Source organism: Carex rostrata, chromosome 22 (genome assembly GCF_964058835.1).
Source record: "Carex rostrata chromosome 22, lpCarRost1.2, whole genome shotgun sequence".
Taxonomy (NCBI): domain Eukaryota; kingdom Viridiplantae; phylum Streptophyta; class Magnoliopsida; order Poales; family Cyperaceae; genus Carex; species Carex rostrata.
The window spans coordinates 2,672,157-2,744,245 of NC_135939.1; the positions used below are offsets into that span (position 1 = coordinate 2,672,157).

The 72,089-nt window shown below is 32.2% G+C and overlaps 5 protein-coding genes and 1 pseudogene across 6 annotated transcripts in view; all 6 read left to right on the top strand.

Moving 5' to 3' along the window:
• Window positions 1-7,155, top strand: part of LOC144574227 (putative glucomannan 4-beta-mannosyltransferase 11) — a 7,567-nt gene extending 412 nt beyond the window's left edge. Inside the window, exons 2-10 of the mRNA XM_078324133.1 lie at window positions 12-340; window positions 468-566; window positions 4,959-5,211; window positions 5,300-5,410; window positions 5,650-5,786; window positions 5,915-6,028; window positions 6,121-6,320; window positions 6,424-6,702; window positions 6,880-7,155. Of these exons, the coding sequence (XP_078180259.1) occupies window positions 12-340; window positions 468-566; window positions 4,959-5,211; window positions 5,300-5,410; window positions 5,650-5,786; window positions 5,915-6,028; window positions 6,121-6,320; window positions 6,424-6,702; window positions 6,880-7,042 (1,685 nt within the window). The 3' untranslated portion in view covers window positions 7,043-7,155. The remainder of the gene's footprint in view (window positions 1-11; window positions 341-467; window positions 567-4,958; window positions 5,212-5,299; window positions 5,411-5,649; window positions 5,787-5,914; window positions 6,029-6,120; window positions 6,321-6,423; window positions 6,703-6,879) is intronic.
• An 8,462-nt stretch (window positions 7,156-15,617) lies between these two features.
• LOC144574061 (glucomannan 4-beta-mannosyltransferase 1-like) lies at window positions 15,618-21,786 on the top strand. Its single transcript, XM_078323897.1, has 10 exons — window positions 15,618-15,789; window positions 15,888-16,231; window positions 16,401-16,499; window positions 19,483-19,735; window positions 19,822-19,932; window positions 20,043-20,179; window positions 20,402-20,515; window positions 20,611-20,810; window positions 20,906-21,100; window positions 21,198-21,786. The coding sequence occupies exons 1-10, from the start codon at window positions 15,783-15,785 to the stop codon at window positions 21,361-21,363; spliced, it is 1,626 nt and encodes a 541-aa protein (XP_078180023.1). The 5' UTR covers window positions 15,618-15,782; the 3' UTR covers window positions 21,364-21,786.
• Window positions 21,787-26,619: 4,833 nt separating this feature from the next.
• Window positions 26,620-28,109, top strand: LOC144574221 (uncharacterized). The gene is made up of 3 exons (XM_078324123.1): window positions 26,620-26,762; window positions 26,862-26,917; window positions 27,758-28,109. The coding sequence occupies exons 1-3, from the start codon at window positions 26,678-26,680 to the stop codon at window positions 27,881-27,883; spliced, it is 267 nt and encodes an 88-aa protein (XP_078180249.1). The 5' UTR covers window positions 26,620-26,677; the 3' UTR covers window positions 27,884-28,109.
• Window positions 28,110-29,311: 1,202 nt separating this feature from the next.
• Window positions 29,312-31,348, top strand: LOC144574182 (Tetratricopeptide repeat (TPR)-like superfamily protein). The gene has a single exon (XM_078324070.1). The coding sequence runs from the start codon at window positions 29,379-29,381 to the stop codon at window positions 31,278-31,280; it is 1,902 nt and encodes a 633-aa protein (XP_078180196.1). The 5' UTR covers window positions 29,312-29,378; the 3' UTR covers window positions 31,281-31,348.
• Window positions 31,349-51,952: 20,604 nt separating this feature from the next.
• On the top strand, window positions 51,953-53,602 carry LOC144574253 (myb-related protein 2-like). Its single transcript, XM_078324180.1, has 6 exons — window positions 51,953-52,285; window positions 52,410-52,486; window positions 52,593-52,650; window positions 52,744-52,804; window positions 52,903-52,957; window positions 53,044-53,602. Exons 1-6 carry the CDS (start codon window positions 52,162-52,164, stop codon window positions 53,431-53,433), a joined length of 765 nt encoding a protein of 254 aa, XP_078180306.1. The 5' UTR covers window positions 51,953-52,161; the 3' UTR covers window positions 53,434-53,602.
• An 11,301-nt stretch (window positions 53,603-64,903) lies between these two features.
• LOC144574254 (putative calcium-binding protein CML45 pseudogene) lies at window positions 64,904-65,896 on the top strand (annotated as a pseudogene). The gene has a single exon (XR_013518154.1). The product of XR_013518154.1 is annotated as a putative calcium-binding protein CML45 pseudogene (transcript).
• The last annotated feature ends 6,193 nt before the right edge of the window (window positions 65,897-72,089 follow it).

Sequence of the window (72,089 nt, forward strand, 5' to 3'; positions counted from 1 at the left end):
ATGTATTTCAGGTGTTCAATATATAAGAAGACTATGGAGAGAATTTGGCACAACCATACAATGGGAGAATGTTTCGGAGTCGCTGGTACACAGCTGGAATCTGCTTGTCTCCTATTTCATGGTGCCATTGTTGCGGTTTGTGCTTGTCATATGTCTTGCCTTGACTGTGATGATCTTGATAGAGAAATTATTCGTCGGAGCAGTTAGCCTAACAGTGAGAATTTTCAAGATAAAACCAGAGAAGAGATACAAATGGGAACCCATTAAACAAGATGAAGAAATGGGGACCTCGGTTTATCCAATGGTGCTTGTACAGATACCCATGTACAATGAGAAAGAGGTAAGTTTACTTAACATAATTAATGACATAATTATTATTGGCAATATGGCATTGTTTATCTTAGCATGAAAATTTGTAAAATTTTGGTGGGTTTGGTTTTGGTCTAAGCTTTGGTTTGTGTGCAAAGGTATACAAGCTTTCTATAGGAGCAGCATGTGGATTGGAATGGCCGTCGGATCGGGTAATAATACAAGTACTGGATGATTCGACTGATCTTGCTGTGAAGGTAATATTATTTGTTTATTTTGCTTGCGTATGAAAGTACGATGATAGTTAAATGGAGTTATTAATAGGGGCGTCAATGGCAACCTTTTATTTGTTTATCCGATCTGTATTGTATTCGAAAACACATATAAGGGTAAGATTTTTTTTGTTCGTTAGATTATTAGGTATGGATAATGATTTTTTTTTTGTTATCTTAGCAACTATCATATAAGATAATTTTTAAAAATAAAATTATATATATAGTTATATATTTTGTATAAAGACGATACATGATACAATAAAGTTTTGTATTTTATTAAATTTTCATAATACAAATAAGTTGTATTCATCATCATTATTATTATTATTATTATTATTATTCGAAAAGATGAGTAAGGATAAATTATTTTTTCCATTATCATTATGTATCATTATGTGTACGGATATGAAAATAGCTCCACCTAAGTCCTAACCCCATATAGCCGTACTGTACCCGTTAACACCCCTAGTTATTAAGGAACAAGAACATGGAAATTTCACTGAAAAAAATGAACAAGAAAACATATTAATATAAGAGTAATTTTAGCCTACACTAAACTTTTATAAATATTCGGAATGTATGGTACATTAATTTTAAAAATATTATTTAATTCATTTTTTTTTGTAAATGTGTTCGCAATTTTTAAGTGAGGTGTATATATATAAATCTGAGTCCATTTAGCATTTGATTTATAATTCATTATATAGTCAAGAAAATCACACCATTAAATTTTTGAAATTGTTTGATTGAATGCTAAACATATTTTTAAACCCATCAAAATTTGATACACATCCTACGTAAATAAATAAATAATAATAATAATAAATATATGATTTAATTTTGTAAAGTCTAAATGATATTATATAATAAATGTATAAATTAAATGTATTTTACAATTTTTTCTAAAATAAAAAGGTTTTAAATTGAGAATGAATGACGGGCTAAAACAAATTATTGGTACTGCAAATTGTCAAAACATTGCCTCACATTAATTTCTATTTTGGATTATAACATATTTGCCTCACATTGGGTTAATTAATTCTTTTTTTTTTCCTACCACCCTCAAAAATCAGAATTAAATGAATACCACCCGAAAAATTGGAATTCAGATTCCGCCACGTTCGCACCGTGGATCTGCGGACGGATTGCCAACCCGTTCGCAGATCCACGGTGCGAACGGGTCACGCGAGTGGGTCAGGGCGCGGGCGGGTCAGTCCGCAGATCCATTCCGCGAACGGATTGGCGATCCGTCCGCAAATCCACAGTGCGAACGTGACGGAATCTGAAATCTGATTATTCAGATGGTATTCATTTAATTCTGATTTTGGAGGGGTAGGAAAAAAAAAAACGGTGGGTTAATTGACGATGACATTTTTTTTATTATTTTTAAACAGAAAAAATTGATTACTGAATAAAAAAAAAATTACTCCTTCTGACAGAAACCTTTGTGCAGTATTATGCACGTGACTTTGCCGTGAAAAAGGATCCGATTCAGTTGTACGGTTGGTCCCGCCATAAGCGGAGAGAGCGAAATTAACGCATAGTTGCGGTCACACAACTGCTTGATAGGACAAGATAATGTGCATTTCACTCCTGCTCATAGATTCATAGTTACCTAGTAGTGGATAGTGGTTTGCTAAAATCCTAGACGGGTTACTTGAATCCGGTTCGCTTGTATTCGTTACCCGAGGTATCTGTATCTGTGCCCGGGTATAGACGGGTAAACGGGTACGGGTTTGAGACGGACTTGACATCATTATTTGGAAAAAAAACCCGTCCAACCCGTACCCGTCTTATCCGTGCTTGAAACCTGCCTATCCGGACCCGTTGTACTCGTACCCGCACCCGTCAATCTGAACCCAAACCCACATCCCTTTACCCGTTGTACCCGCACCCTTTACCCGTTTAACCCGTACCTATTAACCCGTTTAATTTTGAAATTCAATTTTTTTCAAAAACAGAAAAATAAAATAAAATAAAATACCCGGACCCTACCCGAGATACCCGTTACCCGTACCCGAGGTATCCGTTACCCCTACTCGAGACGGGCACAGGTATGAAACGGGCAGGGTAGAGTTTTTGAAAAAAAAATCCGCCTACCCGTACCCGTTCTACCCGAGTACCCGCCTACCCGTTACCCGCCCTACCCGTTACCTGTCTCGGATTTACCCGAGGTACCCGTACCCTACCCGAGAGCAAATCACTAGTAGTGGACACTGGATAGTTCTATGGACATCAAGATCAAATTCGATTTAATATTAGATCAGGTTATTCAATTTGTATCAACTTGATTCACACTAATTTAGACTCCTAGATCCGTCCAATTATAGCTGCCGTACAAAATCAAAGACTAATCCGTTATAATCAATACTCACATGGCCAACGGTTCAGAGGAAAATCGTCTCGTGAGGAGAAGCATGCTCTCAAATTACAGTTGTATTTTTTTTTTGAAATCCAGTAGCGACAGTAAAGTTGTATCTAGGTGTCAATGGGCCCTGTAAATTTAATGTCTTTACAATTCCGTTGTTCGTAGAATCGTAGTTTATTCAATATATATAAATCTACCTAGATATATAGCATATTAGCCGAAACTTTTATTCATAGAAAAATGGAAATATATATATATATATATATATATATATATATAGATGGGCTATGGTGCATTGCAATGCATAGGCCATGCTGTGCATTGGACCATAAATCACCGATTCAAAGTCCAAATGACCGATCCAAACTGTTCATCTTGTTCTCCATATTAATATGTGCTTGGAGACCAAATTTTATATTTTTTGGAATTTTTTTACTATTTATTAAGCCACTTTGAAAATCGCTGATCCAACGGTGGCTTCTGATTTTACTGTTCCAAACAGTCACCGTTGGATCAGCGATTTTCAAAGTGGCTTAATAAATAGTAAAAAAATTTCAAAAAATGTAAAATTTGGTCTTCAAGCACATATTAATATGGAGAACAAGATGAACGGTTTGGATCGGTCATTTGGACTTTGAATCGGTGATTTATGGTCCAATGCACACCATGGCATATGCATTGCAATGCACCATAGCCCATCTCTCTCTCTCTCTCTATATATATATATATTGTATGGAAAATTCAAAAATAATAAGGTAGCTAGGACTCGTGGCTTTTCTATGGGACGCCACAAGACATCTCAAACTAGAATAAAAAAACGAAAAAAAAATGAAAAAAAAAAAATTATTCATGGGATGCTATGATCCATAGATGGAAATATCAGTATCGGGATCGGGATCAAGATCGGGATCGGTCCTGGCTAATACCGATCCTGGATGGGTGTATCGGGCGGTATCGGCTGATTCGGATCGAAAAATCAGACTTTTTGGCCAGAAGCTAGTTTTACACTAAAAAAATAGGAAAAATTGATAAAAAAAATAATTTGTCAATAATTTATGTTTAGATAAATAATTACAATAAAATAATCCACTAATATAATATAATACAAGCATTAAAACTATAAACACACTCTTTCACTGTCAGAAACTATGTTGTGCTGGCTGGATCACTTCATTGTCGTCTGTATTATGATAAAAATAAGGATATTGTTGTCCGGAACCAAAAAAAAGAAGACATTGTAGATCCAACTAAAGGATTGTTAACATCTTCATATTCATATGCATATATTGTTGATACGCTATTTAACCAATCATGGGTTCATAGTTGATACTCTATTTAATCAATGAATGTGACTAGTTTTCAGCATGTGCATAGTTTATACTCTATTTAATCAATCACGGGTTTAAGTTTTCAGATGAATAATAATTAGATTCGGACTAGATTGACAGAAATTTGACGAAAAATACAAAATCCGCGAGTATCGGACCAATATCGGATCGGTCCTGACTGATACCGATACCGATACGTATCGACCGATCCGAATTGGTATCAGCCGATATTTCTTTCTATGCTATGATCCATCCAACCAGAAAAAAAAAATTATTCATGTGACCCCATGATCCATCATAAAAACATAACAAAAGATAGTAGAGTGAGGAAAGAATCAGTGATTGAGGCTAAAGTACTATGAAAGTATGAATGATGCATATTGATCCGTACTATAAATTAATATTTTTGTTTTCAAAATCTAAATAATAAATAAACCGTTTAACGTGATCTCCAAGTAAAAATGCACTCATAAACTCAATTTTATATTTTTTCCTAATTTTTTAGATAGGTGAAAAATCACTATCTTTGAATGGTCTAGAATTTTTAAATTAGGTGATTTTCTACTTATCTGAACAAATAGTAAAAAATTAGTGTCTCCATGCTCCTATATAAATAATTAAAATTTTCTTTCACAGAAAGGAAAAAAAATCACTAGTAGAGAATTATTTATTTTATAGGATTTGGTGGAGTTGGAATGCCAACGGTGGAAGAGCAAAGGTGTAAATATAAAATATGAAGTCAGAAACAACAGAAAAGGGTACAAAGCAGGGGCTCTTAAAGAAGGAATGAAGCATGACTATGTGCAAGATTGCGAATACATCGCCATGTTTGATGCTGATTTTCAACCCGAATCCGATTTCCTCCTGAGAACGGTGCCTTTTCTAATGCATAACCCTGACATTGCACTCGTTCAAAGTCGTTGGAGATTCGGTACATATCATTCTGCTGATACAAGTACAGATATGAACTGATATGATCTATGCTTTAAAAGATTCTAAATGATTTATCTTGCATGTAGTGAATGCCGACGAATGCCTGATGACTAGACTTCAAGAGATGTCACTTGATTACCATTTCAAGGTCGAGCAAGAGTCAGGCTCTACCATGTTTGCATTTTTCGGTTTTAACGGTAACAATCGGAACCCTTTGTAGATTATATTAGTGGATGATCATGACATTGCACAAATCATGAGATGCTCAGCATATTTAATTCCATGCACGTAATGTGTTTGGTGAAATGCTCCAATGAAAGTGTTCTTGATGTATTAGGATGACATGACCAATGAAACTTGCACATGCTAGTAACCAATTTTTTGTGTGGTAACCTTCATTTACTTATAGCTAATGCAATGTGTTGTTGTTTGTCAGGGACCGCAGGTGTCTGGAGAATCGCTGCAATTGCAGATGCCGGTGGGTGGAAGGATCGTACCACAGTTGAAGACATGGATTTGGCAGTTAGAGCCACCCTCAGAGGCTGGAAGTTTGTTTATATTGGCGATTTACATGTATTGTCCTTCTACCTTTATGCTTGTCAATAATGAATGAACAAATTGTCAACATTTGGTAGAGATTATTCTAATTGCAACCAAATAGAGACTAAATTCTCAAGGGACTTGATTGTGTGCTGGAATAGGTTAAAAGTGAACTACCAAGTTCTTTCAAGGCATTTCGATTTCAACAGCACAGATGGTCGTGTGGTCCTGCCAATCTCTTCAAGAAAATGGCAGTTGAAATTATGCAAAACAATGTAAGCCTCTTGTTGTTTTGCCTTTATATTAACTAATATAATACAATAGTCAAGAATGTGTATTTACCTTGATCCTTTTTTCTCATTATCAGAAAGTTTCATTCCGGAAAAAGGTGCATATCATATATGACTTCTTTTTTATTGGAAAGATTGTGGCACACACCGTAACCTTCGTTTATTACTGCACTGTGATCCCGCTATCGGTTTTCTTCCCTGAGGTGGATATTCCTTATTGGGGGGTTGTTTACGTCCCCACGATCATTACCTTATGTAAATCTGTCGGCACACCGAGGTAACACAAGAGATATTATATATAAGTTTGTACAGTTTACTCTGTAAAGAAAAATATAACATAAGCGGGACTGTTTCTCCATCTTTTATTTTCTTCGTTTCAGTTCGTTTCATCTCGTGTTTATCTGGATACTTTTTGAGAATGTAATGTCTCTGCACCGACTAAAGGCGGCACTGACGGGTCTATTTGATGCTGGAAGAGTCAATGAATGGGTTGTCACTGAAAAGCTAGGAGATGCTCACAAGACTAAGCATGTTGTTATAGACATAAGTGAAGCTGATAAGTTGGTCGATTCATTGCTTACTGATAAGTCGGCCGATTCACATCTTACAAAGCCTTGTATTCCTAAACTAAAGAAGAAGAAAGCAGGAATCACGGACAGGTACCTATAATCTTCAATATTGCTCCTTGATTGCTATTGCTATTTACCAGTATCAGACAATTTGAACCTATATTTGAGTTAAAATGTTACAAATTTTTTCATTCATCTGATCTCTGATTTCAAGTACTATTGTTTTGTATCTTACAGTCTTACTATTTATTATCTTTTTGTTATCAGGTTCTATTACTCTGAACTGGGTATTGGAGCTTTTATGTTCTTTTGTGGATACTATGATGCAGCGATCTCTAAGAAAGGATACTTCCTTTACCTTTTCGTTCAAGGCATCGCATTTTTTGTTGCTGGTTTTGGTTACCTTGGCATTCAAACTCCTAATGATTGATTTCCATGTCCATTGTCGACATGATTGTTTATTTGTAGCTTAATTCAGTAAGAACTTCTGATTCTTTTCTGTAAAAAAAATTTGAATAAACAGATTTTTGCAAAGACTTGAAAGCCAGGATAGATACCCTCAAATAACTTTTTTTTTTTTAATATTCTTTTCCAACCTGTATGTAATTTCAAAATGAGTTATATTTGATGAAAGCAAATATATTGATGATACAATTAATTATAACACTTTTTGCAAGTTGAAGTATATATTCTTCTTCTTCAAAGTCTTTATTCCCAAACAAATTATTTAGGCTAGAAATGAAACTCAACCGGAATCAGCAACACAGGGACTTCCCACTTCCCAGGAGGACACCCATCCTAGTACTACTCATGTCCAATTCATAAGAGTTTCATTTCCATAAAGAGACTATTTTTTTACTGTTGACTCACAATCCTATCATGAACCTTACTCCTTTTTCCTGACTTGGAATAGTCTGTGTAGAAACTACACAGGTGGAGTTCAAGTTGAAGTATATATAATCAAATATAATTTGATGAAAGCTTATAATATTTCAGAATTCTTGTTTATTACATTGTCTCCGGATTACAATTATTCGGATTTTAATAAATCTAGTAATATCTCGGTTCATTTATAGGGATAGATTTATTGATTAGATAGAAGTAAACATTTGTCAATACTCTGCGCAGCGCTTAGTCTTGCTATATGATATTTTGCTTTTGGATTCTGACCATCTGATCAGAATTCAGTCAATATGATCTAGATTGAAATTGATGATCAAACGGGTCGGATATTATCCGATCGTATTCGAATCCGTATCCGAAAATTTGATAAAAATATTCGATATTCAAATATCCGTATGGATACGGATACAGATATGGTTTTAAATTTTAATTATCTGTATCTGAATAGTTGATATATTCTATATAGTTTATTGTTTAATATATATTATGAAAAAATTATGTTATTCGTTATTATAAAAAGTAGATATCAGTATCCATATCCGTTTAATATGTGATTTGTATCTGTATCTGTATCTGTATCTGTCTAATATCCAGAAATAAGGATATGATTTTACCACTATCCGATCCGTTTGCACTTTTATTGATGGAGTCTTTAATGTTCAGACGGATTCTTATTGAACGGTGGGATCCAAACTCAAAATTCGAGTTACTTTAGGGGATCCAATTTCCGAATATGCTCAGCAGAGCCTGAGGAGCTGACAGCATCTTACTATTGACATATTTAGTCATATTTAGTCAAGACAAAATCTGTTTTTATCTATTTATATTATACGGCTTGACAGACCACATGGTTTTTTCGCTCATTTTGTCTCATTGGAAGATACTGGTAACTGGGGAGTAATTTTCGCTCATTTTTGTACTTCTGTACTCTTTCTTTTATGTCAAGTTGGGCTGAGAACCTCAACTAATTAGATTTCAATTGATTAATCAGATCCAATCAGAAGCAGAAACCATAAATAAAAATATGTATCTAAATAAGCCCAAGATTCCGGTTAATCTCACGTTTCTCTATATATATATTTTTTATACCAATTATTAGTTAAATTTTATATTATTATCGTGACAGAAAATTTTAAGAAATAAGACGATTAGTCTTTATGGTTTGAGAAGTTAAATTTTACGTGTAGTTGTTTATTATTTTGTACTAAAATTTTATAATTTGATATAGTTTAGAGCAAAACTAGAGTGTGATGTGCTCTTCAAGAGAGATTGGTGAGCACACCTTCAAAAGACTATCGGATTGATTTTGAATTACGAATCAAAACTGTTGAAATTCATGTACTTCGTGAGTGATGCATGTACATGCAAAATTTTTAAAGGTTTGAATTCATTTAGCATATGGTTAAGCGGTCAAAACAATGAACATTTTATAAGTTATTTTTTAAATTATTTTATGTATTTATTTTTCATCATTTTTTTGACCACTTGACAATGTATGAAATGAATTCGAAACTTTAAAAATTTTGCATATAAATGCATCACTCACGAAGTACATGGATTTCAACAGTTTGAATTCGTGGTTCGTAGTCAATCCGATAGCCTTTTGGAGGTGTGCTCACCAACATCTCTTGATGGAAACATCACACCCTAGTTTTGCTCTTTTATTATTGAAGCATTTGTTTAATTAAAATGACAAATATGTTTGAGTAGAACTAGGGTGTTCTTTAAGTTCACTAAGCTCCTTGGTGAACTCAAGTCTAAAATCCGTCAAATCGGCTTCAAATGATAAATTTGAACCGTTGAAACCCGCCTACCTTACGAGTGATGCGTCTACATGTGAAAATTTGAAACATTCGAATTAATTTAGTATAAAGTCAAACGATCAAAATTAGAAGGTTAATAAATTAATTTTAATGCATTCATTTTTTGAACGTTTTTTGACCTTTTGACTCTATGAAAAATTATTATTTTTTACATGTAGACGCATCACTCGTAAGATAGACGGGTTTCAACAGTTTGAATTCGTTATTTAAAACCGATTTGACGGATATTAGACTTGAGTTCACCAAAGAACTTGGTCCCTGGTAAACTTATACTCAATATGTTTCGTTCTAAATATATTTTGTTGATTTTTTTTTTTTTATCAAAACAATTCGACAAAACGATACGAAAAAACCGTGTGCTCTGTTACGCGGTAGAGAACTAGAAACGAATAAAAAAGATCTCCTCTCAACGAAAGAAATTTTTTTATGTCAAGTTGGGCTGAGAATTTAGATAATTAAATTTCAATTACTTACTCAGATCGGATCAGAAACAGTAATTATGGATGTAAGTACGAGCTTGCATCTAAATTATTTCAATGATTCGGTTCATTTCACGTTTGTCTAAACTTTTTACCCCAATTATTATTTAAATTTGTACTATTCATAGTGACTGAAATTTTCATCTTACTATAGTTATTAACTTATTATCTTTTACTTGGAGGCAGATTTAAGAAGAAGCAAGAGACTTAATTTGATTATTTTTTAATAAAACTTATAATTTGATTATAAGCTATAGCAGTAATGAAGAATCGATAATCTCATTTGTATTTGTTACATTTTTGTAAATCTTATGTATTAATTTTGGAAAAATTATTTGTAATCCAACATTCAAACTAATTTTTATGCAATTATATATCGTTTATTATAGCACAGACCCGGAAGCAAAATTAGAAAATGACGCAGAAAATATCTAACATTTTAGAACGCAACACAATTTTACAAATATTTCTAACTATATATATATATATATATAGGCTGTGGCTAATTTGCTGCCGGCAGCATTTCTGCCGGCGGTGCTGCCACTGTTTTTTCTATTTTTTGTTGTTCAAATGAAAAATCTAAACCGTTAGATGTTTAATCTATGTTATAATCTACTTGGAGACTAAATTTTACATTTTTTGAAATTTTTTTACTATATATTAAGCTGGTTTGAAAACCGCTGATTTCAATGCTGCAGAAATTTACTGAAATCAGCAGTTTTCAAACCAGCTTTATATATAGTAAAAAAATTCCAAAAAATGTAAAATTTGGTCTCCAAGTAGGTTATAATATAGATTAAACATTTAACGGTTTGAATTTGTTGTTTGGACATCACACGGCTAAATATAGCCCCGGCAGCACCTCTGCTGAAATGCTGCCAGCAGCAATTTAGACAGACCCTATATATATATATATATATATAAGAGAGAGAGAGAGAGAGAGATGGGCTACGGTGAGTTGCGAAGTAAAGCGGCTATTTTACTTCACGCTCATATTTTGCGATTTTAAAGTTCAAAATGTCGATCCAAACCGTTCATCTTGTTCTCCATATTGAAATGAGCTTGGGGACCAAATTTTACATTTTTTGGAATTTTTTTACTATTTATTAAGCAATTTTGAAAGTCGCCGATCTGATGGTCCAGAAAATTTTACTGTTCACAGCAAAACAGCAATTTTCAAAAATGCTTGATAAATAGTAAAAAAATTCCAAAAAATGTAAAATTTGGTCTCCAAGCACATTTCAATATGGATTAAACATCTAACGGTTCGGATCGGTCGTTTGAACTTTAAATCCATGATTTATAGTGCAATGCATAAGGGGGTTCATGCATTGCAATGCACCATAGCCCATCTCTCTCTATATATATATAAACCATGTTTAAAAAAAAATAAAAAATAGAACATATTGTACCTTATTTTATTTTATGAGAAATGACAAATTTTGAGTCAATTCAAAGGATTCACTCGAACTGATCAGAGACATGCCATGCCATAAATTTTATAGGATGGGACAAAATATTTTTAACTGGACTATATATACAACTAGTGTGAATCACAAACATATTTTTTATAGATTTTTTTTACAAATATATAATAAATTAAGCATATTTTTACGATTTTTATACCTGAGTTGGCAAGTATCTTCTTCTGTAAATAATCCAAAATTTATGTTGATAAAAACTCACATGACTTAAAATCTGATCTGTCCCCTATTATCAGGATCCTAAGCTACTGCACTTGAAATGATTCGCCGATTTTTTTAAAAATACCCAAAGAAAAAATGATTTTATTAAAAATAACCAGTTTTCAACTGAAATTTTAAAAATACCCCCCGCAGAAAATATTCGCGCTCCGGCATTATTATTCCGACCCGCATAAAATATCTGCGCTCTGGCCTTTAAATTACAGATTCGTTGCACGGATCTTGAAGCAAATGCGCGGCCCTGAATTATTCTTTGGAAGCGCAGAAAATATCTGCGGCCCGGCCTTTAAATTATAGATTCGCAGCACGGATCTTGAAGCAACCTCCTTTCTTCTCCACCCCCACCCCGTGCTGCCCTCTCTCTGTCCGTGAAACCCCAACCCGCCCTCTCTCTGTCCGTGAAACTCCACCCGCCACCGCCAGCTTGCTCCGCCAAATCGTACCCGCCCCGCTCCCTTCTTGCTCTGCCCCGCTCCATCTCTCCCATCTCGTTGATTCTGTCCCCTTCCCTTCCTCTCTACGAAAGGCAAAAAAAAGAGCCGCCGGGCGTTGCCTTCGACTGCCATAACCGGTTTAGCACCTCTACGAGTCCACTACTGAAGAATAGTAAGTAATTTTATGATAATTTTGAGTTAATTTTATTGAATAGTTCATGCATGTAAGATATTCGATGAAATGCATGTAAGATGTTTGATAGGTTATTTGTGATCTCTCAATGCCAAATTGTTATTACATTTAGCTCAATTATTGTGGTCTATCAGATGTTCGACGAAACACGTAATGTAAACACGTAATATAATTGTATAGGAATTATTGTATTAATTGAAGTGATTTATAGAATTATTTCTTTTTTTGCAATATGATTGTTCAAATGACATGAGTGTAACAATGGCATTGGTACCAGAGGGTTGGTACGTACTGGTAAACATTCCATGATTTTTCCATTTAATATTTGTTGTCCCATTATTAGCATAACACTATTTCATAATGAAGAATAGGATTAGAATGTTCCTTTATGAATTACTCTTGGACCAAGTTGATGTGTTAAAATTTAATTGTTCAAAAGCATGCTTCTATGAACGTGAATGTATATTCATTGCAATAGTTTACCTATAATTAATAAGCAAAAAATAAAAAAAACAGTTTATAAACTATTGCAATGATAATAAAAAAAAGCTTTTGAACAGTTTATAAATAGTTTCATAATAATAATAAAAAAAAACTTTGCTGCATAGTTTTTAAATAATAAACTCTCTCACATCTCTAAAACTAAATTATAAACTCTAATAATATCAAGAATGTAATATTAGGTCAGAAATGTAGATGCTCTAAGCCACATGAAAATTTTCATCATCATCTTTTATCTTATTTTGTTGTCGACATGACTTTTTTTGTTGTTAAAAAATTTAAACTATTACTATATATCGAACTCGGAGGATTTCAATGCACCATGATTTTTGTGTCAAACTCACACACTCTTTTTTATTTTATTTTATTTTAGAAAAATTGATAATAGAATATTAAATTCAAACGTAAATCTTGTTTATTTTCTTTCCTAAAAGAAAATCTTATTTATTTTTCATATGATAGGTGCATTATTTTAAAATTTTACAATTTTCTAAATTTATATTATATATACTAGATCAAGATGTCAAAAAGAAAACAAATAAACTAATTTAGTTAATTGTGACATATTAATAAAGCGTTTATTTTTTGAGTTCTTGATCTAGTATACAAGTAAGCTCACAATATTTACAAAAATTATATGAAAGCATCTCTTGCGGAAGTTACACAAGTTCTAAATTAAGAACAATAATACGACAAGTCTTCTTCTCTTCCTCTCCTCCTTCCTCCTCCTTCCTCTCTTTCTCCTTCTCCTTCTCAGACTTCTTTCTCTCTTATCAATAAACCCTCTATTTATAACAAAAAATGCGCCAAAAACAAAAAAAAATGTATCCGGAGCGCAGAAAAAATCTGCAGGGGGGGGGGAAATTCCGGGCCACAAATATTTTCTGCGCTTCCAAAGAATAATTCGGGGCTGTGCATTTGCTTCAAGATCCGTGCAGCGGATCTGTAATTTCAAGGCCGGAGCGCAGATATTATCTGCGGAGTGTATTTTTAAAATTTCAGTTGAAAACTGGTTATTTTTAATAAAATCATTTTTTTTTGGGTATTTTAAAAAAAATCGGAATGATTCATTAATATTTGAAATGTTAAAAAGTACTTGGATTTTTTTTATTTTTATACCGTGTACTAGACTACTAGCTACTAGCTAATAGCTATCCAACCAATCTATCACGAGTGACACAACTCGCTACCAATTGATTTCTAACTTGAAACAATCCAAACTAGATTGAATTTAAAACTTTGAGGGAATTTCACGTATACCCCTCAAAAATTTCAAAATTACGTATTTCTCTCTCTAAATTTTCAAAACTCATAAATTTACCCATTTTATAGTCTTTCATATTAAAAGTCATTTTAAATTTATAAAACATCAATATTACTCTTTATTAAAAGCATAAAAAAATTGTAGTTTGTTTAAGAGAAATATTGGTATTATAAGAGACTCATTATTCCCTTTTAATTGATCTTTATAAAATATCCATTTTGTCCTCAAAAATCGGATACCCATATACCTTTTATCCTTTATAAATACTCATTTTGACTTTGAAAACCAATCAATATAGGACCGACATATTTTAGTAAGGAATATTATGGAGATACCGAAAGTTTTATTTCTTTTACTATTTGACATGCAAAATAAAATATATGACCTACGAAAAACTACGAACAAAGGAAAACAGAAAGTAGAATTGGATCGGTTTGTTAAGAAAGTACGTAATATTGAGAACAACCTTTAGTTTAGTGCAAAATGTAATGTGTTGTAGGTTTAAAATTCAGAATAAGATACCTACATAATTAGATGGCTTAATCTCCAATCTTTATTAAAAAAGTACAAAATATTTGGTTCGACAATGTGTGGTTGGGAAACAAGAATCTATTTCTCAAGAAAGAACATTATATCCTGTATCTGCTCTGAAATCGGACCGAACTTGATAATTCACAAATAAGTTATGGATCCTATCTACCCGAAACTAAAATGCTAAACCCGAAATATCTTCTATCAGATATGGTAGCTGGATCCAAACTCGAAATGATTTTGAAACGATTTTAATATAATAAGTATATAAATCGAAATTCAAATCTAAACAATTTTAGAGCACAGGTTCAAATATAATATTGTCCAAAACCTACCCGACCCGATAACACATCTAACTAATACATGAGATCCGAAACTATTATCGATCCGAAGTCGGCGATCTTAAATATGACACGATTCAGAAATCCGTATCAATTCAAGCTGAATGATAAAAAAAATCTTAGTCCGATCTGAATCCAAATGACAAAATGCAAAAATAATCCAAATCCAAACTACTCAAAGCTCAATCCGATTGGAACTGAACTTGAGGCCTTGAGCCGATGTTTTTTGTTTCTTTTTTTTCTTCTATCTTTTCTTTAATGCCATAATGATAACGGGTCTTTCAACTCTAACAAACCAAATTAAATGCAGAGAGAATAATGGCATTTTCATACAACATTCCATTTGTGATTACATGAAATCCCATTACCTGGTCTTATTCCTATTACAGAGAGACCAATAAATACAATATTGATTCAAGGTTAGGTGCTAGTATTATTTTTACCTTAAACAAACCAAATGCGCAAAAACCCATGTGCTGCTCACATGGGGGGTCAAGATTTTGACAGAGCAGTTTTTAAATCATGCAGCGCACTGACTATCTGACTTGTGTACTGCATGAATCAAAAACTGCTCTGTCAAACTGTATACCCCTCACATGATCAAAACCAAAACTATTCCCTTTTTATAATAATTGAGGAAATAAATCTCTTCTCCTTCTTCACCGCAGTACATTCTCTTCTCTACATTGTCAAAAAGAATTTGACACAAAAAAGTAACAGCCATGCCTAGTAAGAGTAAACATTTCAGAGCAACAACCCATTCATTGGTACATCATGAAATGTCAATAGAGAGAGATAAATAGAGAGGGAGAGACAAAGGGAACGATGACTTGGTGTTAACAGACCAATTCCTCTCCACCTTCTCTCTCTCTCTCTCTCCTCTCTCTCTATATCTGATTGACTTCAATTCCGGTCCCTCTTCACTCCCCATTTCCCATTGCCTCCTGCTCTTACACAACAAGAGTGCCTCTTTTGGCGCTTTAAATCGCAACCCCACAATGCATGGTATCATAAATGCCAGATTTCAATTTTCAAATAAAACAGAGCACTCTGTTCTATGTAATAAATCAAACTGATCCAGAGTTATCTCTCTATAAATGCAGAGGAAATCTCCAAATTTCGATCAATATGGGTGGAACGGGTTTACGAAATGGTGGCTTCATACGAAGGGTTACTTCAATCGATACAGATAGCCGATGTATGGTACATGGTCAGATCGTTTGGACTGGTACCGATCATCAACCTCGCAGTTGTGCTGTGCCTCATTATGTCTTTTATGGTGTTATTTGAGAAAACAACCATGGGCCTGATAAGCTTGTATGCTAAGGTATTTCGTCGGAGGCCATATCGGGTTTACAAATGTGACCCGATAGTGCCCGATGAGGAATCCGGATCCGCTGCCTTTCCGATGGTGCTTGTTCAAATTCCCATGTATAATGAGAAAGAGGTACACCCATTATTTATTTTTATTTTTTTTGTAAAATCTTCTTCTTTCCCATGGTGATTTCTCATTGGTGGAAATGAACATTGTTATGAGCACCAGTAAGAACTATACTGGTTTCCACATAGATAAAGAACTATACTGGTATGTAAGAAATAATTTAAACTGATGATAGGTGTACCAACTATCGATTGGAGCAGCATGTAATCTGGAATGGCCTGGTGACAGGATTCTAATCCAGGTGCTTGATGATTCTACTGATCCCATTGTTAAGGTGAGATGCTTTTACTATTTTTCTTTAATTTTTAATGCATTTTTTTTTCATTATTTTTGTCAGAAAATGGAGTAGAAAATTATAATGATAAGGATCAGAAGCCCATTGTAGAATAAAAAACAAGATAACAAACCAGGCAATAGTCAGAAATGGTAACATAAATTAATATATTCTCTTGCTTGAAATTTCAACATAATATATATAAACTGTATATATAAAATTCACAATTTGCTTGGACCATATAAACCCGGGGTGGTTTATTTCTTACCATTTTAAGAAAATATTTGTTGTGATACTACTGAGTACAAACTAAGGTTAGTTGTAAACTGCATTCCATCAAGACTGGATTTTGTTCTTTTCTGGTGATAATGAAGTCCCTAAATTTGATAAATAGGGGCTCTTTTGGTACCAAAAAGATTATTTTGTTCACTGAAATTAAATTTGTTTAGACGATCTTGTCCCAATTAATTAATTATTAAAAAATAAAAAATTAACAAATTTAGAGTTAACAATTACATGTACATCATACATATTATTTTTCTTGACAAAAATTATAAAATTTATGACCTGTGATGTTTGGATCAGATACTGAATAAAAATATCTTTATCCGATAAAATTTGTTCAATAATTCCGCAATAATTTTTTTTATCAAATATATTTTAATTTGATGAATTTAATCACATTAGTTGACCCAAGACGGGATAAGTAATCCTAACTTAGCACTAATTAAATTTGGCCATTTAAATATTTACTTAGAAAATATAGTGATATTAAAACCAGATGCGGAGTGAGGAAGAAGCAATGGGGTCAATTGACCCCATTTTTTTTTTTTCAAATTTTTTATATAATTTTTCATATAATTGTGAGTAAAATAACATGAAACTATAGAATTTATATGGTTGACTCTATATGTGTATTAATTGAACCCCATTTTTATATAATTTTTCATATAATTGTGAGTAAAATAACATAAAACTACAAAATTTATATGGTCGATCCCATATCTATTTCATATCCATAGTCCGAAAGTCTAACTCTGCTCCGATTAAAACATATATTTTTCCACTTAACTTTAGGGGTATTTTGCAGCTACCCCAAGCAAAAGCACCAATCACGTTAAGAAAGTCGATTGTCTTTTTTGTGGAATATTTAATTGGAATATAAATAGTACTCCCAAGTATCCCCCACAAATATTTCCTTTTATCAGACTATCAAGTGTACATAGTTATTATAATTAATATTTGATTATTTTACAAAGTGTGTATTTTAAGACAGATTTAGACACCAAGGGCAGAAATTTACATAGCAATTATTTGTTATGCAATTGGCAACCATTCATTCTAAAATAACAAGTGTGAATTTTGCAAATATTTGATGTTCATTTTAAACTGTTTGTAAGTTTAAAATAATTGCTGATATATATTAAAATGTATTTTGACAAATAAAAACGAATTACATGTAAAATAGACTATTGTGCATTATTTAATGACCAAATTAAATGTGCATAAAGTCAAAAAACGTGTCAACTGTCACCAATTATGCATAAGCAGGGGTGGACCCACATGGTCCCGGGGAGGCAGCCGCCCCCTCCCCCTGAATTTTGAGTTTTAGTGAAGATTGGAACGTTCTGATAAACTTTGCCCCTCTCTGAATTTTTTTTTTGTCCTATCTTGATGTTTAATTTGTATAATTCGGGTTTAGAGTTAAAATTAAAATAAATTTCTTGAATTATGATTGGTAATTAGAATTATAGGTTAGAGAATTAGAAATTACAAGTTACAGTATTGAAAAGTATAAGTTAAAACAATATTTTTTTTATCGAGTATCTAATTAGTTAATGAGTTTAAACCCGATTTAATATTATTTTGTCCCCTGGCAAAAATCCTGAATTCGCTCATACGATAAAAAAAGAAAAAAAAAAAAAGATAAGTCACATTATGTAACAACCAAGTGTGCATTATGTATAATGTGTAATCTAAGATGTGCGAAAAATTCAGGGAGTATTTAGGACGTGACCTAATGGAATAATAATTATTAATTCCATAATTAATTTTCATAATATCTAGTGGCCACTTGCTACGAGTGAACGTTTCTCATTATTAATTCATACTTATTAATAATTATTAATAATATCTTTGACCCTAAGCTCCATACATAACGGGCATTTCACCTTCCGAAAATATAAAACAAATGAATAGAAAATTGGTTTTTCTAATTTTTAAGCATGTCTTTCAATTATTTCATACTTATTTTATTTGTCATGTTCTTGTCCTGAGGGTAGTCAGATCGCATCGCAGCTATTTACCATTTCCAGCTGGATTTGCACATGCTGTCTTTGCCCTCTGGTTCAAGTGGACCCACCAATCGATCCAAAAATAAATACAAAATAGTGCACCAACCAATGGAAATTAAATATCACACGTTTCAAACAGTTCCTATGTTTGTTCCCGATCAATAAAAAATCGCCAAAATGTGCATGGTTTTGAAGAAACTAGAAAAAAAATACCTACGTGGTTGGCGTGGTCGCATCATGGCATGGCAATCATGTGGTGGTATCTCCTGTTTAATTAGACCACAAAAGATCCATGATTGACTAGGTGTGGATTATGTGTGGTCTACATGTTTTATTATGTTTTCAGGTGAAATCAAGGAATTTTTTAAACACCCAATTTGATCCATCAGATTTTTCATTAACAAAATAGCAAATAAAAAATTGCAAATTGTTATTTTTTCCATCTTCAAATCTAAAGTTATGATGACCAATAATACCAAGTTCAGAAATAACCATTTCCTACATTGGGCCTAAGTCCAATTCAAACAGAGATAAAAGTTTTAACACAGTAACATTAAATGGTTGGGCTTGTTCTTTTTATTTTATTGGGCTTTTTATAGATCAAGTTTTGGGCTTTCCTTTATTTGATTCTCATCTTATCCGACTTGCAAATGTCAAAAAAATTCACTAGTTTTCTTTTGATCTTGTAGGATCTGGTGAAAACAGAATGCACAATGTGGTTAAACAAGGGGAAGAACATAAGATATGAGACGAGGAGCAACCGGAATGGGTACAAAGCCGGTGCTCTTAAAGAAGGGATGAAGCACCCATATGTCAGTGAGTGCGAGTTCATTGCCATGTTTGATGCGGATTTTCAACCCGAACCCGACTATCTCACCAGAACTGTACCATTCCTCTTTCACAACCCCGATATTGCACTAGTTCAGGCTCGATGGTTGTTTGGTGAGTATTAAGTTATTTACACAATTTGGAGAATTTATTTTTCACTTGCATTTTTAGCAAAATAACTGACACCTTTGCAACAACAGTAAATGCAAATGAGTGCTTAATGACAAGGGTGCAAGAGATGTCCATGGATTACCACTTTAAGGTTGAACAGGAATCTGGCTCCACGTCATGCGCATTCTTTGGATACAATGGTACATTAATTCTATTCAAGTTATTTAGCTACAAAAATGCAAAAAATAATATTAAGTACCCGGGCATGTTAGGTTCCAATTTTGAAATTTGAGATCAATATTGTGTGAAGGTACTGCTGGAGTATGGAGAATAAGCGCAATAAGTGACGCTGGTGGATGGGCAGATAGAACAACAGTTGAAGACATGGATTTAGCAGTCAGAGCAGGTCTTAGAGGTTGGAAGTTTGTATATCTTGGTGACACTAAGGTATAATTTTCCTTCATTTATCATCATTTTTATCAGAATTGTTATTAATTTTATAAAGCTTTTCTGTAAAAGTTTGGAAGGTCATAACAGTAGTAGACTCCTTAAACAGTGAGAATCAAGAAAGTATGGAAGATTGATTTCAAATTTCAACAAGATAAAAATGTCGACATAATCAGGGAGTACCTGTCTTGAATTAACATTTAGATGTTAATTAATTTTCAGGTAAAAAGTGAATTGCCAAGCACCTTCAAAGCATACCGGTACCAACAACATCGCTGGTCTTGCGGCCCCGCAAATCTTTTCCGGAAAATGTTTTGGGATATTGTATTAGCCAAGGTTAGTGTATAACTTCTAATATATATACTTTTACGGACCTTTGATGCATTAGGACCAGTACTAAATAATGACATCCATTTTTTCAACAAATGCAGAAAGTGTCGATGTACAAAAAGTTCTACGTGATTTACCATTTCTTCATCGCACGAAGAATAGTATCTCACCTCGTCACATTCGCCTTCTACTGTGCGGTGATACCACTTTCAGTATTTTTTCCGGAAATCGAAATACCAATATGGGGCATTGTGTACGTCCCTACAGCGATTACATTGATGAATGCAGTTGGAAAACCAAGGTTTGAAACAATGAACTTTACTGTTTTGCAGAGAAATTATCTTTTGTTTGTTATTACTTCTGACTTAAGTTTACACATCTTGTTTTATGTTGTAGGTCCATTCATTTGATAGTTTTCTGGGTGTTATTTGAAAATGTGATGTCCTTGCATCGGTGCAAGGCAGTGTTCATAGGTCTTTTTGAAGCAGGGAGGGTTAATGAATGGATCGTTACTGAGAAATTAGGCGACATGTTAAAAGGAAGCCCAAGTATTAGCTTTGCCAAGAAGCTCAATTTCAATGTCTGGAAAAAGTAATGCGCTCTTTCTGTCATCCCCCATTACTTTACTTATTAAAGGGAATATATTTTCATTAACAATTCTGCTTTTTGTTGTTGTTGTTGTTGATAGGTTTAATGTTTTGGAGCTGGTGGTTGGGTTGTATCTCTTGGTATGTGCATGGTATGACTTCATGCATAACAGTGACTTCTATTTTGTTTATTTCGTCCCTCAATCGATTGCTTTCTTCATTTTTGGTTTCGGATATGTTGGTACAATTATCCCAACTGACAAGTAGAAGATATTGTTAGTGCAATAGTACCAGTATCTTGAGATTGTCTCATTGATTCTTTGTAATTTTTTAAATCCATTTTTCCAAAATTTAAAAAAGAAAAGAAAAGAGAATTGGTAGGTGTATGCACAAAATAGAAGAGCAGGCCAATTAACAAGGTGCTTATTTGGACCTGTGGTGGAATAAAATAGTTGTATGATACTGAAACGCAAAAACAAGGACAGAAAGGGAAGTAGAGAGATATAGAAGTGAGAGAAGTGAGAACTGTCAATCTGTTTTTCTTTGTAGTTAATTTTTAGATGAATTAGTAGCATTTAGGTGAGGTGATGGAGATAGCTAGTATAAATTGTTTGGGGCCATTCTTGTATCCTTTCTTTCCATGTTGTAATTAGATAGCATTCTTTATTATGTCAGATATTACTTGTATGTAGGGGTGAGTAAATCGCTCATAATTCGTGAGCCGCTTATAACTCGCTCATTAAAAATTCGCCTAAACTCGCTTATCCGTTCATTAACAACTCACTCATTTACTTAATGACTGAGCATGAGCATGACTCAACTCGCTCATTAAAAATTTGCCACATCTAATTCCTGCCACATTTAATGTTATGTAATTCTGTGTAACATCAACTTTCCCTCATTAAGATTGATAGATAGTGAGCATAGTTTCATATTTAATCCTGTGTAATATAGTGAGTACAATGTAACATTTAATCATATATAATATACTAATATTCATATTTTCATATTCATTTTTCTTTTGTAAATCGGCAGAACCAAAACCTCCGCCTAAAGCCCAAAACAAGTAATAGTCATAACAACTTGCTCATTTAAATGAATTATGACAATTTGTTGGATTTTGTTATGATGACTTTTAACAAATTTTGTTATGTGTGGGCACACTATATAATTTTGTTATGAGTCATAAGCCATAACTCGTGAGCCGCTCATAACTCGCTCATTTATCCGCTCATTTAAACTCGCTCATTTAGTTAATGAGCGAGCATGAGCATACCCTAACTTGCTCATGCTCGCTCATTAATTACCCCTACTTTTATGTCACATAATGGGTAAACAGGGTTTCTGCTTTTATAAATTACTTTATGCACAGTTCTGTCCAATAACAGAAAATTTTCTTTACAATTAGTACTACTAGAAAAGGCAAAATCAATTGGAAAAGGGAAGAGATATCATAATGGAAGTACAACACTTGCGACATGGAAGAAAAAACAGATCAGAAATCAAGTAAAAATATACAGAAAAGATAACTAGAAAAATGTGAGTGTATGCCAAGCAGAAATAATCTTTGGAAAATGTGAATTTTCTTAAAATATAAATTGATTAGACAGAATAAATAAAATGTAAAAAACAAAATTTAATTGATTGCCTAAAGTCAATTAAATTTTAGATTAATTTTTTTTGGAAAAAAGTGGCAAGGCCGCCGATTTCTAATTGCATTGAAACCACATAAAGTGTTTGGATAATTTTTCAATGAATGATCAGTTTCATAGTTGACAAAACAAACAAGATAATAAAATTCAATTTCAATTTTCAAGTCAAAATTCCGACTTATATTACAATTAATTGGAAAATTACTAAGATAATTTCAAGTAAAAAATAATAATAATATCCAAACATAGTGCAACTGATGCTATGAATATTATGACCAGGGCTGCAAACGAAACGAATCGAACCAAATCGAACTTAACTTAGTTTGAGTTCAAGTTTGAACCAATTTTGAATTGAATTGGTTCAAAAATGAAGTAGGGTTTTGAATTGAAAAGAAGAGTTCGAGTTTGATTCGGTGTGATTCGAATCAGTTTCAAACTGAACTGGTTCGAAATTAAAGTAGGGTTTAGAACTAAAAAGAAGAGTTTTGAACCGAGTTAGACTCAGTTTGAGTTCAATTCGAACCAAACTGAGTTTGATTCATTTCAGAACCGAATTAGTTTGATTCGTTTCAAACTGAATTTCTTTTTTAAATCGAACTCAATAGAATCACAAGCTACGAGTTTTTTGTGCACCCGTAATTATGACTACATTTTTGTAGAGGTGCTATCGGGTCGGGTCGGGTTCGGGTACTATTATATTTGGACCCGGACCCTAAAAGTGTTCGGGTCCAAATTTCGATCCATATACTTATTTGTTTCAAACCGGGTCGGGTCCGGATCCAGATACCTATCTACCCGTAGATATTTCGGGTCCAGTCTTTCGGTTCCGGGTAAATAGATACCCGTAACTTGTTTGTGGATTATCGGGTCCGGTTCGGATACGGGGCGGTTCCGGATCCAGAGCGGGTATAGGTCACAACTCCAAAGTATTCGAGAAATTATTTACATTTAAATATAATTATAATTTCTTAAACATCTCATATAATAAATCATTACAATATAAATTAAAAACTACTGCAAAATAAAAATTATACTATTAATTATGTTTATAAATAATAAAATATATCATGCTACATAGCAAAGTAAAAATAATAACTCTAAATTATTAGTTGGTTGTTGGTTGTTTGGAGTACTCATGGTGTAACAAAAAATATTGAATTCAATTTTTTGTTAATAGCTTTTGAATTCACGAGGATGGAGGAGATATAATTTTTAGAAAGTAAAATATTAGAGATGATGATTTCCTTTTCTATAATTCAAAAAAATCTATGAATTGAATGTAATAGAAGAAAAAATGTATAAAATAAGCTGGTTATGGAAGAATAAATTTGACAATCATGTGTCATGTGTCACATGTGTATAATATAGAACAAAAATTAAAGGGCGTAATTAAAGGGCTAGTTAAGGATGTAATTAAAGGGTAGTGTAAAACAGTAGCATAAATTTAGTTAAGTTTTATCAAATTATAGCTCAGCTGAAATATATTATCTAACACAAAAACTTGATGCAGAGTTATTAATATATATTTTATCGAGTATTTATACGGGTATCGGGTCGGGTCCGGTTATGGGTCGGATAATTAAATGATACCCATATCCTACCCATTACAGTATCGGTTCCGGTTCGGATATTAAATTATTAATTTTGTACCCATACCCATAATTTAATCGGTTATATTTTTTAAACCATACTCTATCTAAATTAATCGGATCCGGGTCGGATCCGGTTCGGTTCCGAATCGGATCCAGGTAATCGGATAAAAGTAGCACCTCTGCATTTTTGTATATCATCCGAATATAGTAAACACAATATACATAAATAAAGAAGCCGCTGTTCCTCCAATAGATGAGTGGAGCACACAATACAATTATGAGAGAGCACTACTACAGCTCTTGACGTCATGTTTTGATTTTCTTTTACTTGATTGTATCATTCTCTTTTCCGGACCATATCCACCAAATATTACTTTGACTTGTTACCCAATTTGCGGAAAATGGAGTTCTGAGGACCACCACTTAATACCATTCTATATATCTTCTCAAGAATTATTTCAGTAGAATGACTGAAATTAATTCAATAAATATACAAGACAACTAATTGCTAACGGGTAAAAATATTCATGTTAATTTTTTTAGCAGTAAATATTGCCTTTTTAATTCACCAATAATAAGAGTATTTCAACCAATTTGTTGTGTGAAAAGACTAGTTGAAGATAAATGGTATCCTTTATTGTCAAAGTGCATATAGGGTGAGGAATTTGTATCACCCCAGGTATCTAAGGTGCAAGTTATAAATCTAGACCGTTCTTTTTATGTGACACGAATCTTAAAACATACCCCCTAAAGTCCTAATTGTATCCAGATAAAGTTTAGCCCAATTGAATTAATATGGGCCGTCTATTTTTCAAAATTGTACCTCAAGTACCTGAGGGGACACGGACTCCTATGGCGAAAGGACCTATTAACAACTGAATATGTTTTGACAAACTTCTTAATCATAAAAAATTAAATTATAATTTTAAAATCCAGTTCATGCACATAATGTACATGAAAATAATAAAATTTATTGGATTTTTCACCGTGCATTAAATGAAGTGAAAATTTACAAGAATTCATATTTAACCACATTTGATAGAAAAATAATATGATATTTAGGTTGTATGGAAATTGATAATCAATCTAAAAAGGAAAATAAAATGTCTATATTTTTTTTATATCTTTTATTTTTTTTACTTATAATTTGAAAAAACATTGGGAGGATTGTCCCACTAACCAATGCATTTAAAATATTTTCTATCTTTTCACTAACAATTAATCTAGAAAATGGAAGTTCAAATCTCAAATAACACTCAGATATTGAAACAGTGACAAAGAGGAATTAGCTAATTCTTAGAGACTAATACAATTCTTGCATATTTTTCTTTTTTTTTATAATTTTTTTTCCCATCCTTAATTAATTTACCTTACCATGTTTGAGCAACTATATTTCCTTCTGCATTACTAACATGAAAAAAAAATTAATATAAATTTAGTGAAAAAAAGTTAATATAAATTTAGTAAAAACAAATCAAAATTGCAGAATGACTTTAGGATAAAATTCTAGATTGAGTTTGGCCGACTAAAATTTAACTTTTCAAATTGACTCATTCCCAACTTTTGTTAAAGTAAAAACAAATTTCAACCATCCATTGCTAGAACTGTGCTTATTAAATTAATGAACGACTTGCACAAGGGGTCCGGATCCCCTAAAGTAACCCAACTTTTGAGTTTAACGTGTCCCGTGCCTATTCGGGGATAGCACAGGGGACCAGTATTATTTGAAGGGTCCGGACTTTTTAAGATTCGTGTTCGAGCATCTCGGGCATTTGGATCAAACCTAAAAAATTGAGTTACTTCATAAGATCCGAATTCCTTGCACGAGTGGATTCAGCTCTCTGTTTGTACTCTGTTTCATATAAATTTAGACCGTACATTTCATATCAAATTAGATGAGATGTAAACTGAAATTATTGGATTCTGATATGGTTGAAATATAAACTGTGCATTTCAGATTAATTTAGCTGAGATGGAAACAAGCTTTTCCTATTATTGAACTGGGACAGGTTGCACGGGTCGGTTAAAAATCAACCGTGAAAATTCTTTCACAAGATCGATTCATTGAATTTGGCACAATGACGAAGTGCTGATCTTCATTTTAGCTATATGGGGAAAGATATGAGATCAGACTCAACTGAACCGTACTTGTTGCAAAATAGCAAATTGCTAATGGTGGAAATAATTAGGTAGATGTTTCCTATCCTTTTTGACTTTTTGAGTGAGTGATATTGATCATGTGCAAAAGGTCCTCCTTTATCAGGTTTGTGTATAAATTGATTGAGGTATGACAACAAAAGGAAATTGTGTCCATTAATTAATTGTGAGTTTGGAGAGATGAAGAGAACCTCCCTCCACCCAGTAGTGATTGCATTGGCTTTGTATCTCCTCCTAGTTATCTCCAATGCTGTTCCATCTTCAAGTAATAACCTAGATATCAAGCTCCAAAAATCTAAACAATTTCATTTGTTTCCCCTCTGTTTATGCACTAACATAAGTGTATGAATCTTTCATATAACAGGGTCCAAAGGGTTACTCCAAGAAAAAGGAATTTCATCCCTCTCTGACACTCCAAAGGTATATATTACCACCTGAAGCATGCTAAAACTAGTAGATTGTTATGAAACCAAGTGATTCGTTTGTTCGTTCCATTTTATGAGTAACCTCTTCGGAGGTCTTCATTTGGCCACGGTTCATGCTTGCAAAAATTGGCGGATCCATATAAAAATTGGCGGATCCTACATTTGGATTTGATTTTTCTATTTTGATACAATACTAATTGTTCAATGTGTCTAACCCTTATCCGATATAGTGCCTACTCCTAATTTGAGTTAGTCTGATTCTTGAATCGATTCCTTTTGAGTTTTGATCAATTTTGTGTAATTCGTTTTTTTCGGATATGTGATACTATATTTTGTACATATAATGAAAGAGAATAAGAGTACAAGAAATATTTGACAGTATGACCTATTATTACAATTGTAAGAAATGAGTTAGCTGAACTTTTTGTGTTTTTTTATTATTCAATACTTATATTTCGTTTAATTTTTTTATCTAAACTTTAACTTCAATTTGCTAATTGACTAAGAATAGTTCAACTTTGAATTGTGCTAAACAAATTTTTAATTAGCTTACTAAAAATATTTGAATAATGTGTCAATTGATTTTATGATTATAACATATTTTATAATAAATTATAGGGATTGATAAATTGTGTACCCAATAAGTTAATGGATTTGAAACCGATTAATTATTTGAATCTAATTAGTGCCCTACCCTGCTTGCAAAAACATTTTTCTTAACATCACTAAATTCAATTTCAAAAAAGTTCACTTGAATCACATATTACATTATGTCTTGAGTTGTCATTGGAAGCCACCTAGTAAAAAGAAATTAGCTTTGTTTATGTAAATGCAGGCAATAATAGATGATGCTTCAATAGAGGAACTGGTAACTAAAGGAAGGATGGATATAGAGATAAATGACTATCCACCATCCGGAGCCAACAATCGGCACACTCCGAAGCCACCGGGAAATTTTTAATTTCTGACCAAGGGGATAATTTTTTATTTGAGCTATATGTTTGACATATGGGAATAGGAAACAAGAATTTGAATCAGGCATATCTTAACTTGTTCTCAGAAAGCTGAAGATAGACTGAAGAAAGTTCCGATCAGGCTACTCATTAGCTGCTGTCGGATCTCTACTGTACTTGATGCATTAAACAAATGTGTTGTATTAGAGGGTATAAAGGTAACCCATTCATGTATAATGAGCTTGAATTGTGTACTGAGTATGGTTAGGATATCTATTAGACACATTTATCCACTGTGGTTGTCACTGGGAAACATAAGAATAATTGTGGAAATTTTAACTATAATTCACATAATACAGAAGAGCAGTTTGTAGAAGCTATAAAGCCATTATTATTCAGCCCATATGTTGTTGTGGGCCTATAAAAGATCATGCATGCACCAAATCATTTGAGCCCAACAATAGGCCTTCTTCATCAGTCAATAATAAATTTGAGCATAAAGGGTATGAAATTTGGAGTAGAACTAGGGTGTTTTTAAGTTTGTCAAGTTTCTTGGTAAATTTAAGTCTAAAACTCATCAAATCTGCTTCAAATGATGAATTCAAACTGGTGAAATACACCTAACTTATGAGTGATGCGTCTACATGTGAAAAATTTAAATATTCGAATTAATTTAGTATAAAGTCAAGTGGTCAAAATTAGAAGGTTAATAAATTAATTTTAATGCATTCATTTTTTAAATGATTTTTGATCACTTAACTCTATGCAAAATTAATTTCAAAATTAACAAAGTTTACATGTAGACATATCACTCGTAAGGTAGATGGGTTTCAACGGTTCAGATTCATCATTTGAAGTCGATTTGATGGATTTAGACTTGAGTTTACCAAGGAGCAAAATTAATTTCAAAATTAACAAAGTTTACATGTAAATGTATCACTCGTAAGGTAGATGAGTTTCAACAGTTCGGATTCATCATTTGAAGCCGATTCAATGAGTTTTAGACTTGAGTTCACCAAAGAGCATGGTGAACTTAAGAACACCCTAGTTCTACTCTTGTTATATATAATATAAATAATCTTAAAAATATCTTTGGTAATTTTTTCTTTAACTCATAAAACATAATGACATATTCAATATTTTAAACATGTATAAACTTTATGTTAACTAATTTTCACTGTATGCAAATAAAGTTGTAGCATGTAGACTCCTTAAAGTTCCAAATTTTTCACTGAATATATTCCTAGCGTGCATGTTCTCTTCATGTCAATTGTCAACTATTTGACACACTTGTGTTAGTTAGTTGTACATTCGCTAACAACCATACAAAAATTATCCACAGAAAAATATTGAAGACCCAATAGGAGCTTGTGTCTCAATGAGTGGATAGCGTAGGCTCCGCATGCTATTTTTTTAAACAATCAGCAGCTTCTAGAAAAAAAAAAAAAAAAAAAAAAAGGCAGAGAGAGGAGAGAAGTGAACGGGATCAAGCGCTATTACCCAATGCCATGGTTTTTAACTCAATGTTACTTCAGACTATCAGGTAAATGTGACCCAACTCACATTTTCTCCATTAAATCAGTTCATGTTGCAATGACCTTTCATCAGACCACAAATTTTAGCCTCAAAACCTCAATTATGCCTAAACAAGCCTCAGAACACAAACCTTATACCGAATACATATCGTGCATTCAGTCGCCGCGGCAAGTCAAATCAATTGAAGAATTCAAAAAGTTACATGCGCAGTACATCAAACTAGGTTTGGATTGCATTGAAAACAATGTGAGAGAGCTTTTATTAGCTTGCTCATTGTCCAATTGGGGCTACATGGAGTATGCTGAATCAATCTTTCTCTCTCTAGAAGAACCCAAAACATTTGATTTTAACATTTTGATAAGAGGTCATGTTAATAAGGAACAATCAAAGAGAGCACTTTTCTTGTACAAAGAAATGTGGGAAAGAGATCTAAAGCCAGATAATTTTACATTTCCATTTGTTATAAAGGCGTGCGTGCAATTATTAGCTTTCAAAGGAGGGAAAGAGATACATGGTCAAGCAATCAAGCTAGGGTTCGGGTTGGATCCATTTGTTCAAAATGGTTTCATCAACTTGTATGGCAAGTGTGGTGAGATCGAGCTAGCTTGTGTGGTTTTCGACAAATTGGGCTTGAACAAGACTATGACTTCTTGGGGTTCCATTATTGTGGTACATTGTAGAGCGGGTCTATGGACCGAGTGTTTGGAATTTGTTGCATCCATGACAAATCATGGTCTACGGGTTGATGAGACCTCGTTGATTGGTGCTGTATCCTCTTGTGCACATCTTGGTGCACTTGATCTTGGAAGAAGTATCCATTGTTATATGGTTAGAAATACTAAATCTGTCGATTTAGTCATGCAAACTTCTCTGATTGACATGTATGCGAAAAGCGGTTGTATAGATAAGGCAATTCAAATATTTGAATCCATGAAAGAGAAAACTATGCATACATATAGTGCAACTTTATCTGGTCTCGCATTGCATGGAGACGGGAAAAGAGCTTTGGAAATTTTCTCTAGGATGATTAATGAAGGAATTAAACCAAATGAGGCTATTTATGTAGGTGTTTTGAGTGCGTGTAGCCGTGCTGGTTTACTAGAAGAGGGATTCAAATGTTTTGATCAAATGAGATTTGAGCAACAAATTGTACCCAATTCACAACATTACGGGTGCATGGTGGATCTATTGGCCCGTGCTGGTAGGCTTAAAGAGGCATGTAACTTGATCAATAGCATGCCAATGGGACCCACTGACTCGGCCTTGCGTAGCTTACTTGGTCCATGTAAGATTTACAGAAATGTACAATTTGCTGAGTTTGCAATCCAAAAGTTAAGAGAACTTAACACATGTAATAGGGGTGATTATTTAATTTTATCAGACATTTATGCAATGGAAAGGAGATATGATGATATGGCTAGAATGAAAACTGAAGGATTTGACCAAGGGTTAATTCAAACACCGGGTTTTAGTCAAATTGAGGTGAAAGGAAAAACCCATAAATTTGTCTCACAGGACAAATCACACCCACAAAGTGCCGAATTGTATGACATGTTGTCCATCATAGAGTGGCAGCTACATTTCGAGGGGTATAAACCAGACACATCAGAAGTGTCAGCTGATGTGGATGAAGAGGAAAAGAAGCGGTTACTCGCTGCACATAGTCAGAAGCTTGCTGTAGCTTTTGGGCTATTATATACAAGTCCTAGTGCACAAATACGGGTAATTAGCAATATAAGGATGGGAAAGGAGTGCCATAGGTATATGGAACATGTTTCTAGGAATTTTGAGAGAGAGATTGTTGTGAGGGATCGTAATCGATTTCATTGTTTTATGGGTGGCAGGTGTAGTTGCAAAAATTACTGGTGAGGTGAAACTGGATGCGGGTAAAGATTTTTCGTGTATATTTTAAGTTTATTATTATTCATCTCTGTTTTTTCTGTTTTTTGGTGGGATTATTATCATGTCAGTTTTTTTTCAGGTTTGGTTATTTAGTAAATTGTACTTTCTTCGATGCTGAATAATCTGACAATGTCTGGTTATTTACAGTAATTATTTTGCATCGCAAAGTAATTATAATCTTGACTTGTTTGATTAGGCAGATGTCTAGAAGCAGTATAAATGCGAATGTATTGGTGCGTTATGAAAGTGTTGAGAAAATCTTACTGGTACATAAGTATCACATAAACACTGAAAAGGCTCAGTGTTCTATCCTAGGTTTTCAAGAGAAACTCACTGATGTCTTGGTAAAAAGTGTTATCAACAGTTCAGCTACATGTAATTAGGAAACAAGAATTTGAATCAGGCATATATCAACTTGTTCTCAGAAAGTTGAAGATAGATAGACCGAAGGAAGTTTCGACCAGGCTAGCTGCTGTCGGATTTTACTGTGTGCTTCATGCATTAGATGAATGTATCAAAGGGTAATGATCTTGAATAGTATATTAAGTATGGTTACGACTTAGGATCTCTATTAAACACATTCATCAACTGTATTTGTCACTGGGAAACATAAGAATAATTGTATGAAAATTTTAACTACAAATCACATAATACAAAACAGTATGGAATTCAGCCCATATTGTTGTTGTGGGCTAATAAAAGAGCATGCATGCACCAAATCATTTGAGCCCAGCAATAGGCCTTATTCATATGTTAATAATAAATTTGGGCATAGACTGTAAGTAGATGCTTTCTGTCCTTTATTCCTAGTATTGCTTGTAGGTTGGCGCATTCATCAAGGAATAACTTCTGTTTATACCAGTATGTATTTTAGTTCAAGATTCTTATTCCACAAATTAGCATGACATAGTGCTTGTATAATAAAATAAATAATTAGGTGGGTTAGATAACCATGTGATCTCAGCAGCACTTATTAGATGCGAGTTATCTTGCAAGTAGAAATTCCCTAGGTGGGGTCTTAAGGGATGACTCAATGCTACTTTTTCTGATTCCTTTGGCCCATATTCTCACCTCCTTTAATTCCATGCTTAAATTTCGGTTCGATAGACTTTTGATGATATCTTTAGGAGAAATTATTGGTGATAAGATACCTTTCTAAAGATGATTTTCCTTTTATCCGCTATTAATTTTTTTGCATTGAAGATTTGCAATATTTTAAAATTGCCCATTCACAAAGCCTTATTTGATAATGGCAGACCAAAAACTATTCAATAATGTTGATCTTCCTTAAAAATATGCTATATTATAAAATAATGTTAAAACTAATTGCATGTCTTGATAGGTTGGGTTGATTTTAGATTGTACAAATGTGCAATGAGTGAGGTTATGGTACTATGCATATTGCATATTAGTATGTACTATAGATCAATATCTTCATTTACAAAATTCAAATATTCAATCCAACCATTTAACGTGATCTCTATATGATAATATACTGCATACTAAATTTAATAATTTTTACAATTTTTTTAGATAGGTAAAAAATCACTAATTTGAATGGTTCAAAATCTTTAGATTAAATGATTTTCTACCTATCTAAAAAATAGTAATTTTTTTTGTAAAAGTCGATCTACAAGTACTTTACGTGGAGTTCATGTTGAACGGTTCAAATTAACCGTTTAAAATTGAAAATTGAACATTTTGATCCATAATATACACCAATATCATTATGTGTTAATGCATAGTACCATTGTCTCACTCTCGTGCAATTGCCTGGAATAACAGAGGATATGAGTATGACTCATCCTTGGGTATCATCCAAGACTCTCCTTTTCTTGTTTTGCAATAAATTAAAGTGAAAAGGAGATAAATACATCCTTTCTTCAACAGTTCGTCAATCTCATATCACAAGTTTCACTTGACTAGTGGTTGGATGGAGTCTTATAGTTATGAATTTCTTGGACAGGCCTGGCCATATGAATTCATGATATTTTAATTATATGGGATTTTATTTTTATGATTTTAATTGTAAGATTTTAAAGTTTTAAAAAAAACTGAGAGATACAATTTATGGATTTTAAAGAACAAGTCGCCAACAGTATTGAACCAAAAAAAAAACATTTTGCAACAAGCGAATTCAACAATTTGTCTATTTGACAAGTCTAAGACTTCTGGAGCAAGTACACAGAGGGAGGAGAAGGGAGAAACAACACTGTGTGGACGAAAAATTTCACCAGACTGCACCTGACCGTCTTGTTCACCTGCTTCAAAAGAGGGGGAATGAAAGAGAAATAGAGAGGGAGTGGAGGAGAAAAAGACTGTCTAGAGAGGAACATTCTATGAAATTTTGACGAAATCCTTCATCCCAAATCGAGACGAAGAGAAGGTGGAATAGCTGCATTCTCTTCTCTTTTCCTCCCATTAATAACGATTTCACTTCATTTATAGAGCACAGTCTAAATAATTAATGGTTCTAAACTTACCATATATAAAAATCCCACACATAAAATAAGACTAATATGTTATGTGTATTATATATGCGTAAAATACAAAATTTGTGTCTTAAACATCATTCATAAATTGCTCTTTAAGGGTTTGGATGTGTCAAGAATAGAGGCTATTATAGAATAGTGGCTATTCAGAATAACAATGTGCATCAAAACAACATTTTTGCTATTTGGAATAGTTAGAATAACTGCTATTTTCTATTCCTTGTAAATGTTGGAATAATTACTATTCGAAAATGTGAAGAGAGAGGGAAAAATAATTCATTTTCGGATTTACGTCAACACACTCCCGAAATGATAAAATTGAGACTACTTTATGTTATCTTCACGTTGTGACAATTCGTTTAAGACCCCACTTGCTTATATTTCATTTTAATTAGCACCTTGTTAACACTATTATTTATCGGTTACAACTATTCACTATTCCAAATGTACAATCCAAACAACATTTTTACTAATCCGAATAGCACCATTTTCACACTAATCTAAAAATCACTATTTTTTTTTATTCTTATTTACTATTCTCAAATTTCGTTATTCTAGCTCTTATCCAAACGTACCCTAAATGTTTGTTATGACTTATACAGTCAGAACCAGAAGATACATATTCTATAAACATGCAATTAATCAATCACAAATATACAATAATCATCTATACAATTCAGATAACTATAAAATTAATTCAACTCTGCGCACATAAAAAATCATTAATAGACTCCTATCATTTTCATTAAGCAAGAATGACTAAAATTGTGTACATAAAATACACATACCAATGTGTGTTTTTAGTTTGTTTACAGCTGAGTGTTTTGTAAGACAATTTTTGTTTAATTTTATGATACACATACCAATGTGTGTTTTTAGTTTGTTTACAGCTGAGTGTTTTGTAAGACAGTTTTTGTTTAATTTTATGTAATAGCTGAATTATAACTCTTTAAATTAATAAAATCGCTAGCAGATTTTACTGCCAAAAAAAATATATATATATATTTGTTTTTGGTATAAAGCCCGTAGGCACCAAAAAATTAATTCAACCTATATGTGAAATGCATCAGACATAATCATAAAAGTCCTAATTGTATATGTTAGATATTAATTAGACCTATCAGCTATCAAATCGATGATATCAGACGACAGTATCCTGTCAAATTTTAAGCAAGTTACCTGATATTAAATATTGTATTAGATCTTGGTTCAAACACGAGCTTTCAAATCAAACAAAACTTATAAATATTAAAATATTGTTTCATATCTTGTCGATTTTTTTGAATATGTTCTTCGTAATCCGAATCGATTTTAATAATATTTTTTGAAACATGATTGAAGGGTGTGTATTTTATTTTATTTTTTGGTGAAAGTTGGTAGACAATTGTATTAATAAAAAAGGTACAAAATAGCTGTTACATAAAATTAGATAACGAGTGTTTATAAAAATATACAACTAAATAAAACTAAAAATGCACAGAGTTATGCGTATCATGTAGACACAATTTGATCATCCTTGCTTGATTGGAGGGTTTCATATCGGCTATTGAGACAATATTGTTTGAAACCCATAATTTTAATAATATTTCCGAAAATTAATTGTCTGAATCATTTTAAATAATTTTGAATATTTTTGGTTTAATTTGTAAAATTTGGAGTCAGTTTTAATATACAAAATTTGATGCTTAAATTGTAAAGGCATGAACTTCTAAAAAATAAGAAACGCGGCACCTTCCACATTACTGCCTCTCCTTGCGTGGCATCTATGCCATGAACCCCCCCCCCCCCCCCCCCCCCCCCCCCCCCCCACACACCCATGTGTATTATCTGCATTAACTCAAAAAAGAATCTTTTGAGTTAATGAATCTCAACCATCTGATTTTAAATGGAGCAAATTCAACTCCTGCTTAAGATATATCAACTCTGCACAAATTTTGAAACAGATCGGATGATCAGAATTCATTAACTCAAAAGATTCCCTTTTGAGTTAATGCAGAGGATACGAATTCCCCCCGCCCCCGCCGTACTCCTTACAATTTAATTATCTCTATTATTTAACTTTTCTTCTAATCACCAAAATAATAATATATTGTCATTCAATAATTAATGTAAATTTTTTGTTGAATCAGAAAATATGTTTCTCATATTATCGTTGACCCTTCTTAATTTGCTTGGTGTGGATCTTTCGAATCAGTTTTTAATATTTGGATTTTTTTTTTATTTAATTCGTTGCATTTCATTTGTTATCCTCCGTTTAATTGAGGACAAAATAATACCTCATAATTATATTAATATTTTCGAAAGTCAATTTCTGACCCTTTAAATATTTTAAATATATATTTTAGATTTATTTGAAGGTTTTGTACTTGGATTGCAATAAAAAAAACGATGTTTAAATTGTAGAAATATATAGTTCAAAGAAAATAGGAAACGTGGCACATGCCACGTTACCTGTTCCCTTGCGTGGAATGCATTTCATGGTTCTCTTTGTCTTTTTTTTTTTTGAGAAAATTAGTTATTTGTCACTCCAAAATCTTCAAATTTGAAAAATGTCATTCCGAACTTTGAAATTATAAAAATACCACTCTAAACTTCATTAATTTCTAATTTTGTCACTCCAAATAATTAATGACGAAAATACTCTTCTCCTCTTCTTCTCCTGCCATGGCATTACGATAAACTTATAAATAATAATTGACATCCGTTGTTCAGATGATTTAGCGGCGAGCACTGAGATACCGGACGAGACGGGATTTCTCAGAGCTGTAGACTATTAGATGCAGAATTTCTCTGTGTTTGTAAATTCATACATGGAATCAAATAATAGTCATTTCTGCATGTTGCATTTCTAACTTATTTGTATTGTTCGAACTGTACATAGGTATGCATAGTTACACTGTTTCTATACTTGCACAGTAGGGGTGTTATATTAACCTGACTAAACATTTGAAGGTGCAAGCTATAGCTCCAGCTTAATTTGCAAGGTTAGAAAGAGCCCATCTTCGCTATGGCAAGAGAAGAAGAGGAGGCAGGAGAAGAAGAAGAGGAGAAGGTTATTTTCATCATTAATTACTTGGAGTGGTAAAATTAGAATTTAATGAACTTTAGAGTGGTATTTTTACAATTTCAAAATTTGAGATGATATTTTTCGAATTTAAAGGTTTTGGAGTGGCAAATAACCAATTTTTCTTTTTTTTTTATTATTTCGAAACTGTATAGGTTTGTGTTCAAAAATTAATATGGTACAGAACACAGATTATACATGTGAAAAGAAAGAGAGCAAAAGTACACATTAGAAATATATGAGTTAATTAATACTTCTTGTATTATCCATATCAGTTCATTAGGTGGGTCAATCTTTTTTTTTTTCCGCCTAACATAGATTTCCTATAAAACAAAAGTAAAAACACGAAAAACATGCTTGTTGTCTTTAAAGACATCTAGAAGGTAAATATGAGATTGTTTAAAATTTAAATCTTAACTTGTAACTATCTGTCAGATAGACAAGATTAAAAGTCGTTCATGTTTTTAAGTTAATATATCTACTCTAAGTTCTTGACAGAATAAAGAACTTGTAAATAAAATAAATAATAAAAAATAGTGATTTTTTATCTATTTAAAAAAATAGTAAAAAAATTAAAAAAAAAATGTAAAACTCGGTTTGCAAGTACATATTCATATGGAGATCATGTTGAATGATTCGGATCGACTGTTAGAATTTTGAAAACTCAAATATTAAGCCGTTGCACAGAGGCCCTCTATGCTATACATAGCACCGTAGCCAACTCCAACAAAAAAACTATAAAATTCAATATTTATATGTTTTGCAAATTAGTCAAACAACATAGAAATTACTTGCAACAACAAGTATAGTTTAGTATAGTGACATAAGCAAGTGGTGAGGTAGAGAAGAAGTACATAAAGAGTAACGAATGACATATTATTACCAAAACAACAAGCAGAAACAATATTAAAATATATGTACATCTCTTTCCACTCGCTCTTCTATTATTGAAGAAGAGAACAAGTGTAAAAAAAAAAATATGGCTCTCTTTTGAAAGCTCGTATTCACACAATATTTTGCGTTATTAACACAACATTAATCTGTTTGTTTTTTTACTAATAGATGATTATATCCATACTCAGTTGTTTCTCGAATATCACATTCTCTATCTTCACTGATATGTAGATTTTGTTCTTTCAATGTTATATCCAGCTAAACTGAGAAAGAATTTTTAGTGGAACCTAGATTTTTTTTAAATTGAAAATTAAATATTTATCAGCTAGATCTCATGTAATGATTTAATAATTTACTTATGTACTGAAATTTAATAATTTAAATATATTTGAAATATATTGATTAAAGTTTATTTTTGTCATTGTTCCTTTTCTTTTACTTTTAAATTCAACATTTTCATTATTTTACCATAAAAAATTGTCAAATATCTACAAACTAGAAACAAAATGATTTTCATTATAGGAGAGCAGAGAGAATGACTCAATCATAGAGCATAGAAGCGTCTAATTGTTCATAGTTTGTTCACAGAAAAATTATCATTTAATTTGCGCCAACCTGTAAAATCACTAATTCAATGTTATAACTTGTATAAAAAATCTTATAAAAAACGCACTTAAATTTCTAACATTTAGCGGGACCACTTTGTGTACTTGCAACTTGCACAACTTGCCAAACTAACTGTACTTGATGCAGGACCACTTGATGTACTTCTCTAACTTACAATTAATGACAATTTAAAAACCTTCTAGAATATTTTAAAATTGAACCACTTCTCAAACTTGCAGTTTTTTCAAAATAATTCCGGAAATTATACAAAATTAATTTTTTTGAATCAATTTTTTTTTCAAAATTAAAATTAATTTTAATTTTTTTCTTCAATTATTAATATTTATATATGCATCTATATCCTATAAATTAAAACTACACATACTGTAAAACATAAAGATACAAACAATAGAACTTCAATATTGTAAAATTTTCAAATGTAAACTATAAAAATAATAGATGCAAACTATAAAACTGTAAATTTGAAACCTAAAACATTATAAAACTGAGATAAACATACTGCAAAATTCAATACTATAAATTTAAAAGATGTAAATAGTAAAACTAACATATGCAAACTATAAATCATTAATACATCAAATATTCACAACCACATTGTTAAACATTAGTAACTGTTCACAAGATGAATACTGTAAAATTAACAGAGTGAATACTGTAAAATGACAATATCAATAATAGGATGAATACTGTAAAATGACAAGATCAATACATCATATTGTTACACTAAGGGGCACCTCTAATTGAACAAAAACTGAAAATAAATTGCAATTGAAAGTAAAAGAGATGAGTTTAGAGAAATTGACACGCGGGATGATAACGGAGTTCGGCAAAACAATGGCCTACATCTCCGGGGCGTCGCAACCTCTTTCTAGGTGCGCCTTTCTATTACCCAATATGAAAGGATTACAATTGTGAACCGTGAGCCCTTACAAAACGAGAAGTCACGGCCAACGAGAGATGAGCGCCGGCGAGCCCTTACAACCAAGGGAAGTCACACGAGCTACTCAAGAACAAGAGAAACACTCAATAGATCACTCTAACCTAATCTAATTAGAGATTAGTGAAGTGGATTTGAGGTTGTTTGAGATTGATTGAGAGATATTGAAGTTTTAAGCTCAATCAACAATGGTGGAACCTAGCTCTCAGAAAATCGCCTCTTTTGAAGTTTAGGGACGGCTAGGTTTGATTTGAAAGTGATCCCTTCGGTCTATTTATAGTGGCAGCTCAAAAATGAGCTGATTGAGCTAAAACGTTACAACGTTTTCCAGAAACGTTGTTACGTTTTATGAGCCTTCAAAAGTCCGAGAGCTGCACCAAAACGTTACACAAACGTTTCAAAAACGTTACAACGTTTATAAAACGTTACATAACGTTTTGCACTGTAAAAACTTGATCAAAATCAGGAATTTCTGAAGTTTGGAAATTAATTAAAACATTACCAACGTTTTAAAACGTTACCAACGTTTTAAACCGTTACCAACGTTTTAAAACGTTACCAACGTTTTAAACCGTTACCAACGTTTTAAACCGTTACCAACGTTTTAAAACGTTACCAACGTTTTAAACCGTTACCAACGTTTTAAAACGTTACCATCGTTTTAAACCGTTACCAACGTTTTAAAACGTTACCATCGTTTTAAAACGTTACAGCACCGTTTTTTGACTTTTTTGACTTTTTTTGACTTTGATCGAGTTGTTTCACAGCGTTTTCTTAAGGTATAATCGTTATAACGTTTTACAAACGTTACCAACGTTTTTATCCTGTTGAAACAACATCAAAAACACTTTACCAAGTTTAGATTTTACAATTTACATTCTTGATAAGTCTTCATGATTTCTTCAGTTCAAGTATTCCATATTGCAATTCCATTTAACTTGAACCTACATAATTCTAAAATAGAAGAAATCGTAAAATTCAATAATTGTATGTTTTTGCAAATTAGTCAAATAGACTAAAAAGATTATTGCTAGAACAACAATCTCCCCCTTTTGACGATTTGCAAAAACATACAATGCGGGTAAGTGCATAAATTGAAAAATTTTCAAATTGGTTCACCCAATTGTGATTTTGCATGTCAAGCCATTTCTCCCCCTTTTGGAAATCGACGAAAGGGAGAAAAATTAGCACAAATTAAAAGTGCTCCCCCTCAAAATATGCACTCCCCCTCAATTTAGTAATATGATGCCGATAATTCACAAATGAGATAAAATTGAGGGATTACTCTAATACTTCATGTCAAACATTTTACAAATCCATTTAAATGTCGCAATTTTAAAGCAATGATTATCAATCGACAAATCAATTCAATGCATATCAATATATCACACAACTTGTCAAGATTCTAAGATACACAATTCTACTCATTCACAAATTTTGCAATTTAACTCTTGACAAGTTATCAATTCACACAATTCAAATAATTCATACATCTCATACATACCAACAACAAATACCAAATTAACTAAGATATAGCAATTCAGGCAATTAACATTTTTGCATTCAAACCCTTAACAAGTTCACAATTCATGAGACTCAACAATTCAAGGATTTCGTGAAAATATTGACAATTTGGTTTTTGGTGTCGATATATATGAGTTTTTAGTTCTAGAGTGAGGAACCACATTTTGAAAATCATTTTAGCACTAGTGTTGTCACACATAATTGGTATGTTGCGGAAGCGAATTTCATAATCATTCAGAGTTTGGATAATCCATAAAATTTGTGTGCAACAACTATCAATGATCAAAGCATTTTCATTACGAGATTTAATCAAACACTCCTACCTTGTTTAATCTCCCCATTTGTTTTTAGCAATTTGAATAAATTAGGGGAGATTTAGTATAAACTTAAGCTACTTTAGCTTTAGGAACCCAAACAACATTTGGGTTGTTGTCTCCATTCCTAAACCTACACTCTAAGGAGATATGGCCAATTTTGCAACAATAATTACAAAATGTAATTGATGGCTTTTGAGCAATAGAACCTTGCTTGAAAGTGGATTGGTATTGATGCTTAATTTCATGCATGCTACACCTATGACTATCATGAGACCTATTTGCAACTTTAGATGTGACACTCTTAGTTTTGTTGAAATCAAATCGATTGTGATGTTGGGGAACATCTCTAGCTACACCATTTCTTTGAGTTTGGTTTTGTAAATCATTTTTATTTTTAAGTTCATAAAACCATCCATCGGGTCCTTTGAAATAAGTTTTGTTTGACCCCTTTGGATTAAACATGTTCTTATCACTATTTTGAAAAGTATTTTTGTTCTTGAAATTTCTTTTATTGTACTTATACCTAAATGCATAATTTGGTGACTTTTTATCTTGTTTAGCATTTGAGGCATGAGAAGACTTCAATTTGGATGACTCCTTGTTCAAGGGAGTTAAACATTTTTTGGTAAAGAATTGATAAGTTGAGTATTGCTCACAATTAAACTTAAGTTTGGCATTTGGAATACTTGAAGTTTGAGAATGTTCCCCTTTTTCTTTTGGGCCTTGTATGTGATTGGATTTAAATGAGGATTTACCCTTCTCAAATCCAAAACCAACTCTATCTATTTTATGATAAGATTGATCATGTATCAAATTACTCACATAATAAGGATCTAGACTAGTGACATTTGAAGATTCACTAGGAGACCTTAATGCCCTATTTTCGGTCTCTAAGGTTTGAACTTTAACCTTTAATATGCCTATTTCACCTATGTGCGATGTTTTTAAATTTCTAACTTCACATTCTAACATGTCATTTTTAGCAATCAATTTTTGAATAATACCTTCATTTTCAACCAAAATTCTATTGGACTCATCAAGGAGAGATTGCCACCTAGGTTCATCATCATACCGTGTTAGAATCTCATTTGTGAAATTGCTTGTATCATTGGTTTCTAACCGATTGGTACACAAGTCATGTTTGGTCTCATCAATTGAATCATTATATTCTTCACCACCTTCTTCCTCATCGGTCAATTCATCTTCGGTATCAAGATCATTAAGACCAAAACTTAAATGTACCTCATTAGCGGAGCTAGTTGAGGCTTCAATTTCATCACCTTCCTTGTTGATGTTTCTTGATTTGACAAGGTCTTTAAGGAATTCGATGGTGATCTCATCGGTGATATTCTTGCTTGCGATAATCGAGTCGACATCAATTGCCGAGAGACCTTCATCTACACTTGCCATCAATGCAAGGTTTGTCTCTTGTTCATTTTCCGACTCCGTGTCGGATTGCTCCGCCTCGCTCTCATCCGAGAATAAGGCTTGCAAGGCTTTAGCCTTTTTCTTGGCCTTGTACCCATCCAATTGGAAGCAAGTTTGAGTGGTGTGCCCTTTTCTATGACATGCGAAGCACGTCACTCTTTTGTTCTTCTCTTCTCGTTCCTTGTTGTAATTTATTTCGAGATCAAGCATGTCTTGAAACATTTTGGATAGGAGAATGGTATTTTTGGAGGTCTTATGATCAATTTTGTTTATAAATTGATCATTTGAGAGACAAGTGTTTGAGGAGCTAGAAGGTTTTCGGTTTTGAGCCGGAAATGCCATGGTTTTGAATTTTGAACTTTGCTTTGGGTTTCCGGATTGCCGAAGTTTCTCTTCGAAGCTTCGTAAGTGTGCATAGAGGTCATCCGGTGTGAGTGAGTCATGTGTACCTTGAATTGCTTCTAGCGCACTCACCAAGCCGGACCATTTGTCTCTCATGAGCATGATCCTCAATAGCTTCCCTACAATTTTATTGTTAGAAAGCGGTTCTCCCAACTCGGTAAATTCATTTTGGATATGCATAAGTCTATTATACATATCCTCAATGCTTTCACCATCTTCAACCTTAAAGGTTTCAAATTTGGCTTCTAAACCGGTTAATTTGGTTCGTTTAATTTGGGTATTTCCCTCATACCGGTTTACAAGAGCATCCCACATTTCTTTTGCGGTTGAAGAGCTACCAAAGATTAAGGCAACCGATTCACTAACCAAGTTAATTATGGCATTAATTGCAAGATCATTGTCTTTCTTGGTTTGTTTGGATTCGGGAGTCTCGATTTTAATGTCGGTGGTAGTGGTAGTGAATATTGGTGTATACCCCTTGTTAACCACATCCCATAACTCAAGAATGTTTAAATAATTGATCATGGTTTTCTTCCAATGCATAAAATTTTTGGTCGAATTGCCAAAAATTAGGGGTTCCTTCACGGGTCTATAGGGTGCCATTTGACAAGTTGATCTAACTCTAATTAAGTGTGTCTTAATTTGAGTAACTTGCTCTGATACCACTTTGTTACACTAAGGGGCACCTCTAATTGAACAAAAACTGAAAATAAATTGCAATTGAAAGTAAAAGAGATGAGTTTAGAGAAATTGACACGTGGGATGATAACGGAGTTCAGCAAAACAATGGCCTACGTCTCCGGGGCGTCGCAACCTCTTTCTAGGTGCGCCTTTCTATTACCTAATATGAAAGGATTACAATTGTGAACCGTGAGCCCTTACAAAACGGGAAGTCACGGCCAACGAGAGATGAGTGCCGGCGAGCCCTTACAACCAAGGGAAGTCACACGAGCTACTCAAGAACAAGAGAAACACTCAATAGATCACTCTAACCTAATCTAATTAGAGATTAGTGAAGTGGATTTGAGGTTGTTTGAGATTGATTGAGAGATATTGAAGTTTTAAGCTCAATCAACAATGGTGGAACCAAGCTCTCAGAAAATCGCATCTTTTGAAGTTTAGGGACGGCTAGGTTTGATTTGAAAGTGATCCCTTCGGTCTATTTATAGTGGCAGCTCAAAAATGAGCTGATTGAGCTAAAACGTTTTCCAGAAACGTTGGTAACGTTTTATGAGCCTTCAAAAGTCCGAGAGCTGCACCAAAACGTTACACAAACGTTTCAAAAACGTTACAACGTTTATAAAACGTTACATAACGTTTTGCACTGTAAAAACTTGATCAAAATCAGGAATTTCTGAAGTTTGGAAATTAATTAAAACGTTACCAACGTTTTAAACCGTTACCAACGTTTTAAAACGTTACAGCACCGTTTTTTGACTTTTTTTGACTTTGATCGAGTTGTTTCACAGCGTTTTCTTAAGGTATAATCGTTATAACGTTTTACAAACGTTACCAACGTTTTTATCCTGTTGAAACAACATCAAAAACACTTTACCAAGTTTAGATTTTACAATTTACATTCTTGATAAGTCTTCATGATTTCTTCAGTTCAAGTATTCCATATTGCAATTCCATTTGACTTGAACCTGCATAATTCTAAAATAGAAGAAATCGTAAAATTCAATAATTGTATGTTTTTGCAAATTAGTCAAATAGACTAAAAAGATTATTGCTAGAACAACACATATCGCCTCGCTTTCATCTCTCATCCATATCACCTCTCTCCTCAATCGATATTTAAACCAATTTGCTTTTTTACCTTATGTAAAACTGACACATCTTGTGTCCCAATTAATGAAATATAGAGACTAGATCTCTAGGTTTCTTTGCAAAAATGATCTATGTAATTTTGAATTCAAATATCAAATTCAAAATAAAAAAATTCAAATCAGACATTAAAATAATGTGAGATCTGACGTTACTCACACGGCAGAGTTGAGCACGATGCCTCACGTGGAGAGATGACGTCAACAGTTGTCGCTGCCAATCCTGAGAACTCAACAGAGAGAGAGATCGGAACTGGAGAGACAGCATCGACAGCAGCGAAGTTGAGAGAAGAGGGAGCAGTGAGATCGGGAGGAGAGAGATCGGGAGGGGTGGGTGGGGAGATGGGAGAGCCATTTTCGTTTTTGTGGAGAGAGAGATCAAAAATTTATTTTGAAAAAAAAAGAAAGAGACAGATTGGGAAATGAGTATAAAAGAAAGGTCGCTAAAATTGGACAGCTTTAAAAACGCATTAATTAGTGGGGAGCGACAGTTAATGACAGCTAAAATCAGATCAGATTAGTGCTATGGACAAAGTGTTGTGGATAGAAACCTTTAAAAGTAATTTTTTTTCATTTTGAGAATTAAAATTTATATCATTTGCCTTTCAAACTAAAATAGTAAAGATACTTCTAAAAAATTGACGATATGCAAGGACAAATTCATGTTGAGGGTATGTAAAAATTGACCTTCATGTGCAGTATGAAAATTTTATATGATTGATTTTTATTCATGTTTGACTCTCATAGTTTGAAAATATGGCTTTTCTCTCTTGATAAAACAAGACAATTCTAAATATAAGAACACCGTACAACTCCAAAACATAGTTTATATATATTATATATACAAATTTATGCTATTAGAGTTGTGTTATTGTGCTTCATGAAGTAATTATCATGTTTTACTGCATGTTTATATCTTCAATTTCAAAATTCAAATAGTTAGTCTGAATCATTCAATTTGATCTCCATATTAAAATGTATTTCTTTAAGGAGATATTAAAATGTGTTTGAAAATCATTTTTTTTAGAAATATTTTACTATTTTTAAATAAATAGAATATCAATGTTTTTTTGGTCCATAATATTTTTAACTTTTGTTAAACTTTTTTAATTTTTACCATTCAAAATATTTTTTTTAGAATGGTACAAATGAAGTAGTTTATTTTTTTCCACCCTTGAGGCCCCTTCTTACTGCTGCATATCAGAGATGAGAGAGACTTATTAGACAGCAAGTCTCTGGGCATTTCCTCTCCTAATTATTGCTCTGTAGTATCGCACAAGCAAGCACATATCAAGTCATTTTCTTAGGTTTGGCAGTTTCTTCTATAATATTAACTCCTAGTCCTTGTATTGTTGTGCAATTAATTGTCATCATGCCAAGCGGAATCTCTTGTGGTGTTTTAGCTGTAGGGACTTGTGTTAATTAGGTGTACCTAGCTAGCTAATAGTTCAATTCGATCTATACATGCATCGGCATTAATTTCATACAAATTTTACATTTTGTTTTTACTTTTTTCTGGGATGGTAAGACTAATGATTTATAAGAATTCTAGACTTTCAATAGAACTACTTTTCTTTCTATTAAAATTTGACATAATTTGAATCTCATTTAGTCATCTATCAAATGATTTGAAAGTTTTAATAATTGAAAATAATTGAATGATCAAACGATATATAGAGAGAGAGAGGGGTTGGCTAAGATCAAAGTGGTAGTTCCTGAGCTTTGGTACTACCAATTTGTTTATGCGGTTTCAAAATCCAAAAAGTCAATCTGAAATGCTTAACATGTTCTCATATTAATATGTGCTAGGAGAACAAATTTTACATTTTTTGAAATTTTTTTTACTATTTTTTAAGGATTTGTAAAAGTCAATGTTTTAAATAATAAAAAATAGATAAATAAAATCTGAAAAACAGTGATATTTAAAAATTCATAAAAAATAGTAAAAAAAATTCATAAAATATAAAATTTGGTCCCCAAACACATTTTAATATGAAGAACATATTGAGCACTTCAGATCGACTATTTCAATTTTAAAAACTGCAAAAACAAATTGGTAGCACTAAAGCTCAAGAACTACCACTTTGATCTTAACCAACCCCCCTCTCTCTCTCTCTCTCTCTCTCTCAGAGAGGAGGGATCCAATTACACCATTTTATGGTGACACATCTTGACGCCATATTTTTATAACTCATTTTTGCGATTTTAAAATCCAAACAGATAATCCGAACCGTTCAACATTAAAATGTGCTTGGAGACCAAATTTTACATTTTTTTAAATTTATTTAGTATTTATTAAGATGTGTACAAAATTATTGTTTTCAGGCAATTTAGACCATTGAAAAACAATAATTTTAAAAAGTTCTAAATAAATAGTAATAAATTTCCAAAAAATGAAAAATTTGTTATACAAGTACATTTTAATATGGACATCACATTGAATTGTTCAGATCGACTATTTAAATTTTAAAATTGTAAAAATGACTTATAAATAGATGGTGTCAAGATGTGTCACCATAAAATGGTGTAATTTGATCCCTCCTCGTATATATATATATATATATATATATATATATATATATAACCATTGGATCAGCAATTTTCAAAGTGGCTTAATAAATAGTAAAAAATTTCAGAAAAATGTAAAATTTGGTCTCCAAGCAGATATTAATATGGAGAAGGAGATGAACGGTTCAGATCAACTTTTTGGATTTTGAAATTTCAAATTTTCACCGGAAGCATTTCGGCCCATATGCTAGAGGAAGCACGTTAGCCGTACTCTATATATATATATATATATATATATATATATATATAGAGAGAGAGAGAGAGAGAGAGAGAGTGAGTGACTAATATGCATTCGGTAGCATATGGGTCGAAGTGCTACTGGTCCAAATTTAAAATTTCAAAATCCAAAAACTCGATCTGAACTGTTAGATGTGATCTCTATATTGAAATGTGCTTGGAGACCAAATTTTATATTTTTCTGAATTTTTTTTCTATTTATTAAGCCACTTTGAAAATCGCTGATCCAACAGTAGCTTCTAATTTCACTGTTTTGTTAAGCCACCGTTGGATCAGCAATTTTTTTTCTATAAAAGAGGAGGGTTCAAATGCACCCAAATTTTTGTGCACCCAAATGCACCCTATCTTTTTTCTCCGTTTTCAAAGTCCAAATAGTCAATCCGAACCGTTAGATGCGATCTATATATTAAGATGTGCTTGGAGACCAAATTTTACATTTTTTGGAATTTTATTAAGCCACTTTGAAAATCATTGATCCAATGGTCCAGAAAATGTAAAATCAGCGATTTTCAAAGTGACTTAATAAATAGTAAAAAAATTCCAAAAAATGTAAAATTTGGTATCCAAGCACATCTTAATATATAGATCGCATCTAATGGTTCGGATTGACTATTCGGACTTTGAAAATGAAGAAAGAGGATTTGAAAAATAGAGTGCATTTGGGTGCATTTGAACCCTCCTCTAAAAAGAAATATCTGCTGTTGGATGTTAGAAAAACTTCATATATAATTAATTTATTGTTTTGATTCCATACTCATTTGTTTAATAGAACAAGTCAAATACCTTCAAACATTTTTTTTACCTTATGCTTCTAAATCAATCAATTTCACAAACCTATCAATGATTGCTACAAATGTGTAGTCCTCCTATATGTGAATCGTTTCTATACTTTTGATACTTTATCAAAAAGAAATAAAAGATGTCATTATTTTATGCACACGTGAAGACAAAAAATAATCAGTCTACCAATTCTTTTTTATATTCCAATTTAATATTTTTAGATTCCAATAAGAAGTCGCTCTCCATCATAATACACGCCCCATTATATAGATAAGATATATAAATACAAAAATCCATAGTATACCAGACCACACTTCAAGTAGCACAGGAAATGGCCATAGAAGAACAGAGTTTGAAATTATCCGTCTTATCTGGACTCTGCTTTCATCAATGGAATAATAATGATACCGCTTAGGACCTCTATTTTCCTTCTTAGATCTGGATTAGATTCCTTGATTCCCTTGTCACCACAACCGCCAAAGAAAATTGGTCGCCAATCCATTAATGTTAACCATGTGGGCCTTTTATGGGAAATCGTATCCTCTACATTAACTCAAAAGGAAATCCTTTGGGTTAATAAATCTCAACCATCCGATATGTTTTAAGATTCGTGTAGACTAAATTCGCACTAATATTGAAGAATCTCTATGTTATAATTAGAGTCAAATTGACTCCGTTTAAAATCAGACGGTTGAGATTTATTAACTAAAAAGATTCTCTTTTGAGTTAATGCAGAAGATATGCATTCTTTTATTTTTATTTTACAATTTGTTTTCCTTTTTACCGCCCTCTTCTCTTTTTTCCCCCTTATGGCGTGTTGAAAAAGGGATATATACGATTAAAGAGTGCATTGATTTTCGTTCAAAGCAAAGATGGAGTTTGTGTGTATTTGCTAGAGAAAGTTTGCATGCTATATTGCTCTCCAATGATCAAAGTGGTGGGGTAATCCAATTGGAGAGAATCCGGCAAAGCAAATGGAGTTTAAAAGCCGGAATTTTTATGCTATTTCAAGTTTTGAACATCTATATATGCGGCGGGTTGTATTTTTGTAATATCCTTGTATTATATCATAATTCCTAGAGTAATTTTTCGTTTAGTGAAAATTATAAAGTTATTTTATTGGTTATAGGAGTTTAAAGCAGGTTCAATATAAAACAAAAATATGTCCAGAACATATAATAAAATAAATTATTGATGCAGACAGATAATAGTTTGAATAAGCATTAGAGATTTCAACAAAGGACAAACACATCATTAATTTAATTATTTCGTTTGTGAAGACTACAACATTAAATTTGACGTGAACAATTCTCAAAATATTCATTTAGTGACTGTGACACCCCTAATTAACTCCATTTATTCTCGGACAAAAGATGTTATAAGTATACAAAATTGATTTTCTTATTTATTTTTTTATTACAAATCTTTTTAGGTCATCTTAGAAGGCTCTCCATGTATTTTTTTCGGAGAAAGACTAAGAATTAAGTCCTCTATATATGCATATCTACAAAAAAAAAAAAATCGGATTTAAAACTTGTAATATCCTATACCGAAAACATTGTCTCTTTTATGTATTAATTGTTGATAGTTCGGAGTTGAAAAATATCCTCAAGGTCATTAATGTCCTTTCTATTAACTTATATCTTAATCATAATTATCTATTTATTAAATAAATTTATATAATTGTTGATATAGTGTATTTTTTAGTCATTTATATAATTTTTTAATACTTAATTATTAATAATTATGTATAAGTTAATAAAAAGAGTAGAGGGAGCCTATGGTACTATGTATAGCGCAGATTGGTCCATACTACAGATTAATATTTTTGTTGTCAAAATTTTGACGGTTGATCTGAACCATTCAACATGATCTCCATATGAATATGTAGATGTAAACTTAATTTTATATTATTTATAAAAAATTTATTAGTTTTTTAGATAGATAAAAAATCATTGTTTTTGTATGGTCCATATTTTTCAGTCAAGTGATTTTCTATATATCCATCTAAGAAAATTGTACAAAATATCTAAAAGATATAAAATTTTGTTTACAAGTACATATTTATATAAATATTATGTTGAACAGTTCGGATCAACCGTTAAGACTTTCAAATTAAAAATTTAAGCCTATAGCGTCGGCCAAGATGCGCTCTTCATAGTACTAGAGCCTCACTCGAAAGAGTAATGTGTATTGATAAATAAGTGGGTAGATGGGGATTGCTATGATATGAGCTCTCTTTAGAATTGTGCCATATGTCACTCTTACAGTTATAGTGACAAACGAATAGTTCGGGCTCAATTTGGCAAGGTCAAAGTTTTTAAAAGAATTAAAATTTTTAAAAACCCCTCCCATTTTTTTTTTCCTTTTTTAAATTAAAAAAAATCTTCATCCTCAAAGATTGACAATTCTGAGGGAGGAACCCTAGCCGTCAACACCAACCATCAGCTCCGACTTTTTCACCGCCTCAACTTTGGACCTTCTGCGACTTCTTCAGCTGCTAGAGCTCAGTTTGTGAAAATAACGAAAGGGAAGATCAAGGAGAAGCGACGTAGCCCCTCCGCCTCTCTCTCATTTATCGTCACTAGTAATTACTTTCTCCAGTCGTCTCTCGCATATGTCTTCTTTAGTCGCCACAGCAGTCTCCTAGTTTCAATACCGCTCCACCCTCACACCTCTAAACTCTAGATCCACCCTAAACCATAGATCTACCGGACTCGAGTATCATTACCTCAATAGTCGCTAAATCAAAGCCATTGACTGGATAGTGGGAGGTCGTGGCTGTGTCGCCCCTCCCCCACCCCTCACCATCTACCCGCCCCCCTCCAAAAAATAAGAAAAAAGAGATGTCATTGTGCTATTTTATATTTTTGAATTGTTAATTAGATGTTGTTGTTAGATGTTGATGTTATGAGTTTAGATTGTTAAAGTTATTTGATCTTAATAATGTTATAGATGTGAAACGATAGATGATGGATGAAATTTTATATTTTATTTAATAAAAATTATACTTGGCAACTACTACCAAGGTTTCAAAAAATAATCGCGTTTTTCTCACGAATAATTCGCGAATAAAACATATTACACATCTTTTTGTGTTTTATTCAAAATTCGCTTCGAAAACGTAAAAAAAAAAAATTAAAAAAAAGGCAAATTTTTGGCTTATATTATTACTGCGCTTACAGCAAGTAATACTTCATAATATGACCCGATACACATAAAATATCACAGCAGGAGATTATATTAAAGAAGGAAAGATATGTGGGGGAGAGCAGCAGCAAGAGAACAACCCACAAACTTTTTTCTTTTCGTTTTTTTTTTTCTATCCTTTTGAGACCCCAAATATATGAACTGTTTTTCTTTTCCCCTGTTTGCTGCATCAAAAGATTCTTTCATCCCTTTCAAGTCAAAGAAGCGAAAGAGAAAGGGGGAAACAGAAACAAGAAGAGATGACACGATATCAACAAAGAAAAAACCATAAATTCCAAAAAGATGGCCCCCCCACCCCCATCCATATATTCTTTCAAACGGACCAAACCCTCTATTTTCATACATGCCTTGTTCGAGTGAACTCTAAGCGTCGCAACGGAAAAGAGAGAGAGCGAAAGGAGTAAAAGAGAAAGGAATCTGCACCTCCTCTTATAAAAATTCCATGTGGAGAAATATCTAACCATACTCATCTTCCCTACTCTGTTAAGGGTTTTAGGCAACCTTTTCATGTTTTCTTACAACTTGATGCATCATTTTTCTACATGGATATCAAGGAAATGTATGAGGAGAAGTGCACAGGTTTGGAGGCCAAGCCGAGGCTTAGATGGACCGAACAGCTACATGAACAATTTGTTCATGCGGTATCTCAGCTCGGCGGTGCAGATAGTATGTTGACAAAAACAATTTTTTTGAAAAAGCAAAATTATGTTCCAAACATAATAGGAATTTTTGCTTTGATAAATTGTTGGATATGATAAACACATTGATAGCTTTTGTTTTTCCTCTTCAGGAGCGACTCCCAAATCGGTTTTGCGAGCAATGGGTGTCCCTGGGCTTACTCTGTACCACCTGAAAAGTCATCTTCAGGTATGTGATCGTTTTTCTTTCGTTTTTTTCACGAGATTAATTAGATGTAATGGAAATAGAATATCTATGTTCTTGGTCATGAATATTGTAACTGTATACTTTTCAGAAGTATAGGCTTGCGATTACTCGTGACAACACTGGAAATAATGCGAACAACGGAGGAGGTAATTCAATGCACTAATCAAACTTTACGGTTTTTCTTTTTAATTTTTGTAAAACATTTTTCGAAGCTATATATGACGATGTTATATGAACAGATTTTGATGAAGAAGATGCTACATATGATGAAGAGGATAAGGAATTGCCAAAGATTAACAGGTCAGATTATCTATATTATAATTCTAAACTAAAATCCCCATTTGGTTCTCCTAATGTGCCTCCATGCTCATTTGTTTAATTTTTTTTTTTTTATTCAGTGATATGATGCAAGTTCAATTGGAAATACAAAAGAAGCTGGAAGCGCAAATTGAGGTAAGGTTCCATAAATACATACTAAATGAACATCTTCAAGTATAAATTATGTGAAATCCTGATTGAGAATCGGAAACTTTTTCTAGGTTCAAAGACATTTGCAATCAAGAATTGAAACACAGGAAAAATATTTGCACTCTCTTCTTAAAAAAACACAAGAGATACTGTATGGACACAACAACAGTTCCGACAGCACCAAAACAGAGCTCTCTGAGCTAATCTCTGCTGTTGAAACACAGTACAGGACATCTCCAGTGATAAGTAAGCACACACAGAATACTGACTGTTCGACCGACAGCTGCCTCACTTCTTCTGAGAAACTGGAGATGAGGAATGAAGTATCCGATAGTGAGAGCCACCGTTTGAAGCGGAAATTGGAAGTCACAAACGGAGTCTCCAGTTCAGAACGAACTGGAGATTGGAAGAGGATCGTTGGTTTGGGTGCGGAGAGGCCAGAGATTGATCTTAACATATAGGAATAAAATGGAGCATCTTTCTTTTTCTTTTTGCTGTTTTCTTTCTTTGTTGTTTTCTTTTTGTGAAAGTAGTTGGTAATGGGAGAATCAGTTTAATTTTCAAAAGGAGCAGTGCAATTATTTTTTTGAGTTCAAATCTGACGCGGCTTAGATTCGCCTTTTATTCGTTTCTTGGTTGTTTCCTGTTTGAATGTGCTTGATGCTGCCATAGACCGAACATTCTTACACCTTATTATTTATTACATTAAACTAAACCTAAAGAAATACTATAATATTATGTGCCAAGCAACAGGTAAGCGGTTTAAGCCTACCACACATATAAAATGCAGATTCTACACGAGTTGCATTTTTTTTATTCCAACCCCATTAATGTGGATGGAAATTACAAATTTAAGTTCTATAAGAAAATTCTGATTAGAAAGTCAAAGAGTGTAATTTGACTAATTGGTGGCAGTTTAAACATGGAAAATGACTATGGTACTAAATAAGTGGTAATTAGGAGATATGTCTAGTTAGATTACCTACTTGATTTCCTTATAATGTGATAATACCGAGAATCTAATCAAGCTTTTGGAAGTTAGTTTCACACTCTTGTAGAAAAACCTACGCTAATTACAACCCACAAGTCAGATAAACCTAACCTAATTTGTTGAGTCAATCACCCATTATCTTAGTTTAGAGACAACCTAGTCCAAATCAGATTTATTAAGTAGCAATACAAATTGATTTAATGATGATTGAAAAGAATAAAGAAAGGAAGTATGAACCCAAAAAAGACATTAAAGTTCTCATAGCCAAAACTTGGGCAGCACAGACAATTGCCACTGCTTTACAAAGATAACACCGTCCCAAAGAATAATAAGGTTCCTTAAACCTCCACTTGAAATGAAAATAACAAATTAGGAGTAAATGATTAAAGATGTTATTATCCCATTGGCATTAGGGGTGAAAACGGAGCGGATAGTGGTAAATCCATATTCATATCTTTTTCTCTTTTTTTCGGATACGGATACAGAGCGGATATCAGATATAACAAACAAATACGAATACGGGTTCGAATTAGATATTTATTAAAATAATATAAATAAATATTAAAAAATATTAAATTTCATAATATTTATCTAATTATAATGGTTAATAACATAAATTTTTCATAATATAGATTAAAATATATAATATATATCTATTATTTGAATATGGATAATTGAACGTAAAACCATATCAGTACCCTTATCCACACGAATATTTAGATATCTACACCAAAGTTTTTGAATACGGATCGGATATTATCCATACTGTTTTCACCCCTAATTGGCATGCCTTGTTCATGTTACTGTGGCGGCCATACAGCAATTCTGTGCTAGGGTTAAATAAAATCAAATAATCTATATTGGCAAGCCATTCATTGGTTTTATCCACCAATCCACATATCCTTTAGCTCAGATAGCCCGAATTTTTTATTCATAGCAAAAAATAATAAAAATAAAATAAACAAATACCATCGATTTTGAGAAATTCTTTTTATATCACAACCGCTAAATTGTTGAAATCTTTGTTATGAGACAGCAGATTTTTTTTCAAAAGAGAATAATGCAGATTTCAACCCGCAATCGTTGAATATATCTGTACATAGGTTCAAACAGTCAGATGTCCGTCATGGAAACAGTTGAGTGGCTCATTTAGGTCAACAGGAACAGCAATTGGTTTTATATTCATTACTGCTCAATCATGTACCTACATCACAAAACTCCATCCTATGCAAATGCAGGGTATCAGATGCAACATTTTTCCTTTTCTCTAATCAATAATGTCCTTTGCCTCCGTGGCAGCATCAAAAGATCCAAATCTGTCAAATGTTGAACTATTGGAGCTAATCTAATCCATACTTTGAAGACACATTCATTTAGAGAATCTTTAGGTAGCTGTACATTGAACAACAGCTGTCAGTTAAAATCCTAAATTGAAACACAGTAACCAAAATCCAATTCTTGTGTTTAAATACTCGGAAAAACCAATGAACAACAACTCAAAAATTAAGTTTAATTAGATCTAAAGTCTCAGTACAGACATGGCAAGAGAAAAGAAAGTTGAAGAGATATATTAGCAGAGGTAGGCAGCTAATTATGAGCAAGGACTGAAGAAGCATAAGCCAAAACACTGGGGGGTTTTATGCCTTAAAAAAAAAAAATTACAAGTAACTCACCAAACTCCATTAATCCAGACATAGAAATAAGGTTGATTTATAATACCTACGCCTAAGAGGTACCTCAAATGGGACAACACAAGCAGCCCCTTGAGGAAAAAGATTGTCCAATTTAGTAAACAATAATAGCTGGGTATACAGAACCAGGATGAAGAGAACAAAAAGGAGAACAGGAAACTGACACACTACTGACAAATCATCGACTTAACTCAATATTATCTTCTGGTTTTAATAACGGCAAGACATTTTATAAAAGACAAGTTTTGTTAATTGTTGTCCATCATTTGGTTTGTCCATAATCTTTCTTGGTAAATATTATTCAAATCACTCACCATTACTATCATTGCAACATAAATTTCCAACACAACAAAGATTATTCTTCACATAATTCAATTTAAGCTGCCAAGCCGAAAAATTTGCAGATTTCACCAACCATGGAGTAAATATTTTATACAAATTTGATCAACATTTATTACTGCATGAAGAAAGTATATGAAGGGGGTCCTAATTTTCAATTTAAATACCAATGACTGATTGTGGTAAGTCATTACCCAAATTTCAGTCTTTCAGAGACCCCTTGACTATCAGCACCAAATATTTGTGTATGTTTATCCAAAGCTAAATAATGGAAAGGGAATAACTAAGAATGCCTGGGAATGGAGCGGTGAGTAACGAAGCCTTCATACTCTGTTCTCCTTCATCGTTCTGATTCCTGTACAATCGTCGTCGGATGGATTCCGACTGCGCATTGCGCACCATTTCCTCTGTATGAAGGGACGGGGTTTTGTGACTTGTGAGAACTGAGAGGACATAGGTTTTGGACTAAAAAGTTTCTCTGTGTGGTTTTAAAGCCCAAAATTATACTGGGCCTGAACTGAGAAATTAGGCCCATTCATTTATTCGGGTGCTATCGTTTTCCTTAGGAGACTCGAACAAGGCCCAATTTGAAATCATTTTATCGGCCTGATGATTTGGATTGATTTCAGCCGTCTTTTGGGTTACAAAAACGCACTTCAATACTTAATGCAAGCAATCCAAACAGAAACAGATAAATAAAATAAAATATTTTGAAACAAAAAGTATATCGTTTCCATAATAATTTAGTGTGGTATATTAAACTGAACAAACTAGATCGACGAAATGCCCGATCAGTGTAAACGAAATTACGCTTAAAATATCAAAAGTGCAACTGTCCCAGCTACGTACGCAGAAAGTTTCCTTCGCCTTTGATTTTAACGTGTTGGTCTTACGGAGACTTCCGTATTTAATAGTTGTTACGGTAATGGACTTTTAAAATGGCGAAAAAATGGACCAGCGTTTTAGTTTGGTCCATTGACAGGTTTCGCTCGGTCAAATTTTCAACTAAAATTTGTCAAGTTTTCCATACAAGGACATGACATGTTGTGGACTTTCTTTTGCGATATTTAACCTTCTTAATTCTGACAAACGCCATTTTTATGAATTGTCCATTTCGTGACAAAGTAGTCCCTTGTTCAGATTTCCGCGTGTTTTGATTAGCACAGTAAAAAATTTCAAGTCTTCCATATAGGAAAATGAGTCGAATTTGAGCAAGTTACCTCCAATTCGAACTCAGCTCATTTAATAAACGAGCGAGTCAACTCGAGTTGGGATGGTAATAACGAGCTGTAGAGCTAACTCGAACTCAGCTCGTTATCAACTCAAGTTGACTCACAACTCGTTTATAACTCATTTAACCAATCAAATTCTTAGATATTGTTATACACTAATATGTGTTTATCTATACACAAACAATTGAAATGGCTTAGGAATAGTTTATCTAAATACAAACAATCTAACACAGAGATAATAGGTCAACTCAAAGCAAACAACAACTTAGAATCCAACAATTTTTCATACAACTTTGTACATAAGTTGAGTTATAAATGAGCGAGTTGGGCTTAGCTCAAACTCAGCTCATTTATTAAACAAGTCAGTCAACTCGAGTTGTAAATGAGTGAGTTAAAGTGAGACATTAACGAACGAGTTATGAGCGAGTTGCGAGTTCGAACTAGAGTTTGGACAATACCCCCCGGGGGTATACCTGGACTGGTCCGCCCGTGCCCGTGCCCGGGTATGCACGGATACACGGGTACGGGTATAAGAAGGGCCAGACCCAGTTTTTTAGGCAAAAACCCGTTCATACCCGAACCGAATTGTACCCATGCCCGTGTATCTTTGTACCTGTGCCCGTCTACCCATGTACCCTTTTTTTTATAATTCAAAATTCAAATAAAATCCCCCCCCCCCCCCCCCAACTAATGAAAGAAAGAAATTCAAATGTTTGCATATTTAGATATATAATAGATAATTTCCGTATACGGATACGGTTTTAGTTTTGAAAGCAAATATCCATACATATAATTATTTTGTATATGTATTAAAAAAATAAAATATTTGTCCATATGGATACAAACATGAATACAAATAATTATATGTATCCTTATTCATATTTTTTTATTTTTCATATATATATTTGTGCTAATATTATCAATTTAAAATGTAAACTAAAAATTTCGAGATATAAATAAATTATAAACACGTGTAAAGAAATAAATAAATAGATTTGTACTTAGCCAAATAAATATACAAATTTTTCGCACGAATAATTTTTATATAGAAATTACAAATTTTATTTATTTATATACACTATTTGATATTGAACTATTCAGATTTTAAAAGTCAAATTATAATTTATAAACACGTAATAATATTCGTACAACACTGTAAACAAAAAAAACAGAAAAAAAAACCCGGACCGTCCCCTACCCGGATTGCCCTGCCCCCCGCGAATACCACGGGCACAGGTATAAGACGGGCAGAGCAGGGTTTTTGAAAAAAAATCCCGTGATGCCCGGCCCGTGGTACTCGTATACCCGCCATATCCGTGCCCATGCCTACCCGTGCCCGTGCCTGAATATGCCCGGCCCGCCCGTGCCCGAATATGCCCGACCCGCCCGTGCCCTACCCGTGATCCAAACTCTAATTCGAACAATTTTGTACAGCCCTACTTCCATAAAAGAACATCCCATGTTGTGGACTTTCTTTTGCGATATTTGACCTTCTTAATTTTGACAAACGCCATTTTATGAATTGTCCATTTCGCGACAAGTAGTCACTTGTCCAGATTTCCGTGTGTTTTTATTAGCACAGTAAACTTTTGTATTTTTTTTTTCAAATTTTAAGATAAATAAAACTAATCATTATGATTATCCTAAAAAAATATATATTCAAATTAAGTTATCATAAGGAAATATGTCATTTTTCTCTTTATATTTTTTTAGTTCCTATTCTTATTTCTTTGTAGAGGAGGGTTCCAATACCTTATATTTTATATCCTTGTTTCAAAGTCCAAACTGTTGATCTGAGCCGCTCAACATAATATTTAAACTAACATATGCATGGAAATGAAATTTATATTTTTTGAAAAAAATTTACTATCTTTTAAGAAAGGAACAAAATTACTATTTTTGGACCGTTCAAAAAATAGTGATTTTCTACTGATCTTGAAAGATAATAAAAAATTTCCAAAAATTATAAAATTTCATCTCTAACTATATTTTAGTATGGATATCATGTTGAACGGTTCGGATCGACAATTTAGACTTTGAAAATAAATATATAAAATATGAGGTATGATGATGTATGACAAAATGTTTTTTGTTTTTCCTTGAAATAAGATTATAATCAGCTAATGTAACTGTTACTTTTTATATATTATCATCTTGTTTAGTTGTGAGTTAATAGTTAAGGCAGAGTAAGTTGCTTACTCCAAATTAACATGATTTAGATTATTCTAGTGTGGTAGTGTTTAAAGTTAAGTCATTATTTATACTATTATTGTTTGGTTAGAACTTGTTACTTAAGTTGTGGTTTAAAAGAATATTGAATTGTATATTGTTGCATTCAATAGAGTAATTTGATTAATACGGTTTATTTTGATAGTTAGCAAAATTTTCTTCCTATTTGGTCCATTATATTTCCTTTTATGCATCTGACAATAACATCAAAGATAATGATAATAATTAATAATGATGATGTAATTAATAACAACAACAACGTGAAATAAGTTGACAGACTTCTCTAGATGAATGAACTTACTCTATTTTAAATCATCTCTTACTCTAACTTATTCAATCATAGTTTGTCATTTTTAGCTCTTCATTAAAAAATAAACTTTTTTATTCTTTTAATAGTCATAACCAAACAAGGCCTGCAGTTAAAAGATATAGAAACTTTTGTTAAACAACAAATTCGATATTTTAAATAACACTATACACATATAATATTAAAATTTATATCCCACAACTTCTAATTAGAATAACTAAGTTAAAATTTAAGGATATTTAGATATTTAAAAAAAAAAAAATAAGTGGTGGGGTCAAACCATCTAACCCCCTTTATTTCAACCTCTGTAACTAGTCATTTTTTATTTAGATAAGAATGTTAATGCTTCAAAAGATTGTAAAGAGAAGTTGTAGATGGTTAACATTTATCTACAACTTCAAATAAATTTTTGAGCTTGCCCTCAAGTATTTAATGTTTAAATTTCATTTTAAGTGCTCGTATTTAAGCTTTTAAACCTCTGTTTATAATATTTTACAATGTTACTCGTAAATTGTTAACATTTATCTATAAATTTAAATCCTAAATCTGAGTAGTTTTAAATCTCAACTACTTTTGTTTTCTAACCAAAAAATTAAAAATTTCTTTCACCCACACTTTTTTTTTTTCCTCTAGTCATTCTCGTCTATTTCTTCAACGATCCGTGATGAATTTTGCAAATCTAAAAATACAAATATTTTCTACTCGATTTTCTCTTTCAAACGAGATTCATGAAGATATATTTTTGAGTTATTTTGAAGTCTTTGTTTTCATTTTCTTTTTAAGTAAAGCTCATGAGCATTTTAAATTCTCAAATTTTTAAATCTCAATCTACAACCTTTTAAACCTGACATAGAAACTATTTAAATGCTTGACACAACTACTTTAAATGGTTGTAGATAAAGGTTTAAAAGCTTACCACAAGTACTTTAAAGGGTGGTAGATAGAGGTTTAAAGGCTTGTAGAGCAAAATAAAAGAAAAAAAAATGAAAGTTAAGGCTTGTACACAGAAGTTTAAATGCTTGACATGAGTATTTTAAACATGGCAAATGTTTCTATGGACATAAGGACCTATTTGTAAAATAAACATATTTTTATTTTCAAAGTTCAAACAGTCGATCCGAACCGTTCATCTTGTTCTCCATATTAATATGTGTTTGGAGACCAACGTTTATATTTTTCAGAATTTTTTTACTATTTATTAAGATGGGTACAAAATTCAATGATCTGAATTTGATATTTTTTGTACCCATCTTAATAAATAGTAAAAAAATTTAGAAAAATGTAAAATTTGGTCTCCAAGTACATATTAATATGGAGAACAAGATGAACAGTTCGGATTGACTGTTTGAACTTTGAAAATAAAAATATGTTCATTTTACAAATAGGTCCTTATGTCCATAGAAACATCACTCTTTAAACATTTGTAGAAAGATGTTTAAAGACTTGACATAGGTACTTTAAATGGTTGTAGATAGAGGTTTAAAAGTTTGATTGAAGTGTTTTAAATGCTTGAGTGTACTACTTCAAACGTGTGATACTATAAGATCGACATCAGATGTTTAAACGCTTGAACGTAGTAGTTTAAATGATAGACATCAAATATTTAAATTGTTGTAGACTAAGGTTTAAAAACTTGAGAAGTTAAAGTGCTCATGGTTTACTTAAAAGGAAAACGACTTGAAAATAATTCAAAAATATTTTTTCATGGATCTTATTTGAAATAGAAAATCGAGTAGAAAACGTTTGTATTTTTAAATTTACAAAATTCATCACGAGTTGTTAAAAAAATTGGACGAGAATGATCAGAAGAAAAAAAAATAGCAATGAAAACTATTCAGATTTAAAATTTCAATGTTTGCAGATAGATGTTTAAAAACTTACAAGTAACATTGTAAAAAGTTATAAATAAAACTTTAAAAATTTAAATAGTAGCTTGAAAATGAAAATTAGACAAAATTAAAAGATTTTTTCGGTCTAATTGAGAGGCTCGCTCGGATATAATAACTCGGAGAACAAGAACTTCTTTATTAATTGTTTATGTATACAAAAGTTGAGGCGGTGATGAGGTAGTTTAATTGTTACGTATACAAAAGTTGAGGCGGCGTTTGTTTAATCAATTAGACGCTCATCAAATATGTCTGGTCGCAATAACTTGTTGAGGCGGCTTAATTGTTATTATGCAACTAAATAAAAGTTGAGGCGGTGTTTGTTTAATTAGAGGCGGATCAAATATATCTGGTCGCAATAACTTCTGAAATGTAAAAAAAGTTGCGCTATCAAAGTTTTGATCGGACACGGTACCATGTGATTTAGTCATGAGGACATAGTATGAGATATGTGCTGGTCATATAACGTGACGAGATGCATTCATTCGTACGCTGCTGTGGTTATCTTTCGAGAAATATGAAATGATGACTCGACACGCGCGAAGTAGGACACAACATATTATCAAACGTGATTATGTAAGACTAGAACAACGTAAAATTTATGTTTTTATTTATTTTAAATCACAATTTAAATTTTTTACGATAATTTTTTTTTACAATATTGCTTCTTTACTTTACAATTTTAACTTTTTTGACATTTTTTTCTTGTGATTTTTACTTCGGCAAACCTACAATTATATAAAAAGAAAATTAAACATGACTAATGTTCTTTGACCACTCGAGTGACGTAGTTGAGGGTGGACAAGAAAATCTTGATGGGTGTTGAAGTCAGAAATTTAAAGTGCACAAAATGTATTAGATGGTATTTGAACTCAAATATTCACTCTCACAAAAAAAAGTTCTAATCACTAATAAAATTATAACCACTAGACTATAAGTAAATATTTAATATTTTATGAGTGTAGCTAGTTGGTATAATATATTTTTTTAAATATAATTCAATTATATTTCAATAGAAATATTTAAATATGAAATCATAGGAGTGACTTGGCACTTTCTGGTTAACATTTACATATATGTTTGTAGTTGCGATCATTTGTTGTGATCATTTATCATGATTTTAATTACAGTGTGGCATGTGACGGTGCAGCAGAGCTAATCATTTACATTTGTTTTTATCTCCCTTAGTGTTGTAAATAACGGTATGCGGTTATTGGACGGACAGAGTACTGCTAAGCGATTAATCAGAAATAATCAGTAGATTAGTCTAAAAAATCTTTAACAGTTTGATAATCGTCAATGATTAATCGGCTCATCGGTCTAAATAGACATTTTTTACAACACTTATCTCCATAATCGCCTCGTGTGAAAAAAAAGTTATATAAATAAATAAAGATGATTGGATTTTCAAGAAGTACTAGAGGTGGTAGAAAAACAAAAGAACTAGTCCGATCTAATTTGATTATATATTTTTTTTAAAGTAATATTGACTCGAATCCAGTTCAATCCGATCCGAGATGATTCAAGATCCAAATCTGATATAAAAGTTGAACGATTTGAATTTCGACACGATTTGGTCCGTTCTACGTTCAAATCCGACCTAAATCGAATTCTTTTGAGAAGTTAAAACCAATCCAAACTCGATTGGACTTGACCCGACCCATCTAAAACTTAAACATGATTTAAAATTGAACTCAATATGTAATCCTCAATTCTCAGAAATCAAACTAATTCAATACGATCCGAATTTAGGAGTGTTCAAATAGTCGGTTCGGTTCAAACCAAAATAAAATGATCAAACCAATATTTTTTCGGTTTTTAAAAATAAAACCGAACCGAGTAGTTTAAATCTGTCAATCGATTAAATTTTAGTTTGTTGGTTCAAACCGAAGTAAATCTATTGGTACTATTGTTAACGAAAATAAACATTGTCATACACAACAATTAAAGTTCGATTGAGTTTAATTTGGTTTGGTTTAATGAAATTATTATAACACCAATAATATTAGAGCCAAAACCAATATAAATCGATTGGTTCGATATAATCGATTTTAAGAAGTCTAAACCGAACCAATCCATTTAAACTGAAATATTCCGATTCGGTTAAAAAACGAACGAAACTAACTGTTTGAACACCCCTACCCGAATTGCCACCTTTATACCTTTGTTAGGTCATGCGTCGACTACTACCAAACATCTAACTTTTTATTTCTATTAATCGGACTTCAATCCCTTAATTTAAAATAAAATAAGTATATTTCATGTTGTTTAAATTGTAATGAAATAATTAAAATAACACAATTTTTGTGTTACTACGTAGATATTAAAATAAACATTTGGAATGTTGTTTTATATGTCTTTTCTTCTACATTTAGTATTATTTTTCTTATGAAAGCAATATGATGGCCTAAGACTAAAGTGGTACTTTTTAGGCCCTTATGAAAGAAAAAACCTTGTGCTCCTTTGATCAAAGACAAAGGGTAAAATCCAATTACAATTTTCCATGTGCCCAAATTCAATGTAAATAATAGGCAACGAGCGTCCACATATCCCCTTTGGAAAAAAAATGATCTCACTTCAATAAAAATTGGAATTCCATGTGGCGGATTTACATAATGTAAGTCCCTGACAACTGGAACCCATAGAGTAAGCGGGTCTCATTGAGCAGCCTTATCCCATCGTGTAAACTTAGGTGTCATTGCCATAGAGAATCACAATTCAATACGAGAATTTTCCTTGCTTGTTGTCTCCACTTCATTTTTCTCCATTGCCCGGTAACTGGACTGTTCAATTATTTTAAAATTTGGTATGATAGAATGAGTCAGTGTTTTAATATTCAGTTTATATGCGGTATGCGGAAAGCCACCGCATTGCGGTATGCGACCGCATATGCAGATTTATATATGTAGATTTTAAATGAAAATTTATATATATATATAAACAAGTATACGGTAATATGTGGTATAAACCGCTGTTAATATATTCTAAATCGGTATTTTTATCACCGGTAATATACTCTAAATCGTATATTTGGACCTAATATAGATTTTCTATTCGGTTTACAACTGAATATTCAATGAGTGCAGATTATTACTTATTAATGATCCATTCAAATGTAATACGGAAGTAATGGATCTGTCCAGTTTCATCAACTGGAGAAGAAGGAACTTGAAAAAAAATCTTTCGAGGAAGCAACTTCGTTCCTTCGTCTAGACTTTTTCCGTGGTGACTTCTTACCATTTCTCTTTTGCTTGATCAACCTTTTTGACTCACTCACTACTACTCACCTTCCTCTTACTAACAAAACAAATAATATTCCATTGTTCCTCTCTGACATCTTTTTTGTCTTTTCATGAATTCCAATATTCTCGGCCTGCTATAAAAACAAGCGTTGGTCTCTCTTTCTCTCCACGCCAAATTAGCAAAGAGCAAAAAAAGAAGAAAGAAATAACTACCACCATATAGCTAGGTCTATAACATATATACACCAAGGAAAAGAAAAGATGGAGAAAGCATCAATGAGCACATCATACCATCCCGATTTCTCTTCAGCAGATACCATAGTTTTTGTCTTGTACAACATCTTTCTCTGGGTCGCATCTCTTCAGAAATTATCCTTTGTCTTTCTCTGCCTTCTCCATGTGAGCAAATCACAAGCTTGTTTAGAATCTACCTCATCTACCTCATCTACTAATTTCACAACTTCAAAAGGTTCAGAACTTGAGCTATCCAGGGAGGATTTAGAGATGGTGATGCAAAAGATGGGCATCTCTGAAGAAACCAAAAGAGGTAAACAGATAAAAGAGAAGATAGCATTTGATGATGTGTTGGATATATTTGAAGAGAAAGAACCAAGCTTGGAGGAGGCAAGAGAAGCATTCTCTGTTTTTGACCGCGATTCTGACGGTTTTATCGACGCCTCGGAGCTTCAGAGAGTTCTCTCTGAGCTTGGATTCAAGGCAGAGGTGGGGTTGGATGAGTGTCAAGGGATGATTGAGGTTTATGATGAGAACAAGGATGGAAGAATAGATTTCAATGAATTTCTCAAGTTTCTCGAACTCAGCTTTTGCTGATGAATTTTTTTTTTTTTAAGTTTCTAGTTGTTCATATTTATATACAATTATACATGTATTTTTTTTGTTTATAGTTACAGAGGGAAATCAGAGATAATGAGATTTTTTTTGTTTATAGTTACAATCCTTATCTCTTTCATGTACAACACAAGTGAATTCATGATTCATGAAATTTCCTTCAGACTGTTTAGAATTGGTTCGACAAATATTGAAAGTGGTCAAATTATTGCAATATCAATATAGGCCCATTAAAGCCCAATTAGAGTCGCTTGTAATTTGAACCGAAATTTGATCAAGGTCGGTTAAAGTAGGCCTTGGCCCGATTTTTCTGTGTAGAATTAAAAATATAAAATTAATTTCATAGCATCAAATTTTAAAAAAAAAAGAACATAGCACTAAGAATTATTGTCTTTGATGGTCAATTAACGTCAAAATTGTAAATTAAATTTTTGATTATTATACAACTATTTAATTATTCTACTAAAAAATATTAAAAAATAAATGCATGCCGGGTTGCGTTTGAATTATATTTCGATTTTTTTTTAAATCAGTATTATTAATTTATTATTTTCTCTACAATGCTACACATGAAAAATAGAAGGGTTAATTTTTTATATACCCTCACAGACTTCTCTAATTTTCTATTTACCCCTCAACACTTCAATATATCCAATTTACCTCTAAATTCTTCAAACTCTTTCCTTTTTACCCATTACATAATAATTTTAACATTAACCATGGTTAAATCTTTGGTTAAAATAATAAAAGACAAAAATATCCTTCAGGAAGTTGATCGGTCTTTTTTCGCGTTTCTAATTTTTCTTTGCTTCATACGCCTCCGTTCTCTCTTTTCTTCATACGCCTGCACTTTGGTAAGAATTTTTGTTACTTTTGTTTTCAGTCCCACTAAAATTGGGTCTCTTTTACGCTGATAGCATTTGAATCATCTTTTGTCCCATTTTCGTTGCTTGGGTTGCAATGATCGGTATTGTCTCTATCATCAATTTCATATTTTGCAATGAACTGTCTAGTATTTGATACCAATTTTGATTATGGTTTGGTTTTGATTTAAATTTGATCAATTTTGTTTCATTGGTTAGTGTTATCTAGGTCTACAGACAAATACTAATTTGACCAATTTTGTAACTTTTCAATTAATTTTGTACTGAATTGTCGAAAATTGATGATGGAAAAAAATACCTACCCACGATTATAAGCAGAAATTATGAAAGTGCATTTTCATGCATTCTATTTCTTGATTAATCAGTATCTTCGATAAATTAGATTCTCTTCAAAGTTCTGTTGTGTCATTCATTCATACACTATTATTATTTTTAAGCTAGAAGAGCCAGTTATAACTTTAATTTTAAACAAAGAAGGAATTATTTAACAAATGATGAAAAACAACTTGAGCATTTCTATCATTTTTTGAATCCAGCCTAGTTAATTTTAACTTCATATATTTTTTTATATTACAACAGTTTATATGAGATTTTTATCATGGAAATAGATGACATTGATCCTTTCGCCTTGTATGTGATTGATCCTCCACCTGAAATTATCTCTCACACGACGGATGCCTCTATTGTAAGACCAGATGGAGGTAATCATTCGACAAGCAATGAAATCGAGAACGCTTTGCATAAAACACACGCTAACCATCATAAATTAGAACCATAATGAAGGGCAAACATCTCAAGGGTCAACTAGAACAAGGTACTTTTTTTTTCTAATTTGATGTTTCTTGATGAATTAAGATATTTTGAGTATTTTAATAAATATAAGTGTATTAATCTTTCCATAATTATATTCTAGGGGCAAGAAAAAAATGAAGTCGGGAGTGAAAAAGATGGCATGCACAACAAGTTTATTCAAGCTTCTACAAGAAGAATTCTAATAGCTTTTCATTTATTTTCTTATAGTAATTCCTATTAGCTTATTCAAGCTTTTTGATACAAATTGGTATACTGCTGCTAAATTGTTTTGTTGTTGAGATTAATATGATCTGCTAAAGTGTTTTGTTATTTTTTAAGGGAAACAAATACCCCCTAAGATACTGGCAGTCATATGTGTTCAAGAAATGAGAATGTCGTTAAATTTATGCTAAATTTGGTGGTTTTTACTGGTTTTCAATTTCTCATTTTGCCGAGGGGTAAACTGTAAATTATGCTTTTGTGTTTCTTCTTTTACACTGAGTGTTGTGGGTGTTTTTTTTTATCTCAATCTTTATATGAAGGTGGGTATGTAGACTGCCATATACCAGGACTGGTACAAGGCATAGCAGGTTAGCAAGTTATCTAGACTGGTACAATGCATACTGGGAATGGGACGGTGCATAGATGTTTTTTTTTCCTAATGAACAAGCACCAGTGGATAAAGTGTGAAATGTTTGAAATTCATTTATGTTCAATGCAACCACCAAGGAAGCTGCTGCCGGAATTTAAAAAAAAAAATTATACAGGTCAAACTTGACTTAATCTAATAATTTTAAAATTTTTTTTTATAACATCATTTTTCATGAGTAAAATAAAAAGTAGCTGAATCACAACCCAGTACAGATGTTCAAAGATACATGATTGAAATATCTAATGAATCCCACTTGTAGATAAGCATATAGTTCCTATATGAATTAAACCTTGTCAAATTATTTTCGTGTTTCGAATCTATTAGAAACGAAGGGTGAAACAGGAGACATACAGTGCGTATTTCAATTAAATTATCGCAGTTCAGTTTTTATTTTTTTCTTTTTTTGTCCGTATAAAAAAGTTTAAGAAAAAAGAATAAGAGTAAAATGGGAAAATAGAAATTCTGACAATACTTAACTACATATAATTAACTCTAGGGTAAATAAAAAATATAAACAAGAGTTGAGATACATATTAGATATAATAAAGAGTATAGGGGTAAATAGGAAGCCAAACAAATAAATAGAAAATTAACTCAAAATAGGAACGTGGACCTCATAAAACCACACAATTAATAGAGGGGAAAAAGGGAATTCTTTACCTCAGGTAATGTTGACAAGTATTAGAGACATCTGACAAGTATTAGAGACATCAGTACTACAAATGTTCTGTTGTGTCAATACTCAATAGTGATATATAACAAGTGGTCCAAATGCAGAAATAATCATATTTCATCTCAATTTGATAAAAATTAGAGCCGTTGTTATTTCTTCTCAAAGCTTAAAAATTATATATTCCCCACTTGTGCACTATTGATTACTAATTTCAAAATTGTCAAATTTTTAAAAATCTATATTCGTGTATAAAATCAGACAGTTTAGATAATTCTTCCTTTCAAACTTCTCTTGCAAGCATGTGACCTTGGTAATTAATTTTAAAAATCCGTATAGTCTCATGGAAAATGTCAAAATTTGGTTAGGGAAAATTCAAATTCATTACATTGACCGGATTCCAATTGCCAAACCAGTCTGGTCAGAACAGCTGAACAGGTGCGTACCTTGGCAAAATTTTCCTGCCAAGAATCATTTTTTATAATAATTAATTTTGCATGCAGTTTGAGAAATTTTCCTCTGACCATATATAGCTTCTGATATTCTATTATAAATATGGTACAAGCTTTTGACCCAATCATCTTACACTATATAATATTAAAACTTGCCATGATCCAATGCTTGTTAGTTCATGGTTGAAACTTGAAACATAGTCAATCAAAGGTCACAATTTTAATACTGTTGTCAAGTCCCATGCAACAGTGTTTTCTCAGTACACTGTCTCGTTCAATTATTTTGTCTAATATGTTTTTACTGTTAACATTAATTTAGGACGGTGCCTAACAGTACAAACAATATAAAAGATTTTGTTTCATTGGTTAGAAGCTATAGAGACATTTGAAAGCCCATAAAGGGTGAAGAGGGAGGAGACACATTGACATGCAGTCATGCACTCAGCTGTTCCAATTCCCAAGCTGTGTAAGCACACAGTATGTATCGATCAGAACTGTGAGCCTATTTCTCTTGGCTGATTTAACATTGCTAGGCTTAATTGCTCCACAATGCATTGTTTAGATTTTTTTCTCTCTATAATCTATGAAATTAGAGGTGATGATGTCATAGGGGATAAGTTTACACAGTAGAAGACGTCATCATATGAACGTAATTATTATAATTATTATTGTTTAATATATTTTTTGCCTATTTCATTTGGAGAGTGATATTATTTAGGAAGAAATTGCTATGAGGTTGAATTGCACCTAGGGGTGTCAATGATACCCTTGTAGGCGTTTATCTGACCCGTATCATATTCGATAAGGCGGTATGGGTAAGATTTTTTTTTTGCGCTGGCTTATTAGGTATGGATATGGGTAAAGATTTTTTTTTATTAGCTAAACGGGTAAGGGTACAGATAAAAAATATTTCATACCCGTTACCCTATAGGGTAATTATATAATAATATGATAATGTTTGAGCAATAATTAGGGAGTACTTCTGTTATTTAGTGTATTGTTTTTGTTGTAAGAAAAATATTAAACATATTATTTTTATTTATATGTCTTGTTCTTTAATTAATAAATTAAATTTGTCGGAAGATATATTTTTGTTTTTGAATTCTCTTGTTTTATATAAAATACAATTTAGTTGAAATTGATTGCTATACTTGACAGCCGCTGTGAAGATTTAAAAAAAAAAAAAAATTTGATTGCACATTTTTTTATTTTTTTATTAGTAATATCATTGCATATGTGCAAAATAAATTAATTTTGATGTTCTATTTGTAAAATATAATAAAACTAATTATATATTATAGTAGTATTATTCGTCATTCACCCGCTACTATTTCGTTACCCAATAATTTTAACGGGTAAGGGGTAGGGTAAGATCAAATCTTAATGGATAAGGGTAGGGTATAGGTAAGATCATTCTTAGTGGATATGGGTATGAAAATGCTTCCACCCTACCCATATCATACCCATTGACACCCCTAATTGCACCGTCATTAGCCATTTCACAGAGGGTTCTAAATAGCGTGCTATAGCGGTGTTATAGTGTTTTCGGGCCCTAAAAGCTATGGTGCTATCGGCGTTATAGCACGCTATTTAGTGCTATAGCGGCGCTATATGAACATAGCGCTGTTTTTTTAACCATTCCGCTATAACGCAATAAACGTTATTTAAATCATTAATTTCACATGATCCAACATTAGTTTTCAACAACTACAGTTCTCAAGATATTGGAAAATGAATTAATTATTTATGTTGCTTAAAGACATGCATATATACATATGATTTTTAAACTAATTGCTTTAAGTGAAGTTAGAATATTCATGTGCAATTAATTAGTAGTGTAAATGTCTCTAACACAATTTAAAACAGCATTGTTTATTTTTGTTACAAAAGAATATCACATGTCATATTCAAGTTCTTGAGGAATAAAACTTTCTATATCATAATTAACTTTGTATATATAAGACATAAAAATAATACTAATAAGCATTTCAAAATTGAGTGGAGTCTTCATTTTTACAATATTCCGATATCTTTTAAATTTTTTGAAAGTTGCCATTCAATATATAAATAACTTTAATTTGGTTAAGGCATTGTCTTTTATTTGAAATATTAAGTAGAAAATATATTATCCACACTAGAATAATTTCAGATGTTTGATTCTAATCTCATGCTATAAGACCATAACCCCATGTTTGGTTGTGGCCTAAAGCTAAGGAGCCCTAAATTGGTTATTCCAACTTAGGCCGATCTAAATTATTCATGTTTGGTTGAGGCCTAAAGTTAAATCATAGCTTAAACTATTCCTTGTTTGGTTAGAGTTGGTGGAGGACTAAAGTTTTAAAAGCCTAAATTGGTTAATTATTTATAATAAGATACTAATTATATAATATTAATATATTAATAATAATTGTAATATATTATATATTATTATAAAATTTATTTAATATATTAACAATATAAATATTAATTATATATTAATAATAATTATTAATAATAAAAAATTAATTGTATAATTATAAATTAATAATAATTACTAATTATATAATCTTATTAAAATAATAATTGAATATATTAACAATATAAAATATTAATTATATAATTATATATTAATAATAATTATTAATAATAAGATACTAATTATATAATATTAATATATCAATAACAACTATAATATATTATAATATTATTATAATAATAATTTACTATATTAAGAATATGAATTATTAATTATTAATAATAAGATACTAATTATATGATATTACTATATTAATAACAACTAAAATATATTGTAATATTATTATAATAATGATTTAATATATTAACAGCATAACATATTAATTATATAATTACATATTAATAATAATTATGAATAAGAAAATATTAATTATATAATATTAATAT

Coding starts and splice junctions, on each gene's coding strand:
- LOC144574221 (XM_078324123.1), top strand. CDS start 26,678: ATGAAGAGAACCTCCCTCCACCCAGTAGTGATTGCATTGGCTTTGTAT. Junction 26,763..26,861: donor CAATGCTGTTCCATCTTCAA/GTAATAACCTAG, acceptor TTCATATAACAG/GGTCCAAAGGGTTACTCCAA. Junction 26,918..27,757: donor CCCTCTCTGACACTCCAAAG/GTATATATTACC, acceptor ATGTAAATGCAG/GCAATAATAGATGATGCTTC.
- LOC144574182 (XM_078324070.1), top strand. CDS start 29,379: ATGCCATGGTTTTTAACTCAATGTTACTTCAGACTATCAGGTAAATGT.
- LOC144574253 (XM_078324180.1), top strand. CDS start 52,162: ATGGATATCAAGGAAATGTATGAGGAGAAGTGCACAGGTTTGGAGGCC. Junction 52,286..52,409: donor TCAGCTCGGCGGTGCAGATA/GTATGTTGACAA, acceptor TTTCCTCTTCAG/GAGCGACTCCCAAATCGGTT. Junction 52,805..52,902: donor GAATTGCCAAAGATTAACAG/GTCAGATTATCT, acceptor TTTTTTATTCAG/TGATATGATGCAAGTTCAAT.
- LOC144574061 (XM_078323897.1), top strand. Junction 16,232..16,400: donor CCATGTATAATGAGAAAGAG/GTACACCCATTA, acceptor AACTGATGATAG/GTGTACCAACTATCGATTGG. Junction 16,500..19,482: donor CTACTGATCCCATTGTTAAG/GTGAGATGCTTT, acceptor TTGATCTTGTAG/GATCTGGTGAAAACAGAATG.